Raw genomic sequence first — 72,089 nt, 5'->3', positions numbered from 1 at the left:
CATTATGAAGACCGGCCGCACTGCAGGTAAGGTGTGTGTCTGTCTCTCTCTCTCGCTCACAGCCCCCCCTCGCGACTCCCCCTCGCACCCCCCCCACTGTGTGTGGGTGTGTGTAGCAGAGCTGTGGGTGTGTGTAGCAGAGCTGTGGGTGTGTGTAGCGGAGCTGCGTGTAGCGGAGCTGCGTGTAGCGGAGCTGCGTGTAGCGGAGCTGCGTGTAGCGGAGCGGAGTGTGTGTCGCAGAGCTGCGCGCGTGGCAGGGCTGTGTGTGTGTGTGTGTGTGTGTGTGTGTGTGTGTGTGGCAGAGCTGTGTCTCACTTTTGTGCAGCGGAGTATGCACGAGCGCCGCTGATCCTTCATAGCCGCTCATCAGCTGTTTTGAAGAATCGGCTGCGAGCACCCCCACCACACACACAAATTCCCCCCAAACATGCAACTGCGCCACACACAACCCCCCACTGTTCTTTTTTTTTTATGCAACACGTTTTTTAAAAACGCTTGCGTAAAAACCAATGGCTCGCTTTCCCATTGATGTAAATGGGAAGCTTGATCAAGTGTTTGACGCTTTTTTCACATGTTTTTTTACACATTTTGTGTGCGCTTTTTGGCGCATAATTAGGACTCCCATTGACTATGGGAACATTTGGCACGTTTTACGTGCAAAGGAATTTACTCGACACACCTTTATTTACACAACGCGTTTTTTAAAAACGCTTGTGTAAAAAAGCACGTTGTATGCACTAACAGCGCAGTTTACCAATTATGTAAATGAAAAGCGGAATCAAGCATTTTTTATACTTTTTTTGGCACGTAAAATGCGCCAAAAAACCACGTCAAATACACACCGTGTGAACCTGCCAATTGAAAAGTCATTCACTTCACTTTCATCATCCTTAGCCTTTTGGTGTGTCCTATAGCTTCTACCAGCTGGATTTTAAAAGCTCTCCCAAAATGGCCGCCGGACAATTCTTAGCAATTTGAAGACATCTTTTCCTGGCTTGTAGCCAAAAATAGGGAGAGGGGGTCAGATTCCCTCCCACATTAACAGCAGCTGTGAGTCAGGTTGCTTTACCTTCTTCACCTTGCTGTAATTCTGGGAAGTGCTCTCTCTGGTGGCCAACATAGGAAAACATGTCAAATTATTATTTCATTATTAATACATCCCACCATTTTTTTAAAAATTTGCGACACATTCCCTTTAAGAATATCTCTGTACTTTGCTCCATTCATCTTTCCCTCAACCCTGACCAGTCTCCCTGTCTCAGCTGCTAAAAAAACAACCCCTCAGCATGATGCTGCCACCACCATGCTTCACTGTTTGGTTGGTATTGGGCAGGGCATGAGCAGTGCCTGGTTTCCTCTAAACATGATGCTAAGAATTCAGTCCATAAAGTTCAATCTTGGTTTCATCAGAGCACAGAATCTTGTTTCCCAGTCTGAGAGTCATTTAGGTGCTTTTTTGCAACACCAGACGGCTTTCATGTGTCTTTTACTGAGGAGAGGCTTTTTTCTGGCCACTCTACCATAAAACCTAGATTGGTAGAGTTCTGCAGTGATGGTTGACCTTCTGGAAGTTTCTCCCATCTGCACACAGGATCTTTGGAGCTCAGCCAGAGTGACCATTGGGTTCTTGGTCATCCCTCTTACCAAGGCCCTTCTCCCCCGATTACTTTGTTTGGTGGCGTGGCCAGCTCTTGGAAGAGTCCTGGTTGTTCCAAACTTCTTCCATTTAAGAATTATGGAGGCCACTGTCCTCTTGGGAACTCCCAGTGCAGCAGAAACTTTTTTTGTACCCTTCTCCAGGTCTGAACTTCCACACAATCCTGTCTCTGAGCTCTACAGACAGTTCTTTCCTCCTTATGGCTTGGTTTTTGCTCTGATATGCATTGTCAGCTGTGAGACCTTATATAGACAGGGATGTGTCTTTCCAAATTATGTCCAAGCAATGAAATTACCACAGGTGGACTCCAAACAAGGTGTAGAAACATTTCAGAGATGAACTAGAGAAATTACAGGCCCCCAGAGCTAAGTTTCAAGTGTCATAGCAAAGGGTCTGAAAAATTATGTTCATGTGAAATGTGAGGTTTTTATTTTTAAAACATTTTGCAAAAATTTCTAAAATTCTGTTTTCACTTTGTCACTATGGAATATTGAGTGCAGAATGATGGGGAAAAACTAGATTTTTTTTTTATTATAGCACAAGGTCTCAACATAACAAAAAGTGAAAGGGTCTGAAGACTTTCTGAATGAACTGTATTTGATGCAGAATTTTGGTTGCGGAAAAAATCAACACCAGATTCTATACATGTTGTAAGTTTTAAAAGTGTGGATTTGTAGACCGGTTCACCAGCGTAATATTTACATGATGTGTGAGTCCGGCCTAATGATTTTTAGTAGAAGAGTGTTGCACATACTTAATAAATAAAGCCCATCTCTGCATCTGCAAGCATACAAATATTTCAGGACAGATGCTAAATACTCCATATCTTCTCCAAAAGTACTGGGGCAGTTTTTAAAAGTTGTCCAATTATTTACGTATTTTTTAATCAGTATTATTATTGTTTATATAGGAAGCGGAAGACACAGTTGACTTTGGTGTGGCTGGTGGCCAAAAAAAATCCCTGGAGAAAGGTATTTTATCGTTACGCTTTATGTTATATTATGCATTTGCTGGCATTTTCCTTAAAATTTTCTTGAGACATGAGGAAGATTAGATGAAATCATGAAATATGATAATTAGACCGTAATTGGGATGATCAAGTGGTGAAACTATCTGTGGCACACTGTGTGGACGATTGGGTGCTCTTGGCAGGGTTCCCACCGCGTAAAACATAGAAGAATAGACTAGAGCACTTTGTAGTAGTGAATTGCAATATTCTTTTATTCAGAATTATGCAAACCGCACCATTGGTAACGATACCACTTCCTAGCGCCAAATTTCTCAGCAGTCCTCTACTTACTACGGCAAATGTGTTTGATAAAAGCCAACTAAAGGCCGGAACGTTACACTATTTTTTTTCCCTATTCTGAATAAAAGAATACGCCACTAAGCTCTAGTCTATCCTTCTATATACTATAAATGGCCCAGCTCATTCAACAATAGCTCCTCACCCATGGCCAAATTCTGAGCTCAAAATATTCAACCATATATGGGCCGATTTTAAAACGTTCCTTCATTTATAGTATGGTTAAGGTCAGTTGTACAAAGCTAAATCTCCCAACTAAAGATTTAGCAGGATAGGTGGGCAGTCCTGTATCCAAGGCATCTATGTATGCAGAGAGCCTTTTCTCAGAGTAGTTCCTATTATACCACAGTTATCACAGAGTATGTCCCCTTGTTTAACTGTGCACTTCTCTTCAAACTCGCACTTTGCTGCACACTCGCTTCACCCAGATACTCCTTGCTGGACAATAGGGTGTGATTTAGCGGGAAAGAGGAGTGGTCTTTTGAAAAAGCGCTTAAAATGCAATACCTTGAGACAAAATGTAGGCACAAAAACTGGCATAAATTAAGCTAACCAATAGGTGGTATAAGAAAAAGTATCTAACATGTCTCGCGAGATGCGCCAAATTTATGCCACAGCATGTACCACTTTGGTCTACTGTTCTACTGGTAGATCAGATAGCCAAAAAGGCGTTAATATGCAATCACACAGAAATATCTTATTTACTGGTTTCCTGTAAACTTGTATTTTTTCTTGTAATTTCTAGTGTTCTAGCGTTTTCGTGTAATTTTCATCTAGACTTGTTTGTCATTTCCAGCAAGCTTCATGTTTTTCCATAACTACATACTGTATATATGCTGAAATATTGTTGATGGACCAATAAAAAGAGTTTAGCATGCGGATGTTCTGTTTTGAACTCCTCCCATTTCACTTAGATTTTACTAAAATAACCAGATATTAGCTAGTCATTGTACAATTCAACTTCATCAAAGAGAAAAATACATCTACTGTAAAGTGTCAGCTGACAAAAAGAAGTAGTAAACCAATCTTTGTGAGGCAGAGCAAAGGAGTCTGGTCTACCCAAAACATAGGTATCTGATTGGGAAAAGGTTTTCAATCCACATACATCTTAGATCACATATTGGTTGTCAATGCTATGCCAACAGTCTCGGACCATTGGGCAGGACCAAGATATATATTTGTTTATCCTCCTCCTGGCCGCACAAATCTTATAACTGACTCCTTTTGGGCTAATTTTAATGTTGAGATACATTTTTAATTTTGGTATGGACTTTGACAAATGGTGAGGTCCAGGCATTACCATGTTCTGGTTGGTGAGGCTGCAGTAGAAAAAGGTGGAGAAGTCCTGCCATAATGAAGCAAAAAATATTCTAAACTTATTGTTAAGGATCTGCCAGGCACAGCTTCTGTATCCACGCTCATAGGTAATCAGTCTGCACCTGTTTCTATGTCTGGGAGACTGACTCCATCTTCCACCACTCAGGATGGCAGGCTTAGGAGTGGGAGAGCCCATCATAGCCTGGCCAGACGGAGCTAGCTCCCGCCCTCTGTCTATTTATACCTGCCTTTCCTGTTCCTCCTTGCTTGTGATTCTTCTCATTTGGTTTCCTGGCCCTGCTGCAGCTTCTTGATCTATTTGACCCTGCTTCATATCGACCCTGGCTTACTGACTACTCTCCTGCTCTGCGTTTGGTACCTCGTACACTCCTGGTTTGACTCGGCTTGTTCACTACTCTCCTGCTCTGCGTTTGGTACCTCGTACACTCCTGGTTTGACTCGGCTCGTTCACCACTCTTGTTGCTCTCGGTGTTGCCGTGGGCAACTGCCCCTTTTCCCTTGCTTCTGTGTACCCTTGTCTGTTTGTCTGTCGTGCACATATTGAGCGTAGGGACTGTCGTTCAGTTGTACCCCGTCGACTAGGGCGGGTCGTTGCAAGTAGGCAGGGACTGAGTGGCGGGTAGATTAGGGCTCACTTGTCTGTTTCCTTACCCCCGTCATTACATAGTCACAAGCCCTATACCTAGTCTACCCTGGTCCCTCACACTACTATGGACCCCCTTGAGACCCTGGCTCAGCAAATGCAGGGTCTCTCCTTACAGGTCCAGGCCCTGGCTCAGAGGGTCAACCAGCCTGATGCTACCATGGTAGTGCCCCTCACCTCTTGAACCCCACCTCAAGTTGCCTGACCGGTTCTCAGGGGACCGGAAGACTTTTCTCTCCTTTCAGGAGAGTTGTAAGCTCTATTTTCGCTTAAAGCCCCACTCCTCAGGTTCTGAGAGCCAGCGGGTGGGTATAATTATGTCCCGGCTCCAGGAAGGGCCCCAAGAATGGGCCTTCTCCTTGGCTCCTGACGCCCCTGAACTTTCCTCCGTTGATCTTTTCTTTTCCGCTCTCGGACTCATTTATGACGAGACTGACAGGACTGCCTTTGCCGAGAGTCAGCTGGTGACCTTACGTCAGGGTAAGAGACCTGTTGAGGAGTATTGTTCTGACTTTAGGAAGTGGTGCGTAGCTTCTCGGTGGAATGACCCTGCCTTAAGTTACCAGTTTAGGTTGGGTCTATCGAACGCCCTGAAAGACCTGCTAGTTAGCTATCCCTCTTCTGACTCCCTAGACCAGGTTATGGCTTTAGCGGTACGACTTGACCGACGTCTCAGGGAACGACAACGTGAACGTTTTTGTGTTTTCTCCTCTGACTCCCCCATGATGCCTCCCGAGGTTCCGTTGCTTCGTTCTTCCACAGAAGACTCGGAGGTACCTATGCAACTCGGAGCCTCCGTGTCCCCCCAACAACGTAGAGAGTTCCGCAGGAAGAATGGTCTCTGCTTCTATTGTGGGGATGACAAGCATCAAGTGAACACCTGTCCTAGGCGTAAGAATAAGCTGCCGGAAAACTTCAGCGCCTAAGTGATCATCGGGGAGGTCACTTGGGCGCACAGGTATTTCCCGTAAATATGAAACGTAATAAAATCTTGCTTCCCTTTCAGGTCTCTTTTAGTGGTAGGTCTGCTACCGGCAGTGTCTTCGTGGATTCAGGGTCGTCTGCTAATATCATGTCTGTGGAATTTGCTATGTCTCTAGCTATGCCTTTGATTGATTTGCCTAAACCTGTCCCGGTAGTGGGTATCGACTCCACTCCTCTTACTAATGGTTATTTTACACAGCATACCCCTGTTTTTGAACTCCTTGTTGGCTCCATGCATTTGGAGCAGTGCTCTGTACTGTTGATGCAGGGATTATCGTCCGATTTGGTTTTAGGCCTTCCCTGGTTGCAGTTGCATAACCCCACGTTTGACTGGAATACTGGGGATCTTACCAAATGGGGGAATGAATGCTTGACGTCATGTTTTTCTGTTAATTCTATTTCTCCCCCTGAGGAGGTGAACACGCTACCTGAGTTTGTTCAGGACTTCGCTGATGTTTTCTCTAACGAGGCCTCCGAAGTGTTACCTCCTCATAGAGAATATGATTGCGCTATCGATTTGGTACTAGGAGCTAAGCTCCCTAAGGGTAGGATATTTAATCTCTCTTGTCCCGAACGTGAAGCCATGAGAGAGTATATCCAGGAATGCCTGGCCATGGGTTACATTCGCCCCTGTACTTCTCCGGTAGGTGCTGGATTTTTTTTCGTAGGGAAGAAGGATGGTGGTCTTAGGCCATGCATTGACTACCGTAACTTGAATAAGGTGACTGTAAGGAACCAGTATCCCCTTCCTTTGATTCCTGATCTCTTTAATCAGGTTCAGGGGGCCCAATGGTTCTCTAAGTTTGATCTACGGGGGGCGTATAACCTTATCTGCATCAAAGAGGGGGATGAGTGGAAGACTGCGTTTAACACGCCCGAAGGTCATTTCGAATACCTCGTCATACCCTTTGGGTTATGTAATGCTCCCGCGGTCTTCTAGAATTTCATAAATGAGATTTTAAGAGATTACCTGGGGGTATTTCTTGTAGTGTACCTTGATGACATACTTGTGTTTTCCAAGGACTGGTCCTCCCACATTGAGCATGTCAGGAAGGTGCTCCAGGTCCTTCGGGAAAACAAACTGTTTGCGAAGACCGAAAAATGTGTGTTTGGGGTGCAGGAGATACCATTTTTGGGTCAAATCCTCACTCCTCATGATTTCCGCATGGACCCCGCCAAGGTCCAGGCTGTGGCGGAATGGGTCCAACCTGCCTCCCTGAAGGCGTTACAGTGCTTCTTGGGGTTCGCTAATTTATTACAGGAGATTTATTGCTAACTTCTCGGTCATCGCTAAGCCTCTTACGGATCTCACTCGCAAGGGTGCTGATCTCCTCCGCTGGCCTCCTGAGGCTGTCCAGGCTTTTGAGGTCCTTAAGAAGTGCTTTATCTCGGCCCCGGTGTTGGTTCAGCCCAACCAAATGGAGCCATTTATCGTGGAGGTTGACGCGTCCGAGGTGGGAGTGTGGGCTGTCTTGTCCCAGGGTACCAGGTCCCTCACCCATCTCCGTCCCTGTGCCTACTTCTCCAGGAAGTTTTCGCCCACTGAGAGTAACTATGATATTGGCAACCGCGAACTCTTAGCCATTAAATGGGCATTTGAAGAGTGGCGCCACTTCCTGGAGGGGGCTAGGCACCAGGTAACGGTCCTTACCGACCACAAGAATCTGGTTTTCCTAGAATCTGCCCGGAGGCTAAACCCGAGACAAGCTCGATGGGCGTTATTTTTTACCAGATTCAACTTTTTGGTTACCTATAGGGCTGGGTCTAAAAATATTAAGGCTGATGCACTGTCGCGTAGCTTCATGGCCAGCCCTCCTTTGGAGGAAGATCCTGCTTGTATTTTGCCTCCAGGTATAATCATTTCCTCTATTGATTCTGATTTAGTTTCTGAAATTGCTGCTGATCAAGGTTCAGCTCCCGGGTACCTTCCTGAGAACAAGCTGTTTGTTCCCGTGCAATACCGGCTAAGGGTACTTAGGGAAAATCATGACTCCACTCTATCTGGTCATCCAGGCATCCTGGGTACCAAGCACCTCATTGCCAGAAACTATTGGTGGCCTGGGTTGCCTAAGGACGTTAAGGCCTACGTCGCCGCTTGTGAGGTTTGTGCTAGGTCCAAGACTCCCAGGTCCCGACCAGCGGGCTTACTACGTTCTTTGCCCATTCCCCAGAGACCTTGGACCCATATCTCCATGGATTTTATCACCGATTTGCCTCCATCTCAAGGCAAGTCGGTGGTGTGGGTTCTAGTAGACCGCTTCAGTAAGATGTGCCACTTTGTGCCCCTCAAAAAACTACCTAATGCTAAGACGTTAGCTACCTTGTTTGTCAAACATATCCTGCGTCTCCATGAGGTCCCTGTCAATATTGTTTCTGACAGAGGGGTACAATTTGTTTCCTTGTTTTGGAGAGCCTTCTGTAAAAAGTTGGAGATTGATCTGTCCTTCTCCTCTGCCTTCCATCCTGAAACTAATGGCCAAACTGAGAGGACTAATCAGTCTCTAGAACAATATTTAAGGTGTTTTATCTCTGACTGTCAATATGATTGGGTCTCATTCATCCCCCTCACCGAATTTTCCCTTAATAACCGGGTCAGTTTCACCTGGTAGTTCCAACAATCCCGAGGTAGAGGTCGTTCATCGGGAACTGTGCACAGTCTGGGCCCAGGTTCAGAAGAACCTAGAGGCGTCCCAGAGCATACAAAAATCTCAGGCAGATAGAAGACGTTCTGCTAACCCCTTGTTTATGGTCGGGGATCTGGTGTGGCTATCGTCAAAGAACTTGCGCCTTAAAGTCCCGTCCAAGAAGATTGCTCCCCGGTTTATAGGGCCATACAAGGTCATTGAAGTCCTCAATCCTGTCTCCTTCCGACTGGAGTTGCCCCCATCTTTTCGAGTACACGACGTGTTTCATGCCTCCCTCCTTAAACGCTGCTCTCCGTCCTTGGCTCCCTCGAGGAAAGCTTCTGTCCCCGTTCTTACCCCTGAGGGGGTAGAATTCGAGGTGGCCAAGATTGTGGACAGCAAGATGGTCCAAGGCTCCCTCCAGTACCTGGTCCATTGGAGAGGATACGGGCCTGAGGAGAGGACTTGGGTACCCGCCCGGGATGTTCACGCTGGGGTATTGGTCAGGAGGTTCCACCTTCGTTTCCCCAATAAACCAGGTCCATCTAGAAAGCGTCCGGTGGCCCCTCATAAAAGGGGGGGTACTGTTAAGGATCTGCCAGGCACAGCTTCTGTATCCACGCCCATAGGTAATCAGTCTGCACCTGCTTCTATGTCTGGGAGACTGACTCCATCTTCCACCACTCAGGATGGCAGGCTTAGGAGTGGGAGAGCCTATCATAGCCTGGCCAGACGGAGCTAGCTCCCGCCCTCTGTCTATTTATACCTGCCTTTCCTGTTCCTCCTTGCTTGTGATTCTTCTCATTTGGTTTCCTGGCCCTGCTGCAGCTTCTTGATCTATTTGACCCTGCTTCATATCGACCCTGGCTTACTGACTACTCTCCTGCTCTGCGTTTGGTACCTCGTACACTCCTGGTTTGACTCGGCTTGTTCACTACTCTCCTGCTCTGCGTTTGGTACCTCGTACACTCCTGGTTTGACTCGGCTCGTTCACCACTCTTGTTGCTCTCGGTGTTGCCGTGGGCAACTGCCCCTTTTCCCTTGCTTCTGTGTACCCTTGTCTGTTTGTCTGTCGTGCACATATTGAGCGTAGGGACTGTCGTCCAGTTGTACCCCGTCGCCTAGGGCGGGTCGTTGCAAGTAGGCAGGGACTGAGTGGCGGGTAGATTAGGGCTCACTTGTCTGTTCCCTTACCCACGTCATTACACGTATTTTCTTTGATTGTCGGTGAATTTTAATTGGCCCACATTTGGCACCAGGATATAGATATATTAAAGAACCTGTGTCTAAAGGTAGGGCCTTCAGAATATATATTGAAAATTTTTAGGGTTAGGCTGGGTTCACACGACCATGTTACGTCCGTAATGGACGGAACGTATTTCGGCCGGAAGTCCCGGACCGAACACAGTGCAGGGAGCCGGGCTCCTAGCATCATACTTATGTACGATGCTAGGAGTCCCTGCCTCGCTGCAGGACAACTGTCTCGTACTGTAATCATGTTTTCAGTACGGGACAGTAGTTCCACGGAGAGGCAGGGACTCCTAGCATCGTACATAACTATGATGCTAGGAGCCCGGCTCCCTGCACTGTGTTCGGTCCGGGACTTGCGGCCGAAATACGTTCCGTCCATTACGGACGTAACATGGTCGTGTGAACCCAGCCTTAGTATGACAGCCAAGACACAATTGACAGCAATAAAAAATAAGGGGCAGATCGCCAGCAGAGTAATCCATACCAACCGGTAAAGAAAGAGCAAATGGGCTTGCAAAACATGGCTACCGATAACTTTCATAAATATGCATGTAAATATTTGAAGCGCTCATAAGGAATATATTTGTAAAAGTTGTGGTGATGGTGGAAGGACACTTGTAATAGTCTCTGCCCAGCTTACTACTTTGTTGTGTCTGTTTACAGTATCAGAGGCCATTTACAAGGAATTTGTTTCAAATTGGCATCTTCCGCCTGAGGAATTACAGAATCAGCCTCTGTATAAAGAAATAAACTCTGGGATTCAGACCGTTTTCTCTAATATAAAAAGCAGAGCCCGTCCTTTGGAAGAATATGAAATAATTATATCCGTCGCTACTGGTTTGAGCGCTCATTTTAAAAACACGAGAAAAAACAAGGTGACTTACAGGTAAGAACAAAGATTGGTCACAAATTGTCGTTAATAATCTTCTATTCTTGCTAAAATTGCGCCATGTTTGTTCCTGATACTTCAACCTTAGTAAGTGGAGGATACTGACTTCCACTCCTCCAGTGTTATTCTGCATTACTATGCCTTATATTATCTGAATTCCCCTTTAGTAAGTAATCCATGGGTACTTTTCTATGTAGAATGCTTTCAATTTTATTGTTTGCCCTTATCCAAGAGCTCTTTGCCTTGACTAAAGCTACAAAAACCTTCTAGACGCATTCTATTTAAAAACACAATAGGAGACCTGAACTCCACTTATACAATGTACAACACCTGCAAACTGTAGGAGTAAACCGGACAACAATCCTATTGAAAAATGTGCTTCCCTTTTATTCATCCAATGAAAACTCACAATAAGAACATACACAGGGAGTTGACCACAAGATGAGGGCAGTGCCTGGTCCATATGGTAAAAACAGAGTATGACAATAATAGAGCAAAACATACACTATATGAACGAAAGTACACAAAAGTATTCAGTCCTATTGCCACATGTGCATAAAATCCAGCACCAGCCATGCAGTCGCCTTTACAAACATTTTTTAAAGAATGGGTCATTCTAAAATGCTCACTCAATTCCAGCGTGGTACTGTAATAGGATGCAACCTTTGCAACAGGTCTGTTTGTGAAATTTCTTCCCTCCTAGATTTTCCACGATCAACTGTGAGTGGTATTATTGAAAAGTGGAAGCATTTCGGAAACACCGCAACCCCGCCACGAAGTGGTAGACCATGTAAAGTTACAGAGCGGGGTTGACAAATGCTTAGGCGCATAGTGTATAAAAGAACGCCAATGCTCTCCTGGCTCAATAACTGCAGAGTTCCGAACCTCCTCTGGCATTAGTTTGAGTGCCATCGCTGTCTAAGGGAAACGGAAAGGCAAAACTGCAATGGGAAAAAGAGTGCAAAAATTGAATTACTCAGCATCGGAAAAACATGGTCAAATAAATACAGATCACTGTGGTACCATGCTGATAGGAGGGTCAGAATTTGACACAAGCAGCATGAATAAATGAACCCTACCTGTCAGGTGTCAACTGTTTAGGCTGGTGGAGGTGGAGTAATGGTGTGGAGCATGTTTTCTTGGCACACCCTGGGTCCTCTGATACCCATGAATGGACGTTTGTACAGAAGGGCTTAGTTAAGCATTGTGGGCGACCAAGTTCATCTCTTCATTGTAGCGGTTTACCCTGTGGCATAAAGACACTTTTTCATAAGCAAGATTAGAGAGGCATATTTTGTAAAGGCTAGCACCTCATCTTTTTTAAATCTTTCTCAGACGTTTTTCACAGGTGTGGGCTATATCTACAGGTGTGGGCTATATCTACAGGGGTGGGCTATATCTACAGGGGTGGGCTATATCTACAGGGGTGGGCTATATCTACAGGGGTGGGCTATATCTACAGGGGTGGGCTATATCTACAGGGGTGGGCTATATCTACAGGGGTGGGCTATATCTACAGGGGTGGGCTATATCTACAGCGGGACTAGATCTACAGGGGTGGGCTATATCTTATATCTCCTTATTTATTCCTTCCCCAGGAGTAAGCACACTTTCTCCCTGTGATGGTCACTTTACTAGAGGGGCAGATGGTCATTTTATCGGGGGGAGGGGGCGACTGAGGCTGTTGGTGGCTTTACTGGAGTGGGCTGATGGTCATTTTACTGGGGGGGACGGAGGCTAATGGTCACTTTACTGGAGGGGGCTTATGGTCTCTTTACTGAGCGGTCATTATACTGTGTGGGGGGCTGATGGTCATTACTGTGAGTGGGGGGCTGATGGTCATTACTATGAGTGGGCGGCTGATGGTCATTTTACTGTGAGTGGGGGGCTGATGGTCATTACTGTGAGTGGGGGGCTCTGATGGTCATTACTGTGAGTGGGCGGCTGATGGTCATTTTACTGTGAGTGGGCGGCTGATGGTCATTTTACTGTGAGTGGGCGGCTGATGGTCATTACTGTGAGTGGGGGGCTGATGGTCATTACTGTGAGTGGGGGGCTCTGATGGTCATTACTATGAGTGGGGAGCTGATGGTCATTGCTGTGAGTGGGGGGCTGATGGTCGAGTGGTTTCCGGCCTCTGACCTCCCATTGAAATTAATAGGAGGCAGAAAACACCTGCGGCGCTCGTTTGGTGCTTTTTTGTCTGCGGTTTTTGCATTCCCTTCAATGGCTTAAAAAAAAATGTGGGCAAAAAACACAGCAAAAAAAAAAAGTCAAACAACGCTGTCAATTCAAAATCTGCCTTAAAATTCCTAAATGAATTTGGAGGCAGATTTTTAGCTTCTGCCTTACAAAAAAAACATTGTGTGAACATACCCTAAGAGTGTAATGCTTGTTTTTTGTCGTTTTGTAAACCATTTTTGGTAGGGGTGCCCTGAGAATTTTTTTTTTCCTGGGGTGCCTCGAGCCTGAAAAGGTTGGGAAACTCTGGGCTAGGAGTTGATTAACTTGTTTTTATATGGCAAGTGTGAATACAACCCTTTGGATAGAAAGTTGCGACGGGCGTATAATCCCCTAGGAAAGATATATTAAACAGAAAAATACCAAATCGTTTCTCCACACTGTCCAAACAGATCCCTATATGTGAATAAAGCACAGAAGATCCAGAGACAAGTATACAAAGACATATATACATAGGAAAATATTTTACATGTATAACTGCTTCAATGCTATCCAGAGAATACATAACAGTTTACTGGAAATATAGGCATAAACTCAATACAAAATCGGTATAAAGTTATTTCAAAATATACATGCACACTTATGTAAATATGTAGTAATTAGTACAAAGCCATCTCAAGATATGTATATAAATGCATGAATGCGTTTTAAGGTAAATTACGATATTTTGAAATACAGAATTAATTTCAGAAGGCTCCAAAAAGAGAAGAAACTTATCCCCTATAGCAACTATTAACACAGAAATATTTTGAACGACTTTAAATCGAATTTTATATTAATAAATAAACAAATTTGAATCGAATTAGATGTTAATGAATATATTATGAAAATATTGTAAACAAATTTCAATCAAATTTATACTATTGGATATATATTGGATCAGTTATATCATTTGGACTTTTAGAATATCTTCTGTCCATTTTAAACTGTTACATGTCACCTCACTACTTTGGGGGTATTGCAAAAATATATATTTCATATTTTATGATCTTGTAAAGAAAATTGCACGTGAAGGAAATATAATTCCAATAGAATTATCAATAGATATACATTAAGTCTGTTCTATGATTTAAATTTAAAGGCTGTAATACTGTGAGCCGCCGCTAGAAGTGTGTCGGCCATTCACATTACGAGCAGTGACAGGAATGAAGGGGAAGCAGCACTCGCATGAGCGCCGCTGCCTCTTCTAAACAGCTGATCATCGGGGGAGCCAGAAGTCAGACCCTCACCAATCAGATATTGATGGCCTATCTAGAGGATAAGCCATCAATTTCTTATGACTGGACAACCCCTTTACTCTCCTGGTCTTATGAGTGACGAGTGATATTATTCTTAATGTAAAGACTAAAAGAAAATAAGTTTATCTATTTTAGTTTGTATTTACTTAACAAAAAATTTCTGTTTTCACATTTAGATATAAAACACGTCAAGAAGAAGTTGATTTTATTAGAAAACTCGCCAAATGTCTTCTAGACTATTGGCTACCAGAATCAATGCAAAGATCCCGGCTTACTTATGTGTTCATAACTGAAATTATATCAGTAAATGGTAAGAAATGATTTGTAGGTATGAAGATTGTATTTTCAGGAATCCTAAAGAGAATAACTGATATGAAATTGAATTGTTCCAAAAAATTGCACTTTTTAGTAATAAAAGCAATGACATCATTTTATAATTGAAAATATAAAAACTGTCATATGTCTTGACCTACTAAAAGTAAGTATGCATTTTTTATGTATAAAATTACATACATCTGAAAAAGAATGTGACATTAACCCCTACCCGACATTTGACGTATACATACGCCAAAGTCGGGTAGGGGAAGTATGGAGCGGGCTCACGAAGTGAACTCGCTCCATACGATGCCAGTGTCGGCTGTATGTTACAGCCGACACTTCAGAGTAACGAGCGGCATCGCGCTCGAGCGCGATCCCGCTAGTTTAACTCGTTAAATGCCATGGTCAATATAGACCGCAGCATTTAAATCGTTAGAAAGAGGTGGGCGACCCCATCTAACAGCACATTGCGCCCCCCTGCAACGCAATCGCGGGGGGGCGATGGTTGCTATGGCTGGCTGGGGGATTAATGAAGGCCCCCAGGTCCACCATCTTTGTACACCTATTAAGCCTTGCCTCCGGCAGGGCTTGATAGATGCCTGTCAGAATCACGATATACTGCAATACATTAGTATTGCAGTATATCGTGCAAGCGATCTGAGGATCGCTGGTTGAAGTCCCCTAGGGGGACTAATAAAAAAAGTAAAAATGAGTTAAATAAAGTCTTTTCTTTTGTGTAAAAAAATAAATAAAAATATTAAAAGCTCAAAAAAAAAACCTTTTCCCATTTTCCCCCTAGAGCATAGTAAAAAAAATAATAAATAAACATAATTGGTATCACCGCGTACGTAAAAGTCTGAACTATTACAATATATCATTATTTAACCCGCACGGTGAACGCCGTAAAAAAATACATTTGTACATTTTACAAGCAATATAGTTCTATACACAACACCAGAACCAAGCTCTGTACATATATACAGCCCCAGAACCAAGCTCAGTACATAAATACAGCACCAGCACAAATACAGCTCAATTTAGTGCAACCCCTGTTGTATAGGTTTGTACGGCGCAAAACTACAGCTCCCAGCATGGCCCGAACAATGGTAAGGATATGCTGGGAGATGCTGTTTCACAAAAAATAAATCATATCATAATCATACCACCCATCATCTCGCTGCAGATCATACAGTGACTACATTACTGATTAGAGGCAGAGTAAACATTTACATTAAGTGACTCACCAGTGACGTCTCAGATTCTAGTTCTTTTTCTCCATCCGGTCCAGACCTCTATTATGACTTCTCCCGGTCACAGACCACTTCTGCAGTTTTCCGCTCAGATGTCTTCAGCTTACCCCCCCCCCCCTGTAGATATAGCCCACCCCTGTATATAGTGCTCCATAGATAGCCCACTCCTGTATATAGCCCCCCTGTAGTTATAGCCCACCCCTGTATATAGTGCTCCATAGATAGCCCACCATATAGCCCCCCTGTAGATATAGCCCACCCCTGTATATGGTGCTCCATAGATAGCCCCCCCCCCCTGTAGATAAAGCCACACACTTTTTTATTACAATAAAATAACAAACTATTCAAACTCACCTTAATCCCGCTCCCACGCCGTCCGGCAGCAATGGAGACCTGCTCTCTTCTGCGCAGGTCTCCTGGGGGTTGAACGAAGCGTCTCTGAAAGGCGCTGATTGGCTGGGCAGAATCACTTTCCCTGTCAGTCAGCGACTTTCATCTACGGAAGCGCGATAGCGCTTCTCTCATGGAAAAGAGCTGAATGGCCGGGCACGGAACATACCCGGCCATTCATTGCTTCTAATTGTACCTGTGTCCTATAGACACAGGTATAATTATAGTGCAGGAGGAGGTGGCACTGGCGCCCCCCTCTAAGTTGCGCCCTGGGCACATGCCCCACCTGCCCCCCCCTAGCTACCCCCCTGCCCTCATAGTACTATATAGACGGAAAAATAAAGACGTTATGGCTTTTGGAAGGTGGGGAGGAAAAAACGAAAATTAAAATCTGAAAAAGGACTGCGGCGGGAAGGGGTTAAAGGATTATCCCCATCTCAGACATTTATGGCATATGCCATAAATGTCTGACAACCTTATGGCAGACAATTATGGGAAGCAGCAACCCGCTGCATCCAGGTAGAGATAGCATGGAAATGTGGCGGCTTGCTCGGCCCTTTCTGTAACTCCCATGAATCAGAACAAAGAGAGCCACACACATGTGCGCCCACACATTTCCATTTAATATGCCTGGTTACAGCAGACGGGATGGAGGTCGAGAGATCCCTGTTCTCGACATAAGTGCGTGTCCCACCTCTTGTATACGCCATAAATGTCTGAGATGGGTATAACCCTTTAAGAATCATAAGTACACAAAGAATGATGCGCTTGTAAGTGTAACTATTACTTGGTAAGAAATTATTATCTTGCCTGGATTCAGCTGGTCATACAGTTTACATAAATGACAGCCAAACCAATTTTGTCAGGATTGGCTGACCTTCTCATGAGTATGCGCAGCCCAACAGTCCCTCTATGGCAGATGTTAGGGGAAAGAAGGATCAGGCATTTTGGAATTTAACATGCCCAATACTTTATTCCCATGGTAGATAGGCCAATGCCAATTATCTATCATATGGTAGCTATAATAACTACATATAAATTGTCATAATGATATGTAGGTAAACCCCATTATGGTGAATATCCATTACTTATTTTGCTAGGATTTGATAAGTTTCCTTGCTATCTTTGAAAAACTTCTTTGAGAAAATTAGGCTGTGTCAGCCAGCCCACCAGGCATGTGGGTAAATTTAATGGGGTTGTATGACATTACACCACCCTTGTCCATAGGTTGTGTCTGGTATTGAAGCTCAGTCCTATTCGAATACTAGACGTCAAATTTCACAGTTGCCTGTCATCAACGTTACTCTCTGCTTAAACATGCATAGCTAGAACATTTAGGTCTCTTGCACACGACCGTTGTGCCATTTGGGCTGTTTTTGACGGCATCCGAGTGGCACCCGATACTCTTCCCTCGGATCTTTCCTCGGATCACGGACAGGACTCGGACGGCACACTCGGTCATGTGCATGAATTGTTAGATATGGTCAACACAAGAGCTTAAAGAGGCTCTGTCACCAGATTTTGCAACCCCTATCTGCTATTGCAGCAGATAGGCGCTGCAATGTAGATTACAGTAACGTTTTTATTTTTAAAAAACGAGCATTTTTGGCCAAGTTATGACCATTTTCGTATTTATGCAAATGAGGCTTGCAAAAGTACAACTGGGCGTGTTGAAAAGTAAAAGTACAACTGGGCGTGTATTATGTGCGTACATCGGGGCGTGTTTACTACTTTTACTAGCTGGGCGTTGTGTATAGAAGTGTCATCCACTTCTCTTCACAACGCCCAGCTTCTGGCAGTGCAGCACTGTGACGTCACTCACAGGTCCTGCATCGTGTCGGCACCAGAGGCTACAGATGATTCTGCAGCAGCATCGGCGTTTGCAGGTAAGTCGATGTAGCTACTTACCTGCAAATGCTGATGCTGCTGCAGAATCAAGTGTAGCCTCTGGTGCCGACACGATGCAGGACCTGTGAGTGACGTCACAGATCTGCACTGCCAGAAGCTGGGCGTTCTGAAGAGAAGAGGATGTTACTTCTCTTCAGAAAGCCCAGCTAGTAAAAGTAGTAAACACGCCCCGATGTACACACATAATACACGCCCAGTTGTACTTTTACTTTTCAACACGCCCAGTTGTACTTTTGCAAGCCTCATTTGCATAAATACGAAAATGGTCATAACTTGGCCAAAAATGCTCGTTTTTTAAAAATAAAAACGTTACTCTTATCTACATTGCAGCGCCTATCTGCTGCAATAGCAGATAGGGGCTGCAAAATCTGGTGACAGAGCCTCTTTTAAAGTAGCACTAAAACAAGTCAGAACTGGAGATAAAGTAGTGATCATGGGGGAATACATTACTTTATTCAGTATTACACATAAGTCATCCATTCACTAGTCTAAAATAACTGCTTGTATGCAAAAATAAATTGCATTCAAGTGCTTAGCGACTGTAGGTAAGATATCATTTATGTTTAGCTTCCTATTAAGGGAGATCTGGTGACGTATAAGGTTGCGATTATTTCAGTTATCAATCCTTTTTACTAGTATACTTCCGCAATCAAGCCATAAAATTTAATGTTATTTTTTTCGAGATATGAAATCAACTGATTTTTTAACTGCAATTTCTTTACAGTCTTGGAACCAATTATCAACAATTTTTCCAATTTTACACATATAAATGAAGCAATAGTGGAGGCCTTGGATAATAAACCAGCCATTCAGCAGGACGAAAATGTCATCAGATGTGATGAGAAGAATCCAAATACTATCTGCAGTATACTAGAGGAATCTAACACAACAATGGAAAGTGATGACAATAGTATATCAAGGTAATAAATATAACAACCAGTTCATGGCCTCTCCAATATCCAAGATACAAGGCAAATTGTGGGTATACCATGTGTACTATGACAGTTGTTAAAAGGGGTTGTCTCACGATTAAATATTATAGTACTCTGTTATATCTTGCAAAACATAAGAATTTTTAAATTAGAAGAATTTTAAAAGAAATGTTCCTGTGTGTGTAGATACTACTGTTACATATTTGGCGCCCCCTGCTCTTCTTTTGATTTCTATTCAGAACTGCCACTAAATGTGACCAGTGCCAGTGGTCACAGATGTTCAGTAGCTCAGACTCCCCATCCGGATATTTTTGTACACGATGGTGTAGTTATTCCGGCTATTGTGCACGTCAGCCAATAAGTATCAGTGCACTAGACGTGGCTTCTTCCCGCCATTACTGGACGGATTAGAGGAGCACTAAACATAGAATCCAATCAAAGAAAATAGAAATGCAGCATCACATAAAATCCTTATGTTTTTTGTTCCTGTTCTGGCCTGTTATCCCCAGCTGTCAGCTGTATGTTACAACTGACACCCTGCTGTAAGGGCGGGGAGCAAATTTAGCTCCGATCCCTGCCATTAACCCCTTAAATGCAGCAGTCAAAAGTGATCGCTGCATTGAAGGTTTTTGCAGCTCATCGCCCCCCGGCAATAAAATTATCAGGGGCCAGTGGCTGCAATAGCAACCGGAGGCCTAACATTGGTCTCCCGTTCTGCCTAGTACGGAAGCCTTCCAGGCCCCACCTCCCAAAAGTCATCCGTAGCCAATGGCAAAATGGCGCCGGCATCATCAGCGGTGGATGCCAGCTGTATGTTACAGCTGGCACCCACCTGTAATGGCAGGAACCGGAGCTAGATTCGATCCCTGCCATTAACCCCTTAAATTCAGCGATTGCTGCATCTTAGTGGCTGGCAGCAAATCGGCAGCCCTGCCATGCAATCGCAGGGCTGCTGACGCTGCTATGGGAACAGGAGGCCTAATAATGGCATACTGCTCTGCCATTACGGAAGCCGATTAGGCCCCGCCCAGAGGTGAAGTCTAATCGGCTTGCTGTCATTGAACGACTGACAGATCTAATACATTGCACTACATAGGTAGTGCAATGTATTAGAAAATAAATCAGACAGTTGGACCTTCAAGTCCCCTAGTGGGACTAAAACAAAGTGTAAAATAAAAAAAAAGTTGTAAAAAATATAATAAAAGTTTCAAGTAATAATATAAAGCACAATCGCCCTTTTTCCGTTATCAAGTCCTTTATTATTGAAAAAAATAAACCATACATATTTGGCATCGCCGCGACTGTAACGGCCTGAACGCAGTATAAAAAAACCTAAAAGAGAATGCCAGAATTTCTGTTCTGGTCACTTTGCCCTACAAAAATTGGAATAAAAAGTGATCAAAAAGTCGCATGTATCCAAACATGGTACCTATAACTATAGCTCGTCTCACAAAAAACAAGGCCTCCTACAGGTCCATCAACGAAAAAATTAAAAAGTTATGGCGACAGAAAAAATACATTCTTTTTACAAGAGTAATTTTATTGTGCAAAAAGTTGTAAAACATAAAGTGCTATAAATTTGATATCGCCGGAATTGTACTGACCCGCAGAGTAAGGTTAACATGAACGCGGTATAAAAAAAACTAAAAAGCAATGCCAGATTTGCTGTTTTTTTGTCACCTGACCTCCCAAAAATAGGATAAAAAGTGATCAAAAAGTCGCATGTACCCCAAAATGGTATTAATAATAACTACAGCTCGTCCCGCAAAAAAACAGTCCTCATACCACTACGTCTATGAAAAAATAGAATTAGTTAAGGCTCCAATAAGTCAGGAAATAAAAATATGCAGATGTGCAGGCCCGAGGGGAACATTTCTTCTGTTTCAAAAGGCGATTTATCAAGGCCCTAAAATGAGGGAACCAGGAAGGGGAGGACCCAAACATATCTGCTGGAAGCTAGGGTGCCCGTATTATACCAGGACAACACTTTCCCAGCAAAATTCCCCAAACTGCAAAGGTGCAGAGTGTGGACCAAAAGGGGGATAAGAAACTACATAGTTTATCAGTGCGGCACTGGCCTGTGCAGAAAGGATTCTTCACAGCGTAACACACATCTATGGATCATTTTATTGTTTTTTTTTTACCCTTATTATACCACCTGACTATGCCCCTGATGTACTGTGCCCAGCTTACATATACCTCCACATTATAATTGAAAACACCAGCAATACTCAAACAAACTACTACCAAGCAAAATCCACGCTCCAAAAGCCAAATGGCGCTCCCTCCCTTCTGAGCCCTACACTGTTCCCAAACAGCTATTTACTTCCACATATATGGCATCGCCATACCCGGGAGAACCCTTTTAACAATTTTTGGGGTGTGTGTCTCCAGTGGCACAAGCTGGGCATGACATATTTGCCACTGAAATGGCATATCTAGGGAAAAATAAAAAATTTTACTTTTCACCACCCGAAGCACATTCTTTTATGGGGAAGACCTATTGGCTGAAAATGCTCACTACGCTGCTTAATAAATGCCTTGAGGGGTGTAGTTTCCAAAATGGGTTCACTTCTCAGGGGTTTCTTTTATTATTTCACATTAGAGCCTCTGCAATTTTGAACCAATAATTTGTAAATCGCCAAATTAGGCCTCAATTTTGCATCGTACTCTTTCACTACTGAGCCTGGTCGAATGTCCTGGCAAAAGATTAGGGCCACATATAGGGTGTTTCTAAAACCAGGAAACACGGCATAATAATTGGAGAGCTGTCTTGTTATGATGGCACAAGCTGGGCACCACATATTGACATATCTATGGAAAAATCCCCATTTTCACTCTGCAACATCGAGTGCACACTAATTTCTGGGAAACACCTGCGGGGTTAACATGCTCATTACACCCCTAGGTGAATATCTTGAGGGGTATAGTTTCCAAAATGGAGTTACTTCTGAGGAGTTTCCACTGTTTTGGTCCCACAGGGGCTTTGCAAATGCGACATAGTTCCCAGAAACCAATCCAGCAAAATCTGCACTCCAAAAGCCAAATGACGCTCCTCCTCTACTGAGCCCTGCTGTGTGCCCGACCAACAGTTTATGACCACATATGCGCTATTGCCATACTCGGGAGAAATTGCTTTACAAGTGTTGGGGTGCTTTTTCTCCTTTTATTTGATGAGAAAATTAAAAATTTTGAGCTAAAGCTACGTCTTATTGCAGAAAAATGTTTTTTGTTTTTTTTTCACTGCCCAATTCTAATAAAATCTATGAAACACCTGTGGGGTCAAAATGTTCACTACACCCCTAAATGAATTTCTCAAGGGGTGTAGTATCCCAAATGGTGTCACTTTTGGGTAGTTTCCAATGTACTGGTACCTTAGGGGCTTTGCAAAAGCAACGTGGTGCCAAGAAACCAATCCAGCAATATCTGTGCTCCAAAAGCCAAATGGCACTCTGTCCCTTTGAGCACTGCTGTGTGCCCAAACAGCAGTTTATGACCACATATTGGGTGTTTCCGTATTCTAGAGAAGTTGCTTTACAAATGTTCGAGGGCTCTTTCTTCTTGTGGACATTGTTTTTTGTTTTTTTTAGCTAAAATTACATCTTATTGGAAAAAAAATTAAATTTTTCATTTTCACGTCCAAATTATAAAAAAAAATCTATGAAACAGCTGTGGGATCAAGATGCTGACTACACCCCTAGATTAATTCCTTGTGGGGTGTAGTTTCCAAAATGGGGTATTTTTTGGGATGTTTTCTTTGTTTTGGCACCACAGGACCTCTTCAAACCTGACTTGGTGCCTAAAATATATTCTTCTAAAAAAAAAAGGCCCCAAAATCCTCTAGGTACTACTTTGCTTCAGAGGCCTGTGCTTCAGTACATCACCACACTAGGGCTACATGTGAGATATTTCTAAAAACTGCAGAAAGTGGGCAATAAATATTGAGTTGCGTTTCTCTGGTAAAACCTTCTGTGTTACAGAAAAAAATAGATTAAATATGAATTTCTGCAAAAAAATAATAATTTGTAAATTTCACCTCTACTTTGCTATAATTCTTGTTAAACGCCTAAAGGGTTAAGAAACTTTCTATATGCTGTTTTGAATACTTTGAGGGGTGAAGTTTTTTAAATGGGGTGACTTATGGGGGTTTGTATTGTATAGGCCCCTCAAAGCCACTTCACAACGGAACTGGTCCCTGTAAAAATAGCCTTTTGAAATTTTCTGGAAAATTTGAGAAATTTCTGCTGAAGTTCTAAGCCTTGTAATGTCCCAGAAAAATAAAAGGATGTTCAAAAAAATTATGCAAACCTAAAGTAGACATGGAAATGTTAATTAGCAACTATTTTGAATGGTATTACTATCTGTCTTGCAAGATAGACTCAAATCGCTAAAATTGCTATTTTTTGCTAAAGTTTGGTGTTTTTCACAAATACTGATTCTATCAACCAAATTTTACCACTAACTTAAAGTACAATGTATCACAAGAAACCTATTTCAGAATCGCTTGGATAGGTAAAAGCATTCAAAAGTTATTACCACATAAATTGACACGTCAGATTTGAAAAATAAGGCTCTGTTAGGAAGGTCAAAAGTGGCTGCAGCGGGAAGGGGATGGTTGTGTAGTGTGATGTGCAGGTGTTGTGATGGTCAGGTGTACACATACTTTTGCCTATATAATGTATATTGTATCTGCTAAATATCTTCTGAGATACAGCAGCAGAAATCTGACTATTTTTGTTGTTATGTTTGCATTTATTCTAGAAAGAAAAAGAAAAAAGAGAAGGGGCTTACAAAGAAGTGGGGAGGTAAAGGATTTCTTAATTTTATATATGGCATGACATCGTGTAACGTATGTACCCCTACAGAATGGTCTCCTGTGATTCTTGCCAAAGTACAAATATGGATAACCGTTTTCACTGGTTACAGGAATCTAAAAGTAGATCTTCAGTGTTGATTACAGTTTATCAAAGGATTTAATAATTGAGAAGACAATTGAGAACACAAAATTTTATTAGTACTGGCGGATCAGTTTCCAGTGACCTAAATCATGTATGTTTAGAAAATTAGACAGACCTAAAATAAAACAATTTGAAAGCTTTCAAAACTACTTAGAAGAGTAACATGAAGCTGCGTGGCCCCAGTTCAAAATCTGTAACAGGGCCCCCAACTGTTGAGTCATTTATAGTACTGGTCTCCTCATATAGAGCGGAGTGAGCTTTTAGGCCCCAGGCAGTGGCGGGTTAAGTAGACCATAGGCCCTGGGCTGTTACCCAAACTTGGGCCGCCCTTCTCCACGGCCGCTCTGCCGCGCCGTAACTATTGTTAACACTACCTTTTTGGGCAAGCATTAACAAATGGGTGTTACGATTCTCCTTGTCACAGGGCTGTGTCCCTACATACTGACAGTATCACACTATGCAGGGACACATCCTCCTGACAAGAGGAATTGTCTATCAGTCCTGGACTGCAGAGAGACTTTTTGTGAAATGCAAATATTTCCTATAATAAACATGTCAGGAGAGGTGACAGATTCTCTATACATCTAGTGACTCACAGGTGATAACGTCTCGGATTCTAGTAGTTTTTTTCCTCTTTTCTTCTCCATCCAGAGCTCATGATGACTTCTCCCGGCCATGACCCATTTCTGTAGAATTTTCCACTCAGATGTCTTCGGCTCCTCACTTTTCCAACATTTCCACACCTATAAACGAAAATAAAATTATCATGGTGCCACATACTGTTCCCCTAAATATAGCAGCACCAAACACTGCGCGCCTGAATATAATAATACCATACACTGTAAAACACCACATACACACAGCCCCCTGTACATAGTGCCACACACAGCCCCCTGTATATATCACACATCCCCCTATAGCTAGCACCAAACACATCCCCCCATAGAGAGCATTACACGCAGCCCCCTATACATAGTGCCATACAGCCCCCTGTAGAGAGCGCCACACAGCCCTCCCCCTCTTGTAAATAGCGCCACAGAGCCCCCCTGTAAAGAGCGCCACACACATACCGCTGTGGATAGCACCACACAGCCCCCCTTGTATATAGTGCTACACAGCCCTCCCCCCTTGTATATAGTGTCACACGGTGCTCCCCCCCTTGTATATAGTGTCACACAGTGCTCCCCCTTTGTATATAGAGCCACACAGCGATCCCCCTTGCATATAGGGCTACTTAGCGCTCCCCCTTGTATATAGGGCCACATAGCGCTCCTCCCTTGTATATAGTGCACACAGCGCTCTCCCCTTGTATATAGGGCCACTTAACCCTCCCCCCTTGCATATAGGGCCACTTAGCGCTTCCCCTTGTATATAGGGCCACTTAGCGCTCCCCCCTTTGTATATAGCACCACACAGCGCTCCCCCCTTTGTATATAGTGCCACACAGTGCTCCCTTCCCCCCTTGTATATAGGGCTACACAGCGCTTCCCCCTTGTATATAGGGCACACAGTGCTCCCACTTTGTATATAGTGCACACAGCGCTCCCACTTTGTATATAGTGCACACAGCGCTCCCCTTTGTATATAAGGCCACACAGCACTCCCCCCGTTGTATATAGTGTCACAGAGCACTCCCCCTTTGTATATAGTGTCACACAGCGCTCTCCTCCCACTTGTATATAGTGCCACACAGCGCTCCCTTCCCCCCTTGTATATAGAGTCAGACAGCACTTCCCCCCTTGTATATAGGGCTACACAGCGCTTCCCCCTTGTACATAGGGCACATAGTGCTCCCACTTTGTATATAGTGCACACAGCGCTCCCCCTTTGTATATAGTGCACACAGTGCTCCCCTTTGTATATAGGGCCACACAGCACTCCCCCCGTTGTATATAGTGTCACAGAGCACTCCCCCTTTGTATATAGGGCCACACAGCACTCCCCCCGTTGTATATAGTGTGACAGAGCACTCCCCCCTTTGTATATAGTGTCACACAGCGCTCCCCTCCCACTTGTATATAGGGCCACCCAGCACTCCCCCTTGTATATAATGTATCGGAGCACTCCCCCCCCCCCTCCTTGAATATATACACAGCGCTACCCCCACCTAAAAAAATAAATATATATATATTTTACTTACCTTGCCCCGTGGCGGCCGCTCCAGCTGGACACATGTGAATCCTCCGGACTAGACGCATGCGCAGACCGGCGTGATGCAGTACCTCATCACGCCGGACTGCGCAGGGAATCTTCTTAGCACCATATAGGCTGTAGGCCTAACGTGGCCTGCAGCCTATAATATTTATTTGTATCTGAGTCCTGAGGACTCAGATACAAATTAATGTGGCTGCCGCTAGCACCGGGGCCCCCTCTGGTGCTAGCGACGCCACCGGGAATGAGGGGGCCCATGCGGTCATGTGCGGTTCGGGTGGCCATGGGCCCCCCGGAGCCTTGGGCCCCGGGCAGCTGTCCGAACCACCCTAATGATGATCCGCCACTGGCCCCAGGGCCAAGGGGCAACTGCAACCTCTACACCCCAATATCTACGCCCCTAATATGTTTAATCATTGACCCATTACTAGTTCCCCTTGAGAATAAGATAGTCTTTCTTAAAAATGTTATACTTTTTTTAAGGATTTATCAGGCATATGAGACCAAGAAGAACACAATATGGTGATGCTTGTGAGTTCCGGTCAAGTCCTTGTGACTACATGGTCGGAAATACATCAAATGATTCTGATGATGTTGCAGACCAGGTGAGTAAGCAAAGCAGAAATGTTGTTATTCCGTGAGTATGTCCTACCTTTTCAGGTCCTTCCTATTGAAAATAAATTTTATATAATCATTCCTAATGGGGTAATAGAAAGCAGCTTTTCTGCTAGAAATCAGGGTATTTCAAAACCTGAATAATAATCCAATATAAATGTACAAAAGGGGTAGATTTCAATAGCACATTCTAGTGGCACAATATTGTTTTTAGCCCTGTTGGAATTTCCTTCCTTATTCCTGAAGTATAAGTACTGTGTCAAGAACTTCCTGGACTTTAACTTTGGACTCTGCAGTCTTGCTTGGCAGCCTTGACCGCTATACTGCAAAAAAAAAACAACAACAACTTGCTTGTTTTAGCTTTCTCCCAGCCATATGTATGCTGTTCTTTGTGAGTAGTTATGGATTGCATTGCATCTGCTATATAGCCAACTACAGTATTTGCTCAACTATATTTACCCACAGGTTTGTTCTTCCTGTGCCTGATTATTCTTGCTTGCCAGTAATCCAGCTCCCCTGTGTACCATACTCTGCATACGTCTGATCATGGCTGATCTCTTTCTCCTGTGCACTGAACTATGCTTATGGCTGACCACGGCTGATCTCTCTCTCTCTCTCTCTCTCTCTCTCGCGCTCTCTCGCTCTCTCTCTCTCTCTCTGTTGCATTCCTTCATCTGCAGCCTTAGAATCTGCAGCCCAGGTTAGCGTGCCAACCCAATTACAGCTGATCCTTATTCAAGCCTGCTGCACTACAACTCCTAAAGTGCTACGAACTCTGCACTACTACTGACCATTATTGTGAACAGTGTCGTTGCCTCGCCGATCAAATTCAATTCCCATAAATGCCTTTTAGATCAATACATTTTTATTTAACTTTTATGAAATTTTTGGATACATAACAAAACACAAAGAATCCCATACCTTAAGTACATGGATACATTGTAATAAGGGTAGACATCAGAAAACAGTAAGTATCAGCAATAAAAAAAAAAATACCCTGTCACGAGACATAACCTCTGTATAGTTACATAGTTACATCGTTTGTACGGTTGAAAAAAGACACATGTCCATCAAGTTCAACCAAGGGATGGGAAAGGGGAAGTAAAAAAATGTCTACACATAGGAGCTAATATTTTTTTGTTCTAGGAAATGATCTAAGCCTTTTTTAAAGCCATCTACTGTCCCTGCTGTGACCATGTCCTCCCTTAGTCATCTTTTTTCAAGGTTTAGTTCTTTTAATCTTTCCTTATAACTTAGATTCTTAGATGCCCCTTATTAGGTTCGTTGCTCTTCTTTGTATTTTTTTCAACTCCAGGGCATCCTTTCTATGAACTGGAGCCCAGAACTGAACTGTATATTCTAGATGAGGCCTCACTAATGCTTTGTAAAATGGTAATATTACATCCCTGTCCCGTGAGTCCATGCCTCTTTTAATACACGACAATATCTTGCTGGCCTTTGAATCAGCTAATTGACATTGCATGCTGTTATTTAGTTTATGATTTACAAGTACACGCAGATCCTTCTCAACAAGTGAATCCGCCTAATACAAAATGATGAGACCTATACAATCACAATCCAATCTTCTTGGATGACTCATGTACTCATCAAAGAAAAGAAAATTAAATAGAATAGGGAAGGTAATATGAGTACCAGATATCCAAGATTCATAACATAAAACATAACATATAAAATACAAAACACATCTCGGGTGAGTAGTCAACTACAAATTGAGGATAATACATCGGCAATATATTGACAGTCTAACACTAGGGGACACAATTATGAGCACTGCGAAGCCAAGGACCCCATGACTTCTCATACTTCGGAAAAGAGTTTGGAACTCTGAACCACATAACTTTATTTTCATCCTCCGTGGACAATTAGCTGAAATAAAGAGCCAAGTCACAGAATTTGAAGTACAAGTACAGGAGTTGCATGCAAAATTCTTCCATTCTTGGTGCTACATCTAAGATATATCTGAACCCTCTACCCAAAAAGTTTTGGGAAAGAAGACGCTTATACTGTGGGTTTCTAAACAACTGCTGGATGGGATTTTTTTTCCTACTAATGCCTATGGTGTTCATCATTGTCCTACTAGCTGCTGCACAAGATCATGCCGTTCTGGTTAGCTTGGAGGACTTCCTTGCAGTGATGAATCTAGTGTTTGATGACCCCAGTTTCTGTGGTACTGCTGATGGGGTTTTGCGCAATCTTCCCCAGGGAAGGCGTTCAGTTGTTTAATAAACTGCAGAACTTTGGCGCTGGGCTTTTGATATTTCATGGAATTCTTTTGCACTAAAATGGTATTTCAATGAAGGCCTTTCTGAACAGGTTAAAGATGAACATGCTAAAGTAGATCTTCCAGCAGATCTTGAGGACAATATTCGGTTGTGCATTCGTATTGACCAAAGACAGGCAGAGAAAGCCGGTTACTATGATTATGATACCCTCTCTTAATCAACAGACTATCGATCACGTCATAGAAGTCTCATATCCTCTCAAACAGCTTCTGTTTAGGAACCAATGCAGGTATCCAGGGACCACTTTGTGTTGCAGACAAGCGTCAATGTATTGCAGAATATGTCTTTATTGTGGTAATCCTGGACATTATGTTCTTGACTGTCCTAGTAAACCTCAAAGGTCAATCGCATTGACTGTATTCTGATTCACAGCCACTACCATTTAGAACACCATATACTGAGATTATGTTTACCAACCATCCCCATTACATTTTTACCCACTTAGCTCTATTATGGATGTTGAAAATTTTTATTACTTCAGCAATGTTGAATTTAAGGGCAGCTGGAAATTTTATGAACATTGTCTGCCTTTGATAATCATATTGACAACAGTCCAAGATCTTCTCTGGTGAAAATGGTGACTCCTGAAGGGTGTTACCAAATATGATCCAGTTGCCAATGAGATTATTGAGATGGAGTTAATAATAGATCCTGACAACAGTGTAAAGATATGTTTTTACTTAATCTCCTCCCCAAAACTTTAGGTAATTTTGGGCATTCTTTGGCTTAGTAATCAGAAGTAAAAGCTAGTTGACTTGACTTCAAGCCAATTGAGGGATAATGTATACCATCAACTAAATTGTCAGATAACGGATCCTATCCTATCTCAAGTAAAGATTTCTGGAGACAAAATTACCAACACAGTAGAACTGCCTGTCATGATTCTGGTGTATGTGGACCGACTAAGCCGCTCCACCGTAGCGGAGTGGCAGCTGGCCAAACAGTCAATAGAAAAGTCTTAGCACAAGAGTACCTGTATGAGAGTCCATACAGACACGAAATGTAGCAGACGCTTTGGCACAGATGATTCGCGGCACAGATAACGCTTTGTGTGGCAGGTGACGCTTGGCGTGGAAGGGGTCACGGAACATGGCAGATGACACTGAAGGTGGCAGATGACACTTAGCGTGGCAGATGACACTGAATGTGACAGAGATAACACGACTCCAACACTAGACTTCAGCTCAGGAACAAACACATATACGGGTAGCAGGATACGGGAACACTGAGAACAGGATACAACTAAGGGACCATTTGCTTAAACTGTCATGGGAACAACACTGCATGAACCCTATAAAGAATTCAAAGATGTTTAAAGACGAGATACCTCCTCATCGTCATTATGACTGTCCTATTAAACTTTTACCTGGTGCTGCCATACATTTTTTAATGCATATGCTCTTTCTAAGTTGTAATCAAAGACAATGAATATATAAGGTAGAATTTAAACAAGGGATTCATACACCATTCCTGCAGGAGCCCCAATATTCTTTGTATATTGTGTACATTATGTCCTTGCATAGACTATAGAGAACTTATTCAAATAACCGTCAAGAATCGTCATTGTCTTCCACTTGAGAGAGTACAGTCAGCTAAGATCTGTTAGAAAATGCTTGTTCCCTTAAGATCACCATGACTACTGTTCTAGCTTCTGGGCGGTACTGGTTTCACTTTGAGCCTATCTCTTTTCCCTGTCCTTCTGCCTATCAGGTGTAGGCTTAGTATTTACACCTGGCTTCCTCCACCTGTTCTTTACTTGTGATTTTCCTGTCTACATGTGTTTTGATCAAGCTACTTACCTACACCCTTTACCTCTGATTTCTTGGAAACTGACCTCGGCGTGTATTTGGATAACCCTTTGTTTACCGATTTTGATGATCTGCTCCATCTGGTTCTATCCTCTGCTTTACCTGATATCACTTGTTTACTGTTTTTGGACATTCTGTTTACCCTCTGGCTATCTGGTTCCTGTTCAGGTCGGCTTTGGCGAAAAACTTAGAGTAGCCTTAGATACTGTCGATCAGAGTTCTGACGGATTTGAGGTTGCGGGTTTATTTGCACGCTTTCTCCCGGCAGTCCCCAGCAGCCTTTGGGGAATTGCTCAACTTGCAATTCCACAACAAGATCTTTACTAAACCTGATCTATGAAGGACCTACAATCTTGTTTCGCATATGACCTGGGGATAAGTGGAAGACAGCTTTTCTAACACAGTATGAGCATTTTGAATCTCTTGCCATTTGGAATTTGCAATGCACCAGCTACATTTCAGCGCTTTATTAATGATTTCTTTCGGGATGTTCTGAAATGATTTGTGGTGGCCTATTTGAACTACATAATATTTTTTTCTAAGAACCTTGAAGAACATCATAAGCAAGTTAGCATGGTTTTCATCTGTTTGAGAGAAAATCAATTGTATATAAAAAAAATACAGGAATTCAGTTTCTGGGGTACATAATTTCACTATGTTTCATAGTTCAGTCTATGAAAGATAATAATAAATTACAATCCGATTTAGACACACCGAGTGTTTGGGCATCCACTTGGCAAATGAGGTTCAATGTGGATAAATGTAAAGTTAAAGGGTAACTAAACTTTTCAAAAAACTTCTGACGTGTCATAGTGACATGTCAGAAGTTTTTATCGGTGTGGGTCTGAGAACTGAGACCCCCACTGATCGCTAAGGTGAGCGCTGAGCCGCTTAGTTTCTGATTGGTTCTCAATAGCCCGTACACCAATTGCTCTGCTTTCTGAGAAAAGACGATCAGAAACAAAGTGACACAGCGCTCATCCGAGCCCTTCTGCTGCTTTGTTTTAGCGATCGGTGGGGGTCTCAGAGCTCGGACCCTCACCGATCAAAACTTCTGACATATCCCTATGACATGTCAGAATTTTTTTAACCGTTTAGTTACCCTTTAAGCATCTGGGTACTAATAATCTGCATGCATCATATGTCCTAGGAAAAGTTAAAAGCTCGATACATCTTTTGAAATCGTGCAACTTTCTATATACTTTTTATTAAAAATAATATTTTAACTTTTTGAGATACAGCTGCTTTGTATCCTGTATACAGAGCAGCTGTATCTTGTGCTGAGAACTGAATCCGTCAGGTCAGCGACACTGACGGGTTCAGTGACAGCAGCTCCTGCGTGTCTCTGAAAGGCAGGATCCACCTGTTATCGATTATATCTAAGTTAGAAACTTTAATGTGATCGGTAACAGCTCGATCCTGACTATTTCAAGGGTGTACATACGTAACTGCGAGAGTCACTTGTTGAGAAAGATCTGGGTGTATTTGTAGATCAGGGGTGGGGAACCTTTTTTCTGCCAAGGGCCATTTGGTTATTTATAACATAATTCGCGGGCCATACAAAATGATCAACTTAAAAATGAGCGTGCTATATTTGGTCAAACATTTAATTAGCTCACCCCTAATGTGATGGCTGGAACTGCTTCTCTTTGGTGAGGTGTGTGATGTTAGCCGGTATTGATGATTTTGCGTCGATCAGTCCGGAGCGCAGTCGACTGTTAACAATGGTAAATTTTAAAAAGAACTCGCAGCAGTAAGTTGTTCCAACTTACTTACTTAAAAGGGTTTTCCCATCAGGGATATTTATGACCTATCCACAGGATAGGTCATAAATGTCAAATAGATGCAGGTCCCACCTCTGGGACCCGCACCAATCTCCTGAGGACGCAGATACAGTTGAAACAGGGACATGCTACCGCGGGGCTAACGGCCATGGGCCCCACCATCTCAGTGGGCCCGGGGCCATCCCCCCCTGTCCCCCCACTAGTTACCCCTCTGATAAATATATAACTATTCATCGGACCACAAGTGATCCCTCTGCCCGTTGTACTCCATCTGCAGCCATGATTTGGGGACTATATTGGGAACTGCAGCCTTGGAATCCTCTTGCAGCAAAGTCCATACCACCTTCCAGGGGTTCAGAGTGAAGACCATGGGATTCCTTAGACTCCGCATCCCAGGTTAGGCTGTGCCAACCCAATCATTGCTATTCCTAATTCCAGTTTATGCTGCACTACAACTCCTTGAAGTACAACTCCTTGAAGTACAACTCCTTGAAGTACAACTCCTTGAAGTACAACTCCTTGAAGTACAACTCCTTGAAGTACAACTCCTTGAAGTACAACTCCTTGAAGTACAACTCCTTGAAGTACAACTCCTATAGTGCTACATTCTCTACACTACTACTTATTGTGAGTTGTGTCGTCGCCTCGCCTATTGGATTTCAGCCACGAGGACCAGCATTGTTTCAGCCGCGAGAAGCAGCATCATTTCACTCTGAGGGCTTATTCAGACGAACTTGATATACGTTCGTTGCAACGCGCGTGATTTTCACGCGCCTCGCACGGACCTATATTAGTCTATGGGGCCGTGCAGACAGCCGTGATTTTTACGCAGCGGGTGTCCGCTGCGTAAAACACACGACATGTCCTATATTTCTGCGTTTCTTGCGCATCACGCACCCATTGAAGTCAATGGGTGCGTGAAAATCACGTGGGACGCGCGTGATTCGCGCAACATCAGTCAAAAGTATGATTGAAAACAGAAAAGCAACACGTGCTTTTCTGTTTACAAACATATAAACAGAGTGTCATAATGATGGCGACTGCGCGAAAATCACGCAGCCGCGCATCATATGGTGATGACACACGGAGCTGTTAAGTGCCTTTTGTGCACGCAAAACACCGCGTTTTTTGCGTGCACAAAGCGCACACGCTCGTGTGAATCCGGCCTGAGAGTATTAGGGTATGTTCACACGCACTAATTACGGACGTAATTCGGGCGTTTTTGCCCCGAATTACGTCCGAAAATAGCGCCTCAATAGCGTTGACAAACATCTGCCCATTGAAAGCAATGGGCAGACGTTTGTCTGTTCACACGAGGCGTATATTTACGCGCCGCTGTCAAATGACGGCGCGTAAATAGACGCCCGCGTCAAAGAAGTGACCTGTCACTTCTTTGGCCGTAATTGGAGCCGTTATTCATTGACTTCAATGAATAGCAGCGCCAATTACGTCCGTAATGGACGCGGCGTTCAAGCGCCTGCACATGCCGTTACGGCTGAAATTACGGGGATGTTTTCAGGCGGAAACATCCCCGTAATTTCAGCCGTTACGGACGCTGTCGTGTGAACATACCCTTATAAATGTCTCTAATTTTGTACTGAGATTCTCAGTAATTTGTTTAAAGAGGTTTTCGACAATTATAAAAGCCCTTTAAGCGCCCCCAATAGAAAAATAAACAAAAATTGTAATATGGTTACCTCGATTCCACCACTGCTGGCCTACTTAGATCCCTGTAATTGATTGGAAACCTTTTTAAAATATCTTGGTGTTTTGTTGTGCACGTAAAGTGTACCTAACTTTTCAGATGACTTTTCAGAATGAGATGTCATGTGTGTACATGAATAATAACACTATTTCTGGCCATTATAGGACTCGTATTCTGGATTTTTTTTAGTCTTCCCCTCTGCAGTCTATATCTCTAATTCTCAGTTTTCCTTGAGCTAGTGGGCGGAGCCTAACTGTGATCATGTCTTCTATTCAAAACAGACTGGAGAGCAGAATTCTCCTCTTCTATATCTCTATCTATCACACATATATATATATATATATATACATATATATATAAAAAAGATGCAACATGGAGGACATCATACAGCAGTAGTGTACCTGAGAATCCAGCACTGGAGTGACATATAAATCTTACCCGCAGCTGCTGCATGTATGTGTGTGTCTCTCTGCTCCTGCTTCTCCTCCCCTTTTCATAATCTTTCATGTGCAGCGTGTCTTTGTCTTTCTCTCCCTGCTCCCCATAGACTTCCATGGAGCAGCGTGTCTGTGTCTCTCCCAATTTGCTCCCTCTTCCTGCTCCCACCTCCCTTTTTCATGGACTTTTGGGGCAACGTGTCTCGCTCTTTCTCTCCCTGCCCCCTTCTCCTGCCCCGCCATTCCCCTCTCTTCTCATCATAGAGTTCTATAGGCAGGCTGTGAAGAAACACCCCCACACACACCCTTTCTGCAGTCCGTATGCTATGTAACTAGGGACGGTTTTTGCTTGACAACAGGGCCCCCCTGTCCACCACAGCAGATTACAGGAAGGGAGACACCTAGCGACGGTAGCTTCACACACAATTTGATTGGATAAAACTACATTTTTAAAAGTAATTCAATTACAACATTGATCTATATCAGTTATTTAAAAAGTTAGTGTCCATTTAACATCTTGGCAGCTAAGGTTGACAGGAGGTCTTTGGTATTGTTGGTTTTTGTTCTCCACAGGGCAGAATCCCCTTGAGTCAATATTTTGGAAATCTAGTTGCCATTTGCAGGTAGGTCTGGTGCTGCTCATTTAGGCCCCATGCACACGACCGTAGAATTCATCTGTAATTAAACACCGTAATTACGGACCCATTCATTTCTATTGACCACGGACACCTTCCTTTATATTTATGGGCCGTGCAGTAGAAAGCCTCCGCAAAAGATAGGACATGTCCTATTTTTTGCTTTTTACGGTCTGTGCTCCCATACTTTATATGGCAGCGCGGACCGTGATTACATGCATGGGGCCTTACCAGTAACTGTTGACAGGATTTTGTAGCCCCACTTTATTGTATGTTTGTAGTATGAATGTTTTTGTGTTCGTATTCATTATGGTTGCTGTTAATAAGATGATTGTTTTGTTATCCTTTTATCTTCTGAATACAATATTTGCTGAGGCTAATGTGACCCTTTGACTCTGTACCTTTTATGTGATCGTGTGAATGTAGTGGTAGTTTGGTGGTTTGGATTTTATGACTAAGGAATATGCTCTTTTCAATAAACCTGCAAAGTACGGTACTGGTGATCCCTTTAATTTCTCCAAACTATAGCGTTTCAGCATTGCAATCTCTCTATTGTTGAAGTGTCTTTTCATTTATAACTAGGTTCCCCATGATAGTGAAGATAATGAGATTTTGAATACATCAATTATTGACACTTCACTTCAGATGTGGCTACAGAATAACTGGACTGCCAAAGTCTCTGAGGTATTTAAAAAGTTAAGAAAATGTTTGCTTGATTGTTACATGGGATGTTTCAACGATTGTTAGTTGTGCGTCTATCAGCTTCAATCATAAGGGAGTTCTGTACCTAGAAGCTGGGCATTAACCCTTTTCTGCAGAATCCCATACATGCATGTTTTGTAGCTTTGGAATAAACTCTGATCCAACTATCAATGCTGACCGCGGTGCTGACAAAGGGTCCGTTTGTCATTTTCCTATCAGCCCCGGCATTGCGATTGTCTGGGCTGATGTTTTGTACTGGAAGTCCGGGGCCTAACCCTCTGTAATGGCGTACCTAAGATGCCAGATGCCTGTGCATTTTATATGCACAATGTCATATATCTATAGGACATCACAATTGAGTTTTTAAAAAAATGTTTAAAAGTAAAAGTTCCCTAACTGGACTAAAAAATTTTTTTTAAATAAAATAAGATGGCCTCTTTCACATATCAGTATTCTGGTAAGTATTTTGCATCAGTATTTGTAAGCAGAAACTAGGAGTGGATCCAAAACACCGAAGAGGTACAAATCTTTCCATTACACTTCTTCAGTTTATTTTCCATTCCTGGTTTTGGCTTTCAAATACTGATGCAAAATACTGACAAAAAACTGCTGTGTAAAAGAGGCCTAAATTAAATGTTAAGGCCCCATGTACACAAACAAATTTTTGCGGCCGCAATTCAACCGCAAATGGTTTCCACGGTCCGTGCATTGCCCAGGAGCCTCAGATTAATGTCTAAAAAATCGGCAACTCGTCCCCCTGAAAACAAAGACTTAACAGCTACGAAGTCAACATGGCTGACGGTTATTTATTAAGCCATCTCTCTACATTATTATGATGTTTTCTGTGTTAGTGACTTGCAGGCTTCGGTTTTAGACTGTTTGCACTTACTTGTATTCAGACTATTTTCTTATGTTTCCTTTCATTTCTTTGTAAAATGTTAATAAACAAAAAACTTTAAAAAACTAAAAATACCTGTGGTCCGTAAGGCCAAAATTGTCTCATTCCTTCTAGGGTTAAAGGAGTTGTCCAATATTTAATGGGGCAATGGGCTCCAAATAACTTAAAATAACAAAAGCTACTATCCTCACCTATTAAAATCCCCGCACCACATGTTTTTAGTCCCCCACTACTAGCATTTGTTTACATCTATACGATCTTTCTTTGTATTATTTTGCCCACAATACTTTTTGCCCTTGTTCTCTAGCAGCTCAATGTATTCACATGAACCAAGCCTCGTTAAAAACAATAGTATCCATCATTTTTCGAACACAAGTAAATGAAAGAACATACTTGATTATCCACTACAAGGCAAAGTTTTTTTTTACACATGACGATAAATTGGTAAACACGAGAGCTAATCGTCAATTTTACAAGTCTTTATTATTCGAAAGACAGGCATTTTTCTGCAATAATAATAATGTTTTTTCGTAACTTCGACAGCTTTTGAGTTCTCTTGTTTTGTCTTTCCTTCTGTCTGATCTGCTAATGACTAGCAGATGCCTGTTTACTTGAAGAGAGAACACCGACAAGTAATTTTTAGGCCACCATAAAAGATTTGATCAACAAATCAGCTGATCCTGCAATCACTAAACCTGTTAGGCTTCGTTCACATCTGCGTCAGGGCTCCGTTCCAAGGTTACCTCGCAACGGAGCCCTGACTGACACAAACAGAAACTGTAGGTTTCCGTTTCCATCACTATTGATTTCAATGGTGACGGATCCGGTGCCAATGGTTTGTTTGTCTCCGTTGTGCAAGGGTTCCCTCGTTTTGACGGGATGAATTCAGTAGTCTACTAATAATCACCCTTTAGTTTCTCTATCATAACACTGGGCTGCCAGAGCACAAGAGCAGGAAGTGTTATGGTAACACTAGCAGAGAAGCTTCTGTTATTTAATGACTTTGTTTACAGGACATGAATAAGATATTTAAGGCCCCATGCACATGAACGTTCTTTTGCGGCCGCAATTCCCCCGAAAATCCAGGGGAGAATTTGCGGCCCTATTGATTCCTATGGGACCATGCACACGACCGTGGTTTTCACGGGCTCATTGAAAATAATGGCTGCAGCCATGTGCACAGCCCGCGATTTTCGGGCGGCTCGCGGCTGTCACTGCGTGGCCGGCCGACCCGGAAATCACGGCCGTGCACATGGCTACGGTCGTGTGCATGAGGCCTAAGACTTCCGCTACAAGGTTTTGTTGGGATTTCCGTGAAGCTTTCCAGTATTTTTGACATCAAGAATAGCAGTCTGCAGCAGTATTCTTTCCATCAAAAATACTAGAACCACAAAAGGCCCCATTAAAGTCAATCTCGTCTGACTGGATCTGTTTGGATTAGTTGGAAAATGGATCCATCATAGTTGTCATGGCTCCATTATAAATGAAATCCATAACACTATTGTGAACAGAGGCTAAACTATTTTTTTCACATTTATGAATACAAATAATATTCCCAAGCAATCAAATAGTGTAAAATATTTTTTTTTAATCCTGAGTAATTAAACATATATTGTTTATTAATATGTAATATTAGCATGTAAAACATACTAAATGAATTTTTCCATTTCAGAGACTTGAAGAAGAAGAATATGAGATCTCTGTGTATGATGAACCAGGTACTATACTCTGGAATACTAAAAGATGTCTTAAAGACTTTAAACTGATATATGAGAGAATATGCCAGGTAACAAAATGTAGTTAATTTCTTCTAGCAAACACATGATTTTTATGTTGTTATTCTATTTATGTAGATTTGAATTAAAGTGTACCTAACCTTTCAGGTGACTTTTCAGAATAAGCTGTCATATGTGTGTACATAAGGAATAACACTATTTGTCATATATTCTGCATTATTTTGCCGTTTTGCGCTGTGCAGGCTCGATCTCTAATTCTCAGTTGTCTGAGCTAGTGGGGAAAGCTTTCATGTCTTCTACACAGTGCACACATAGAAGAGGAGAATCCTGCTCTCCTATCTTTATCTATCACATATATATATATATATATATATATATATATATATATATATATATATATATATATATATATAGAAGCCTCAGCAGCATGGAGGAGATTATACAGCAGTAATAAGCAGTGTAGCTGAGAATCCAGCACTGGGGGGACATAAAACTCTTATCAGTAAGCTGCAGCATATCTGTGTGTTTCTTGCTCACTCTGATCCTGCTCCCCCTTTCCTCTCCATTGACTTGTATGGGCAGCGTGTCTGGGTCTGACTCACTCTGCTCCAGCTCCCCCGCCCCTCTTTCTAGACTTCTATGGGCAGGCAGTGAAGAGACACACCCTCACTTCCTGCAGTCCGTTTCCTCTGCTCTGTAAATAGGGATGGATTTTGCTTGACAACAGGAGGTGGACAGCAGATTACAGGAAGTGAGACATACAGGCAGTAACTCCACGCTTAATTTTTATTGATGAAACAACTTAATTTTAACAGTAAGTAAATTACAAAGTTGTTCTATATCAGGTATACTATTAGATTAGCATAAGTTGTTTGAAAATGTAGTGTCCATTTAAAGGGGTTTTCCCATGTAATAAAGTGATGGTATCACATCCTAGAGTTTTTCTTTTTGAAAAGTCAATATAAATTAGATTTATTTTTTTCTTATCTTTTTCTGCAAATCTGAGTGACAAAAAAAAGTTGTCACTTGTCACAATGTCATAGTTGTCACAGATTTCTCACACTCCTGGGCTGGTTTCCCATGTCATAATTTTAGAGTCTGTATTATGGCCACTACATCTGGACCCCCGTAGCTCTATAATTCTACAGATACAAACTTAAATCACCATAAAACCCTATAGTGATATGAGTTTGGTTCAGCAAAACTGTGGATATATTTGAGCACCATGCACATGACCGTAGATTTCATCCGTAATTACAGACCCATTAATTTCTATGGCCGACGTACACTCTCCCGTATATTTATGGGAAGGTGTCCGTGCCGTAGAAATATACAAAGACAAAATTACCCAGGTCATTCCCCAGATACCTTAGACTAATATGTATAGTAGGTACAAGTTAACTTTTATTGATAACCAGTAAGGACATAACAGAACAAACTAACAGTCTACGTATGAAATGTATACTGCAGTCTAATATGAAAAATATGAAAAATGCGTGTTATAACATTGTTGCAAATTGATATACAACGGAGCAACCTGCCTCCTATTGGTATAATATCAATTAGCTCTGTATATGTGTTATCCTAGAGAAGCGGCTGCAATCCGCATTCAGATGCCGCTATTAGAAAACAGCGAAACATTAAAAACTATACAGCCCCCCCCCCCCCCCCGACATTTTTCACCACTAGACGTGGCATCTTCAGGGGCATAGGGTCTAATTAATCAATATACATATTGATATATGTGCCATAAATGTCTTATCCATGGGGGATTCAAGCACTGGAAATAATTAAAAATACAGGGGCTGTGGTGCTCTTCCAGGTGCCATGACCATTCAGCTCCTGTTGGCTGTACTCACCTTCACTTTGGGGACACCTGGTCGATCCATTAGTCATTTAACTAACCTGTATGCTATTTTACATACTGGTGTCTATAGAAACATTTATTGGTGACAGAACAGAAAGAAGGGTATTATTTGTCTTAAAAATATTTCTTTTCCAGAATTGGCCCGATTTCATAATGTTTACAAAGCCAAACACAAGAGGACCCATGAGTGATGATGACAGCCAATTTTTCTTCACAATTGACACAACTCCAGATGAGTTTATTCATGTGAGTCAGTGACACATAATAACAAAGAATATTATCATGGTTATTATAGATGTGCTTATAGGTTAACGCGGCCTATTTTGGATCAAAGGGTGCAGCATTTTTTGTTTTGTTTTGGTTTTTTTTCATCTCCGCGTTTTGAAAGCCATAACTTATTTTTTTTTGTCAAAGTAGCCATAAAATGGCTTTTTTTTTGCCGGGCCAAGATTTAAAATTTAATGGTAACATTTTTGTGTACATATAATATATTGTATAACTTCTATAACTTTTTTTGGGGGGTAGAAAAAAACCGCAATTCTGACATTGTTTTTTGGGTTTTGTCTTTGACGAGGTTCACCATGCGGTAAAAAAGACAACTTTATTTTGTGTGTCACTACAATTACCGCGATACCAAATGTATAAAGTTTTTTTTTGTTTTACTTTTGCCCAATAAGATCATTTAACCTGTTAGTGACCGCCCCATAGTGTTTTTACGGCGGCACTAACGGGCTTTATTTTGATGCAGTAGCCTTTTTATGGCGCTGCATAGGAATAAATAAACAAAGCAGGGAGAGGTTAAATCTACTGAGGGCTGGTGGCATCCCTGCTCTAACGGGTGAGATTGATATCAGTATCGATCTCACCCGTTTAACCCCTCAGATGCGGCGCTCAATGGCGATCGCCGCATCTGAGTGGTTTTGGAGAGAGGGAGGGAGCTCCCGCTCTCTCCCACCGACACCCGGCGACAAGATCGCCGAGTGTCTGTGTCTCTGATGGCAGCGGGGGGCCTAATAAAGGCCCCCAGGTCTGCCTGTAGTGTATGCCTGCTAGGTCATGCCAGGGGCATGACCTAACAGATGCCAGTCCGTTTTGCACGGACAGGCATAATACACTGCAATACAGAAGTATTGCAGTGTATTATAAATGTGATCGGGCGATCGCATAGTGAAGTCCCCTAGTCGGACTAGTAAAACAGTGCAAAAAAAAAAGTGGAAAAAAAATAAAATTAAAAACCCACTTTTTTCCCTTACAAACGGCTTTATTATTAAAAAACGAAATAAAGTAAAAAAGTTACACATATTTTGTATCGCCGCAATCGCAACAACCCGCTGAATAAAGTTATTGTGTTATGCAAAAAAGTGTGGCGAAATTGCAGTTTTTTTCCTATGCCCCCCCAAAAAAAGTTAATAAAAGTCAATCAATAAATTCTATGTACCCCAAAATGGTGTTATTAAAAATTACAAATTGTCCCGCAAAAAACAAGACCTTATCCAGCTATGTAGACGCAAAAATAAAAAAGTTATAGCTCTTTGAATGAGACGATGGAAAAACGTACAAAATAGCTTGGTGATTAAGGTCTAAAATAGGCTGGTCATTAAGGGGTTAAAGGGAATCTGTCACCAGATTGTCCATATTAAACTAGTACCAGGGTATTGTAGAGGAGACTAACCTGTTCCTAACGTTTATTTTCAAATTCTGCTTACTGCCTCCTATGTAGAGAAATCCGTTTTATTAACTTTATGCTAATGAACATTTAGGTACAATGAGGGCGTCACCGTTGCTCCAAAATGCTCTTACATCGCTCCCCAGTTCAATCCCCCTCCTTCCTTTCTTACATTGATTGACAGGGGCCAGGCATCGTAATCAGCGCATTCATGCCTGGCGCCGTACTGTCTGTAACGTGCGCGCGTCCCTGCTCTTTACTCGGCGCATGCCCAGTAGTGCTGATTAGAATGGAGAGCAGAAAGATCGTGCTGTGCCCAGGGCTGTGTGCTTTTACGCAGCGTATCCGCCCTGTGTGAACATGTCTGATTGGTATTATGTATTATATGTGTCAGTATAAAACTGACAGGCAGACTATTAGGCTTCCATGTCTGGCAGACTTGGGGGCCTTTTATTAGGCCCCCAGCTGCCATAGCGATACCCATCGGCACCCTGCAATTGTGTTCGCGAGGTTGGGTGAGCCCCCTCTTTCTGTGTAACCAATTTGTATCTAAGGGGTTAAACAAGCGGGATCAAAGTCATCTCCCATCCTGGCGTTAGAGCAGAGTGACGGCTGTATATTACAGCCGACACCTGCAAGTGATGGTGTTGGCTCAGCTCCTGAGCCAGCACCATCAAAGTGTTGTAATAGTCACGTTAACTTACTGCAAGCCGGAATGTACTATTATGTCGCAGGGCCAGAAAGGGTTAAACGATTATTCCCATCTCAGACATTTATGTCCACTGGGTATGCCATTAATGTCTGAAAAGGTCGGTTCCAGCTCTCAGACCCGCACCTATATTAAAAATGGGCGTCCCCTGACCCCTGTCTTGTCTGGTATGGCAGTTTCCGTAAGTTCCATAGAATAGAATTGAGAGAGCTTTATTCACCCTTCATTCTCCAATTGGATCACCTGTCTATCCCGGGGTTAGCACATTTAGACCAGTAAAAATATATCTGTATATAAATATATATCAGTTTAAACAGCACTGGGTATATGTGCATTGTAACTTACAGGAGAGGACAACCAGTTGAGCTTTCAATCAGTCTTCGCCATACTTAGCGATATGCCATTACATCATGATATAAGAATAACCCTTTAATACACCGATCCAGAGAATGAAGGTGGTTCAACGCTGCAGCCCCTTCACTGTTTTTCCCTGCATGGCCGCCATCAGGGCAGTACAGCTGGTACTGCAGTCAGGGGCCCGGCCACAATGCTGGGAAAAAGGGGCCCGCCCACTTCCTAGTAACTGTAAACGTTTCTATGAGGGCCCCAGTGTTAGTTACTTGGAAAAAGAAGCGGATCCTTCCGTTCCTTCCTCCGAAGTAACTTTAACGCTGGGACCCTGAGAGGACAGCAAGGAAGCTGCTGCATGAGAAGCATGAAAGCAGCTCGGTGTGGAGAGAACCGCCCACCAGACAGGTCCTTCTCTACACAGCCGGCAGGACCCTGCAAGACTGGTGAGTGCCCCTTCCTCCTTCACATCCCCCCTGACCCCACTTGTTTACCTTGCGTTTGTTTGCCGCGATTTTCATAATCGCTGCTAAAATGTTGCAGTTTTGCTGTGATTTTAAAAAAACGCCTTAATTTGTTACAAAAATTACATTAAAAAAAATAATGGCACAAAACATTAAAAAAACGGTGCTTTTAGACTATATTCTTACAGTGCAGTCAAATCAAGTTTTTGCTGCGATTTTGCAAAAAAATCGACCGATAATATTTAACTTTTTTTAGAACGATACAACCAGCTGATGATCAAGCGTTTGCGTGTTCATCTGCTGATCGCAGGGCAATTATCGGCAACGAGTGTTATATGAACGCTTGTCTGCCCGATAATCGCCGAGTGTAAAAATCCACTACAAATTACAATACAATTTATGTGAATGGGGTTTTCAAAACTCCATTCACATGCAGCAGAAAAAAATCTGCATGGGCTTTAGAGCATTCTGCTGATTGTTAAATCAGCAGCATGCCGATTATGTTGCAAAATTGCCACGTATTTCACCCTTTACCATGCAAAGGATTAATTTGCTGCAAATCTTTAGCAAAATCTGTAAGGCTGCATGCACACTTCAGTCGGCCGTTGTACGGCCGCTAATGACGTTCCATGAAACACGGATGGCTTCTGTGTGCAGTCCGTTGTTTCACGGACCAAATCAATGAAAAGGCTAGAGTAGGACCTGTCCTATTTTTTACAGAACGACCGCACAGTTCCGTTAAAACAACGGAAGTGTGCATGGTCCCATTGAAATGAATGTGTCAGGGTGCTACCAGTTAAAAGAACGGATATCAACCTGATGAAAAAAAAGTGGGCATGAGGCCTAAAGGTAAATTCACACTAGCATAAACACTACGGATTTTCTACAATGAATTTCAAATCTCATCCACACGCATAAAAAATACACTAGAAAACTGTTGATAAATTGACCTGCGGTGTGGTTTTTTTAACCCATTCCCGACATCCGCTGTATATATACGGCGCACGCCGGGTGGGGGAATGTGGAGCAGGCTCACGGGCTGAGCGCGCTCCATAGAGCGAGTGTGTCGGCTGTGTGTTACAGCCGACCCTTCTGGGTAACGAGCGGGATCCCGTTCGAGCGCGATCCCACTTGTTTAACCCGTTAAATGCCGCTTTCAATAGTGATCGCGCCATTTAAATTACTAAAAACAGGGGGAGGCTCCCTGTAACGTCCCAACGGCCCTCCCGCGGCGAGATCGGGGGGAGCCGTTGGTTGGCACGGCTGCCTGGGGGCCTGACTAAGTCCCCCAGGTCCACCGTCTTTGTACTCCGGCAGGGCTTCATAGGAGACTGTCAGGAACGTGATATACTGCAATACATTAGTATTGCAGTATTTTGTGCAAGCGATCCAAAGACCGCTGGTTAAAGTCCCCTAGGGGGACAAGTAAAAAAAGTAAAAAACAGTAAAATAAAGTTTTTTTTAACAAATAAAAAAAAAATTTGAAAATTAAAAGCTCAAAAAACTCCCCTTTTCCCATTTTCCCTCAAGCACAATGTAAAAAAATTAAAAAGCTAACATACCTGGTATCGACTCGTCCGTAAAAATCTGAACTATTACAATATATCATTATTTAGTCCGCACGGTGAACGCCGTAAAAAAAAAAAAATTTAAAACATCAGAATTGCTGTTTTTTGGTCCCTTCTTCTCCCACAAAAAATGAAATAAAAAGTGATCAAAAAGTCTCACGTACCCCAAAATGGTACCAATATAAACTGCAGCTCGCCCCGCAAAACATAAGCCCTCACACGGCTAAATCGACAGAAAAATAAAAACGTTATGGCTCTCAGAATGTGGTGACAAAACTCAAATTTTATTTTTAACAATCAGTTTTTTCCTTGTAAAAGTAGTAAAACATGAAGAAAACGATATAAATTTAGTATCCTTGTAATCGTATTGACCCGCAGAATAATGTTAACATGTCGTTTTTACCGTGCGGTGAACGCCGTAAAAACAAAACCACCCAAAAGGTTGAGGAATCGCTGTTTTTTTTCCTATTCCACCCCACATATAATTTTTTTCTCGTTTCCCACTACATTAACGGTGCTGTGAAAATCTACAACTCGTCCCGCAAAAAACAAGCCCTCATACGGCAATATTGCTGCGGCGGGAAGCGGTTAGTCTGCAGCATGTCCATTTATGTTGCAGAATTGCTGCTTCCTGTTGTGGGTATTCCCCGTTGAATTCAATGGGGAGGTAAAACCCGCAACAAATAGCAGGTGTTGCGGCGGAAAAGCTGCGATTCTGCCACAAAAAAATTGCAACTCAGAAAAAAAACAGCTTATACTTACCCAGATCTCTGTGCTTCTGCGTCCAGCCCGGCCTCCGGGGATGACGTTTTATCCCATGTGACTGCTGCAGGACGTCAGAGAGATGCGTGGCATGTAAAGTATATGCCTTTTTTTTTTACCTTTCTTAGTGCTCCTTACATCCTCACAAGTTCTTCACCTTCTCTTAATGCGCCATCCACATCATGTTACCGCCCTACATTTATCTTGTACGTCGGAAAAGCTCCTGACGTACACGATAAATGTGTTCATAGGGCTCCATAATGTCCTTTGTGTCTCCGTCGGGTTGGTATGCTTCAGTATACATATATATTATTTTTTTTTTTGAAGGATGGAATAGTGTAGTAGACTCTGCTATTCCATCCTGAGAGATCCCGCAAAAAAAACCTATACCGCTCCTGACAACACTATATGGACAGTTTTGTCAAGAGCTTCCCAATGCCGGAGTCCCCAGGCAGAGCATAACAAGCACTCTGCACGTGGACTTTGGCCCAGGGAAAGCTCCTGACGTCTCTGCTCATTTATGGGTAGTGACTTCAGGAGTTTCCCCAGGGCCATTCCCCAGGCGACGTATCCCATTGTATGCCGTATGTTTCTGCTGAATTCAATAAAATCCAGGGTATCATCTGGTCACTGACTGCTTCATGGTTTCGTTCACTGTAACTTGACGTCAGTAACAAAATCCGTTACTGCGTATAGCGTACAAACGTGAGCGCCACACTTTACGTTGCCCACCCCCGGTAATGTAGGGGGGGGGCTTAATCTCTTCGGCTGTTTGGGGCCCAGAAATTCCTGATTACGGCCCTGTTTCTCTGCACAGTGATGCTTCCGGCCACCATCTGTGCAGAGAACTGCAGCAGTGCCTCATTATTAGTTCTAGAACGGCGACATGAAAAATTAAAATATTTTGTGTAATTGTAAATGCCAAAAAAATTGCATTGTACTATCTGTATTTTTCCTTAGTCCATAGCAGTAGGATTTTTTTCTTAGACACATCTTGATGCTAAACACTGTACTTTTTTTTTTCCTTGTAAGTGTAAATCTTTTAAAAGTTGTCCTTTTTTCCAGAAACTGTTGAACCTAATCGAAGTAAAGCACGAAAAAGAAGTTGTGTTTTTCTTCTCACCCTTTGAGTATGAAGATGATGATGTTCGAGAACTTGTAAATTGTCTTCCAGACAGTGATATAGCGGACAGTGATGTAAGAAAAGTCAGCAGATTGATATTATGTTTTTGTGAAGATACCCTATAAACAGAGTGCAGTCAGAGAGCTTCAAACAGGAGCCACAGATATGTTGGATTGATTTCCCTTTGAATTACTTTAAATATGTAAAACTCTTGAAAAGTAATTTAAAAAAAAATGTGCATTAGCTGTAGCTCGTATTGCAGCTCATCTAAATTCAAGTGAATAAGACTGAACTGCCATACCAGATACAGCCCATGGATAAGAGTGGCACCGTTTCTAATCCTGGATAACACCTTTAGGCTGAGTACCCACGGGTCGGATACGCTGCGTAAACACTAGGCAGCGTATCCGACCTGGAACCCGCAGTACATTCCATCCGAAACACTGCACCACATTGTGGTGCAGTTTTTCGGCCGGAATTTCCGCTGCGGAAAGCAGCTCTGGGGGGAAATAAAAAGATGCTCATGCTTACCCCCTCCCTCTTTTCTGCGAGCAGTCCGCCCTCCTTGCAGGCCATGTGAAGCTGTAGCCTGTGATTAGCTTCAGCGGTCACATGGGATGCAACGTCATCCCAGGAGGCCGGACTGGAGGAAGAAGGAGAGAGTTCTGGGTAAGTATGATTTTTTTTTTTTTTCCTGAGTTGCGATTTTTGTGGCGGAATCGCTGTGATTCCACCGCAAAGGACGCTCCACTTGGCTTTCTCTTGTGGGTTTTGCATCCCCATTGAATTCAATGGGGGGAAACCCATTACAGAAAAGCAAAGAAAACGCAGCATAAATTGACATGCTCCGGATTTAAATTCGGTCAATTTATTAACGTTTATGCTGTCTTTTTTTCCGCAGCGTGGACATGAGATTTTCTAAATCTCATCCACTTTTCCGTTACTGTAAATGCTACTGAATTTCCGCCAAGAATTCCATTGGAGAAATTCTGCAGCGTTTACACCTGCCGAAATACGTCCGTCGTTTACGGACCTAATTAGTGTGTGTGCACATACCCTTAGGCCTCTTTCACACGACAGTGAAAAACGGCCATGTGATGGCCGTCCTTTTAACGGCTTTCACATGGCCGTTTTCAGAACAATGATGTTCTATGGGTGCATTCACACGGCCGTTTTTTTAACGGCCCGTGAATAATGGCCGTCAAAAAATAGGACATGTCCTATTTTTGGCCGTTTTAACGGCCTGACGGCCCCCATAGAAGTCAATGGATCCGTTTTTAACGGCTGTCTATACATGTAACAACCGTTAAAAACGGATCTGTTACATGGGGACTGGCAAGGGAACTACTAGTTCCCTTGCTGGCTATCGTTGGCATACTCACGTTTGCGGCGCTTCTTCAGGTGTGGTCACTCGTCTGTGGTCACTCGGGTTTGAAGGCGCCTCGATGACGTCACCGCCCCGTCGCACTGCCTTGCCAGATCCCGTGCAGACGAGTGACCACAAGTGAAGAAGAGGAGAGACGGCGCTGCTCTCGTGAGTATGTGGCACGATCTATAGGCAGGCTGGTGTGGCATCTACAGGGAGGCTGGTGTGGCATCTACAGGCAGGCTGGTGTGGCATCTACAAGGAGGCTGGTGTGGCATCTACAAGGAGGCTGGTGTGGCATCTACAGGGAGGCTGGTGTGGCATCTACAAGGAGGCTGGTGTGGCATCTACAAGGAGGCTGGTGTGGCATCTACAGGCAGGCTGGTGTGGCATCTACAGGGAGGCTGGTGTGGCATCTACAGGGAGGCTGGTGTGGCATCTACAGGGAGGCTGGTGTGGCATCTACAAGGAGGCTGGTGTGGCATCTACAAGGAGGCTGGTGTGGCATCTACAGGGAGGCTGGTGTGGCATCTACAAGGAGGCTGGTGTAGCATCTACAGGGAGGCTGGTGTGGCACGATCTACAGGGAGGCTGGTGTGGCACGATCTACAGGGAGGCTGGTGGCATCATCTACAGGGAGGCGTGTGGCATCATCTACAGGGAGGCGTGTGGCATCATCTACAGGGAGGCGTGTGGCATCATCTACAGGGAGGCGTGTGGCATCTACAGGGAGGCGTGTGGCATCTACAGGGAGGCTGGTGTGGCATCTACAGGGAGGCTGGTGTGGCATCTACAGGGAAGCTGGTGTGGCATCTACAGGGAGGCTGGTGTGGCATCTACAAGGAGGCTGGTGTGGCATCTACAAGGAGGCTGGTGTGGCATCTACAAGGAGGCTGGTGTGGCATCTACAGGGAGGCTGGTGTGGCACGATCTACAGGGAGGCTGGTGTGGCACGATCTACAGGGAGGCTGGTGTGGCACGATCTACAGGGAGGCTGATGTGGCATCATCTACAGGGAGGCTGGTGTGGCATCATCTACAGGGAGGCGTGTGGCATCATCTACAGGGAGGCGTGTGGCATCATCTACAGGGAGGCGTGTGGCATCATCTACAGGGAGGCGTGTGGCATCTACAGGGAGGCGTGTGGCATCTACAGGGAGGCGTGTGGCATCTACAGGGAGGCATGTGGCATCTACAGGGAGGCGTGTGGCATCTACAGGGAGGCGTGTGGCATCATCTACAGGGAGGCGTGTGGCATCTACAGGGAGGCGTGTGGCATCATCTACAGGGAGGCGTGTGGCATCATCTACAGGGAGGCGTGTGGCATCTACAGGGAGGCGTGTGGCATCATCTACAGGGGGCGTGTGGCATCTACAGGGAGGCGTCTGGCATCATATACAGGGAGGCTGGTGTGGCATCATCTACAGGGGGCGTGTGGCATCTACAGGGAGGCGTCTGGCATCATATACAGGGAGGCTGGTGTGGCATCATATAGAGGGAGGCGTGTGGCATCATATACAGGGAGGTGTGTGGCATCATATACAGGGAGGTGTGTGGCATCATATACAGGGAGGTGTGTGGCATCATATACAGGGAGGTGTGTGGCATCATATACAGGGAGGCTGGTGTGGCATCATATAGAGGGAGGCTGTAAATAGTGTCTAGGTGAACATGTGACCTTCCTTTGGTTGTTTTCAGGGGGCTGGGACAAAAAAAGCCTGACCAATGAAATTCATCAGTTTTTTTAACGGCCATGAAAAACTGATGCAAAATGGATGTCAAACGGCCATTAAAAACGGACAGATGGACTGGAAATGGATGAAAATTTAGAGACACACTGATGCAAAATGGCCATGAAAAACTGACAGTTGATCAGTTTTAAATGGACATTTTTTTTCACTGTCGTGTGAATAAGGCCTTAGGGTATGTCCACACACAGTTTAAACACTGTGGAAATGCCGTCTGGATTTTACGCGTGGAAAGTTTTCCGGGTTACGCAAGAGAAACTGACATATTGCAGATTCGGAAACCGAACAGCAGGTCAACTTCTGCACGTTTTTTTTATGTGTTTTTTTTTCGCAGCGTGTGGATGAGATTTGTTAAAATGTTGCTGCTACTGCAATATGATGAGAAATGTCCGCACAGTGTTTACGCTGTATGTGGACGTTCCCTTAAAGGGTTGGCCGCTTTAGAAAATCTTCAGTAAATATTCATTAATACATTGTAAATATTATTTGAATACATTTATTAATACATGAAGTGCTATGCCAGTTTCCAGTGTTCGTAAGACACGCCTCTTGTTATGACCGCTGTATTTTGCCGCTGTCGCTGCTCCCATTCTTAATAAATCCACAGATGGTGGAGCACGTGACCAGACACGTTACTCTGCATCCTTCATTGTAACACACTGCGTCCAGGATACTAGAGGAGGTTACAATGGTGGATGCCGAGTGACGTGTCTGGTCATATGCTCCTTCATCTGAAGACATATTATGGACGGGAGCGGCTGGGGATCAGAAGATACAGCTGTCATAACATATTATATATTAGGAATTTTATTAAGATAATGATACAATGCATTACTAAAGATTTTCCTAAAACGGCCAACACCTTGATATGATATGAGTAGAAAAGAAGATCATTGAGAATTATCATTATGTATAATGTACTAAAAGAATAAGTTCCATCCTATAGAATTTTTTTAAACGATCATAACAGATTGAGAGAATTCTTTACATTTTTCTCAGTTGTTACTGATTAAATGTAACAATAGTGTAACATTGCACATGAAAAGCCGGAACAATTATGCTTATTAATACATATATCCTGCAAAACGTGCCACTTTGCCAACCAGGCCAGCTTCATAAAGAAGATGGCAATAATGTAAACCATTTTTTCATTTAATAAATTCATAGATTGAACCTTTCAGTGAGCAGTACAACACAGATGATGAATTCAATGGAGACTCTAGTAATAGTGAAATCGATCCTGTTGAAATTGGGTTCAAAACTTACACCAAACAAGATGAAAAGAAAGAAGGTTTGTATTTAATAGCTAGGCTCATAACTACCATATTTTATTGCTAGTAACAAATTGAACCCCCCTTCACCCTTATCCTTTGCTATACATTAGCCCTATTCTTTCTATAAACCTCCCTTTTTTTTTTGGGACAAATCGATGTACTCCCTGTTTTCAGGGTAAGGGTATGTTCACACAGCCTATTTTAGGCCATTTTTCGGGGCGCAAACGGCCGAACAACGGCCGAAAAATCGGAAGCAGAACGCCTCCAAACATCTGCCCATTGTTTTCAATGGGAAAAACGCGCTTCGTTCCAACGGGCCATTTTGAAAAACGGCCGCGTAAAAAACAGCCATGAAAAAGAAGTGCATGTCACTTCTTCAGCCGTTTTTGGAGCCATTTTTCATAGACCCTATAGAAAAACAGCTCCAAAAACGGCCATAAAAAACGCAGTAAAAACGCGAGTGGCTTAAAAAATGTCTGAAAATCAGGAGCTGTTTTCCTTTGAAAACAGCTCCGTATTTTCAGAAGTTTTTGAGTTTGCGTGTGAACATACCCGAAGCATTACCGATGTACACTTTTAGGTCTCCCTGACACCCGTGTGCATGGGGAGAGGGCAATGTCATAAGTCCTCAAGCTTCTTAATAGTAGATACTTTATAGGATTTATATGCTGTGAAGATGTTCTCTCTTATCTCAACCTGTCTGTAGAACATGACTAAAAGAGAAAAATTTTTATACATATTTGTTTAACCATGTCAAATATTGAAACTATAGAGTTTGTTCAGATATTCTGTGTTTTGATTTAGATATGTTGAGCTCATTACCTTATTTAAATCAAATAAAATTTAGAAAACAAAATATAATGGTTAATTTAAAGTGATACTCCAGGCAAAAGTTAATTATTTAGATATTAACCAGAGAGGACGCCCCCACCCGTGCCGATTGAGGCATCCATGAGTGTCTTCTGGCAGGCCACTCCTGCAACCTGCCAGTACTCTGATCCCGGGCAGTGGTTGTCACTCCTTATGCAGGTCCCCAGGCGGGTCATGGTTACCACTTTTCAAGACCTGTACGTACAAGCATTCTGCAAGTGCGGCTTGACAGACAACATCAGTCCAATAGACCGGGAACATGTAAGACTCTTTTGCCCACAGTAGCGACACAACTTAAGAAAACTAGTACATAAATTAAATAATGAATGACCTAACTCATTTCATATCTTTCTACAATCACAGGAAAAAAATCTTCATCCAATGACCTTCAGGACACATCCGGTGCTGCAATAAACAAGGTAATTGAAGTTTTGTCTTTATTACAAACGTTCAAAAATGTTTCGTTTCTTATTCCACCATTCACGTTAAGATAAAACATGTTTTAGTATAACTTAGGCAGGCGGTCATATCTTTACGGTAGTTTGTAGACAATGTTTACATATATGTTTTTTGTCCTATTGACATAGTAATAAGGCACAGCCATTGTAGTTTTGCATTAAAAAGCTAAAGAAAACATGTACTCGCCTCGCCAATCTTTAAAAATGTCACAAAATAAATAAAACTAAACCTATTTAGTATCCCAGCAAACTGTAAATTGTGGAAAAAAAAAAGAAAAAAACGTTGATTTATGAACATGTTCTCCCTGGCTAAAGCAAAGCAGTACAAAACATAATTTAAGACCTAGCAATATAGTTTTACACATTTATAAAGTAATTGATGACATGTAGGCCTTATCCACACAGTGAATAGGGCGGTTTTGGTGCATTTTTTGTACTTTGTTTTTTGTTGCCAAACCATGAGTAGATCCAGAAAAGTAGTTTAAGGGCTCATGCACACAGTCTTATTACAGATCCGTACTGTGCAGATCTATAATACAGCACCCACATAAATCTATCAGCCCATATGTAACGGGGAGGGTGGAGCACTTGTCACAGGTTCTTGGCATGAAGAATATATGGCCTTCTGCACGGATCCCAGGCCACACTCCCTGGTGTGTTAGGTTAAAGGCTATGTAAATGTTTGAAAGTGGTTTGTTTTTTTTTAAATAAAAATGTGTATTAGTGTGTGTGTTAATAAACTTTGTAAATACACTTTATTAAAAATTATTTTTACTTTTTAAGATACATCTGCTCTGTATTCTCTACACAGAGCAGCTGTATCTAGCACTTGACGGGTTCCAGCGACAGCGGGTCCTGTATGTCTCTGACATGCAGGATCCACCTTTAAACTAACTTAAATGTTAGGGTATGTTCACACGGCCTATTTACGGACGTAAATCGTGGCGTTTTTGCCCCGAATTACGCCCGAAAATAGCGCCTCAATAGCGCTGACAAACATCTGCCCATTGAAAGCAATGGGCAGACGTTTGTCTGTTCACAAGAGGCGTTTATTTACGCGCCGCTGTCAAATGACGGCGCGTAAATAGACGCCCGCATAGAAGAAGTGACCTGTCACTTCTTTGGCCGTAATTGGAGCCGCTATTCATTGACTCCAATGAATAGCAGCGCTAATTACGGCCGTAATTGACGCGGCGTTCAAGCGCCTGCACATGCCGGTACGGCTGAAATTACGGGGATGTTTTCAGGCTGAAACATCCCCGTAATTTCAGCCGTTACGAACCCCCGCCGTGTGAACATACCCTCATAGTTTACAGGTGGATCCTGCGTGTCAGAGACACGCAGGACCCGCTGTCACTAAACCAGTCAGGTCCGCGGGACTGTGAATATGGCTAGATACAGCTGCTCTGTATAGAAATACAGAGCAGCTATATCTTAAAAAGGTAAAAATAATTAAGTTTGTAAAAACATTTTATTAAAAATTAACACACACTAATACACATTTTATTAAAAAACAATAAACACTTTCAAACATATACATGGCCTGTAACAGCAGTTATGATAGCCCACCACAGGAGAACCCTTGCGGCCCCCTTTTATATAAGAATGATTACCACCAACACATTTGAGATGGCAAATAGAATATTTACAAAATATATTTATTAAATACAACTTTGTACAATGGTGGCGATGATGATGACTTTCCCCCTATTTAACATTGTCCATCTACACAGCGGCTCCCGCACACCAATCTGACACTAGCAGACGTCGGCTTTCGACCCTTCTGGCAAATTAGTACTGCACACACCATTTAGTCTGTAAATCTTGGGTGGCTGTTTATGTCTGTCACTCCACCCACATCTTTAGGAAAATCAACTTTACTGCTTACCAGTACAAACGCCCAACAACTTGGTTCTAATAAACAGCCCCTTTTAAACCCTTTGGTGAGGCTCCATCCCCGTTGCCCGATATGTGCAACTACGTGATCATGCTTGTGCCTCTCATAGGTTTCAGCACTAGAGGAGTACTTCCCCCAAAATGGCATCTGGGAATATCACTGCCCGGGGCCCAAAATACCTAATGTGCAGCATCCCATAGCAGCATAGAAAGCCCTGGGCCTGGCTGAGTTCCACCTAACGCCGACAGCAGAGCCGTACCCCTTCTCTGTTCACTAGATCACATGCTCCATGGTGTCCCAGGCTGGCTATGTTATCAGGGATTACCTTGCAATAAAACACCCCACCCCTGGGGAACTCATTGCCACCTGTAAATAGAAAATACATATACAATTAAAGGTACAGAATGTAATCCTAGTGGTCACTCCTCTTACACATAATGTACCTCCATGTGCCTCTGATTTCATATGGAAGCACACGGAGGTTTTCTTTTTTTGTCTCAGAGAATCATATGGAATCTGTGTGCTTCTGTACAGGCTCCATGCACACAGCTTTGCTTAGTCTTTCCTTTATATTTTTCCTCCCTTTAGGATCTACTTCTGGTTTTGTCTAAAATACTGCACCAAACTTCCCTGTGTGAACCTAGACTTAAATTGTCTATTAGTATCAAAACTCCGGTATCCGATGTATCAAAATTTTCTAGTTTCAGTTCTGATTTAATTTTCTACACTGCACTTGAAAAAATGATTTCCTGCTACAAGACCACTTTTTGGGATAAATGAGGCTCCATATCTCTTGAATTTCAATTAATTTACGCTGGATATATACCTCTATTGTGCTTGACATGTCATCATATTACATACAAAAGTAATTATTCCAATATAACGATACACCCACATGTTACGCTAATTTATTTTTCATTCACTTTTTCATGATGATTTCTATAGCACCTGCACTATGGTTCTTTTAGTGCGAATATGGCTAAACTTGTATGATTTTATAGGACTTACAAATTGTGTCCACATGCTGTGTTCAGAAATAAAGTAACCTGCTGGACTGAAAATGGAATAACTTTCTGTGCTTCTTTATTGAGCAGTCTAAAAAAGATGATGAATCCAACATATACTCTGGGGACAAAGAAAATGATTCTAAAGACTGTTATCAACATGATGGCTCCAAAATAAAAAATTTGCTAAGATCAAGAAAAAAAAGTAAGTATTTATTACTTTAATTGTTTATTGTGTCTCATAACAAGTAAGAAATCCAAAGAGATTCTCAAGTCAAAAGCAATTGACTAGAGAATAATTTTTTTTCTAAGTAGATAATTGCAGTAATACCTGTGTGCTGACGAATGTTGCAGCCAACTTAGGGCTATTTGGGCCCTCAAAAGCCACAATGCTGAGCACGTGTTCGCCAGAGGTCAGACGGAAGGTACATAGTGCCATTGCCTGGGTCCTGCAGGCAGCTATGTTGCAACAAATTACAGACACTGATGAGGAAGCTAAGAGCTTGAAATAGGCTGAAATGTACAGCAACACAGGTATCCCAGCAATTACACAAAAAAAAAAAAATTGGTCCGCCCACCGTGTTCCAGATGTTCCCAGACACCCCACTTGAAATCCTATCGGTGCTCCGGACAAAGAAACTGCGTTGGTAGCGCGCAGATCAACGAAAAAATAAAAAGGATACTGTCTAGCACTCAATCCAGAGTATAAAGCGTCCCTCCCAGGCAAGTTTTACTTTTTTAACCAGATTAAATAAATGTTTTTGCTTTAATACTCTGCATCGAGTGCTGGACGTTATGCTTTCAATTTTTTTTCTTTGATATCACAGCAAATGCCTATTTTCAAAATTGTTCCCCATTTATGTACTGTTCTCTGGAAACCATTAATAAGATGTATGGAAATTAAACCTGCCTTTTAACAACGCCCTTTTGCTACTAATAAACAGAAATAGAACACAATGATACAATTTACATATTTTTCTACAGATAAAAGTTCTTCTCGCAGTAAGCTACCGGACATGCCCAGCACCAGTATAACAAGAGATAAGGTAGGTTAAGATGCCAGTAATTTTCTTTTTATTCCATTATTAAAGGGGTAGTCGAACAAAGACTTCCTTTTTTTCTAATTGAAGTCATCGCAGCAATCAGCTGTTCACCACTGGCGTCTCAAGCTCCTAGCAAACAGCTGACTTTGCCGGGTAAAGCTGTCGTCGGCAATGCATTTTCCTATGTAATAAATGGACAGTGCCAACCTGCCAGAATGAGATATGCGGTTAGTTTGCAGCTCTCCCTTCTCGTTCATATAGGGGGGCCTGCGCATGACTTCAATTTTGCTCTCTATGAGGTCTAAATGCCTAAATAGAGAGTCTTAAAAGGTTGAGAAAACATTTACCTTTTTTAATGACTCAAACCTTTGCTTGTCGTCCTATACAATGGAAGAATTAGGCCTCATGCACACGACAATTGTGTAGTCATCCGTAAGTCATCCGCATATCTGCCACGCTGTCCGCAAATACGTTCCATAGTGCATCTGTATTTACGGATCTACAAAAAAAAGGGAGGCTACAAGTGATGTCACCAACATAACCCAACCCCTTAAAAAGGTCACATGATCGCTCAGGCGCCAATTTTCTTGGGGAATTCCCTGCCATTGCATAGCAACGCTTCCGCAATTACGGACGGCTACGGATGCACATCCGTAGCCATCTGCAACTTTGCATTTGCCAATAGACTTCTATGGGCGAGTCTTTCTTGATGGACATGTGTCTTTTTTCAACCTTACGAACTATGTAACTATGTAACCATGTACCGCAATAGCGGACAAGTATAGGACATGTTCTATATTTTGCAGATCTTTTCTACGGCACGGACAAACATCCGTAAATATACGGAAAGGTGTCCGTGGCCTATATGGATCTGTAATTATGGATAAAAACTCCGGTTGTGTGCATGGGGTCTAATCCAGAACAACTATTGCACTGGCAAACATCTTGCATAGGCATAGTCGCAAAATGGCTCCATTATAAGCTTACAAATTATTTTTATAGGAATTTTTCAGCATTCATCAACCGCCGCCTCCTATAACTATGGACTCTACCAGCTCGAATTCACAAAAGCTGTCTGAGAAAGGCTTAGATGTGATCGGCCAGAACATTACACAAACACGCGAAGTGAAAAAAGATATGGAACAACAGAAGCAGAAACTACAGGAGACTCTCCTTGATGCTCTGTATCATTTAATTGATGAAGTGATAGCAGGTACATCAGATGTGAATTATCCTTACATATAATACATACATTACTTACAGAGGCAAATTTCTACATGCAAAAGGTTTTCAACATAAAAAGAAATAATATACCGCTGCACTTTTGTTGCAGGTTTTCCCCTATTAAATTCACAACAGATATCAAATGTTCCACCGCGAAAAATCACAAATCTGGAAAAAAAACACACAACCTTTTTTTGTTTAAATTGAATAAAAGTCTATGCTACTCCTATGGTGATGTCATAGTGACAACTCCTCCTTTTCTTCCCAGCTGTTCTCCGTGCAGCCTGGCCTCCTGGGATAACGTTTCATCCTACGTGACTGCTGCAGCCAATCACAGGCTGCAGCGGTCACATGGGCTGCAGCATCATCACAGGAGGCCGGTCTGCACAGTGAACGGAGGGACGTGTCACTATGGCAACGCCAGTGTGGTAAGTATTGTCCCTTTTATTTCACCTCTGTTTTCCGCATCGGTGATTCCGTTCTAAAATCTGCACAACAATTTGATGCAGTTTTTCAACCGGAATTCCCTGCGGGTCCTAGGTTGGATACGGTTCTTATGTTTACGCAGTATATCCGACCTGTGGAAACAAACCCTTAATGTACTAATATGTCTCATTATAGTGCGCTTTACATTATTATTTTATCTAATCTTCCCATGAGAAGCACATACTTATGAGTACTGGCGCTCCCCTGTGCAACGTGCGCAAGTTACATCTCCCTGTTGATAAGGCCTTATTCACACGAACATGTTATACGTCCGTGCAACGCGTGTGATTTTCACGCGCGTCGCATGGACCTATGATAATGAATGGGTCCGTTCAGACTGTCAGTGAATTTCACGCAGCGTATGTGCCCTGCGTGAAACTCATGACATGTCCTATATTTCCAGTGTTTCACGCGACACGCACCCATTGAAGTCAATGGGAGCGTGCAAATCGCGCTCGGCACACGGAAGCACTTCCAGGTGCCGCGCGTGATTCGCGCAACAGTAGTAAAATAAATTAATGAAAACAGAAAAGCACCACGTGCTTTTCTGTTTGTAAACATAAAACCAGAGTGTCATAATGATGCCGGCTGCGCGAAAATCACACAGCCACTCGCCATATGCTGATGACACACGGACCTTTTGCGCGCGTGTGTGAATAAGGCCTAAATCTGATGTAAGCTAAAAACAATGCAAGGTCAAACCAAGTAGAAAAGTAATGGAAAATGGTCAAAAATAACTCTTGATCAGTTCCACCAACTTTTTCCAGGTACATTAATATATGTGAAAGAAGTGCGGCAGGGTGTTTTTTAGGCATTGTGTTCAGCCTGGATGTCATATTTTTCAATGTGTTTACACCAGGAAACATAAATACATTAACAAATCTGCCCCATTATGTCCAAGAATCTAACTGGTTGCTAAGTTAACAGTTATACAATGTATTCGTGTGTTTCCGGCAACTTTATGTGATATTTCACAGATATTATACACAATATAAGAAATAAAACTGACAAATTATTATAACACATTTCAGGTGGTAAATCAAGAACTAGTTTCCTGCACAGACATGGGTAAGCAGATCCTTGATTTTCTATTAAAGCAGCTTTTTACTAAAAGTCTATTAATCGGACCATCAGCGCATCTACAAATATTTCAGGAAAAAAAATAAATGAGAAGAGCCCCCAGCATCTACCTTTCCTAATACATAGTGCTGTCAACCGTGCTATCCCTGAAATGGAGTCCAAGCTATACAGAGATCCTCCCGTATTATATTTATATTATATTTTTTGGATATGCCATTCTCCGGTTCTATAAATCGTATCCATTGCAGCTATCAAAAGATCAGCAGATCAGATTGGACATCTGGATATTCCTGGTGACAGTAATTATATTACATGCTGTCTAATCTAAGCATGAAGATCTTATGAACAGCTATAAGGGACTGAGCAGCAGTAACATTAGTGCCCAGTGCAAAGGTTTCATGAATCGCCCCCCCCCCCGGACATTGTTCATTGTTCTACAATGTCTACACATTCAATAAAAATATCATTAGACTCAGTTTGCATGTTACATTTAAAATGTGATTTGTTTTTTTGCTGCGACTTTGAACATGTTTAGGCCAGGTCTACATCTAGACTTTTCGTAGTGCTACTGATTAATTTGGACTATTGAGCTACAGCTGAAGTCCAATTGAGTACATTTGGTTGCATGCAATCTTGGACTGCAGCTGTCACTCAATAGTTAAAATCAATCAGTGGTACTACAAAAAGTCTTGGTGTAGCCCTGGCCTAATGGGAAAGGTTTGGACTCACTTGTGAATTCTTCTCCGATTGGAGTCGTTCGTTCTCCCTTGTTTGATTTGAGTCGTTTGCGCTCCCTTTCCTTGTCTGATTGGAGTCGTTAGTTCTTCCTTTCCTTCTCTGATGGGAGTCGTTAGTTCTCCCTTTCCTTCTCTGATGGGAGTCGTTAGCTCTCCCTTTCCTTCTCTGTTTGGAGTCGTTAGCTCTCCCTTTCCTTCTCTGTTTGGAGTCGTTAGCTCTCCCTTTCCTTCTCTGTTTGGAGTCGTTACCACTCCCTTTCCTTGTCTGATTGGAGTCGTTAGCTCTCCCTTTGCTCGTCTGATTGGAGTCGTTAGCTCTCCCTTTGCTCGTCTGATTGGAGTTGTTAGCTCTCCCTTTGCTCGTCTCATTGGAGTCGTTAGCTCTCACTTTCCTTCTCTGATTGGAGTCATTAGCTCTCCCTTTCCTTGTCTGATTGGAGTCGTTAGCTCTCCCTTTCCTTCTCTGTTTGGAGTCGTTAGCTCTCCCTTTCCTTCTCTGTTTGGAGTCGTTAGCTGTCCCTTTCCTTGTCTGATTGGAGTCGTTAGCTGTCCCTTTCCTTGTCTGATTGGAGTCGTTAGCTGTCCCTTTCCTTGTCTGATTGGAGTCGTTAGCTCTCCCTTTCCTTGTCTGATTGGAGTCGTTAGCTCTCCCTTTCCTTCTCTGATTGGAGTCATTAGCTCTCCCTTTTCTTCTCTATCTGGCTTAGAAAACCATGATGACTTCTTCCAGCCACAACTCTATAGTGCTCCTGAAAACAACAGTGCCAGATAAATAGTAGCCCAGATGATAGTAGTGCACCACACAGTAAAAGTAACCTTGCTTGTGCTCCACACAGTATTAGTTCCCCCTTTTAGGTCCCACACAGTAATTTTGCCCCGTTTTAGGCCCCACACAGCAATAATGCTGCCTTTTGTGCCCCTTATATATAGAACGAATGCCCCCTGTTGTGCTCCCCCACAGTAATTTAAATGTAATTGAAAATTACTCTTTCAACCTGTACTGTTAGCCTCCCAGCATAGGTGCCACGGTACAGTGGCGACATCGCACAGCCTGCGTTGAGCGTCTTGTTTCCCTCAGTGGCCCGGCGCAGGCTGTTCAATTCCGTCATTGCTTCACACTGCCTGTTTCAGGCCCAAATGCCTGTAGCCTACTACAAGGAATGGTAGGGCAGGGAGTCAATGGCTCCCTGCTCTGCCATTGTTCTCAACTGTATCACTTACAAATTATGCCACTGCCAGGGTGGGCCGATGCTGGTGCACCATTTGCACCATGGTTAAAGCAGCCCTCAGGAGCATCCATCGTTAAAGCAAGACATATATGCCTATTTGCTAAATATGTAAAGTTTTGGCTCTTTTAAAATATTAAATTAAAAAGAAATAGTACAAGCAAGAAAACTTGCCATTAATTCGTCCTTTTCCTTGAGTGTTTTCTGTTACAAATTGCAGTCCAATCCATTCTTATTTTATCTTATTTCTCCCCTTTCCTGTGTTTATATAAACATGGCTTGATAGATTTAAACCTTTAAAACAGATAGTCTAGAAGTCACCATGGAGTTCTGTGATCTGACTAAAAGTGACCTGTATATATGGTCGATGAACTTGACTTCGTGACTAATATTCTCATCATTTACGGATCACATGCAGGGATAGGAAGCTTGAGTTATTTACAGTTTTCAACAGCAATTCCTGTCCAGTATTTTGCATATATCCATACCTAACTCTGTAAAATTGTCACTTTTATGACAATCCAGATGTCACACTTCTTATATTTTTCTTTTAAGTTTTCTTAAGATGATCAGTAAATATATACTGGACAGTATACCAAACATATATGCAGAAGAACAGATTATATGCTACTTGAATCTAGTTGCTGAACTGCTTACGTCTCCAGTACGTCCGCAACCACTGACACCAGATGTTCTACAGTCCAAGGCACTAAATCTCTTAAAACAAAAGGTCCAAGGTACGTTGCACCAGGAATATAGGTTAAAGAATATTACGATCTGAACCAAATATATATATATATATATATATATATATATATATATACAGTACATATCACCATAAAAGTTTTTGTGCGATCAACCTCTGTCAAGACATTCTTAGTTATATCAATTTATGGGAAAATAAACCATTTTGCCTTTGTCAGATTGCAGTGTTTTATGTAGAAAGAACTTTAAAGAGGCTCTGTCACCAGATTATAAGTGCCCTATCTCCTACATAATCTGATCGGCGATGTAATGTAGATTACAGCAGTGGTTTTTATTTTCAAAAACAATAATTTTTGAGCAAGTTATGAACAATTTTAGATTTATGATAATTGGTTTCTTAATGGACAACTGGGCGTGTTTTTACTTTTTACCAACTGGGCGTTGTACAGAGGAGTGTATGACGCTGACCAATCGGTGACCAATCCGCATCATACACTTCTCATTGTTCCAGCCCATTGTTACAGCGTGATTGTGCAATGAAAGAAGCTGGGCTGGAGCAATGAGAAGTGTATGACGCTGATTGGTCACTGATTGGTCAGCGTCATACACTTCTCTGTACAACGCCCAGTTGGTAAAAAGTAAAACCCGCCCAGTTGTCCATTAAGAAACAAATTAGCATAAATCTAAAATTGCCCTTAACTTGCTCAAAAATGATAATTTTTCAAAATAAAAACCACTGCTGTTATCTACATTACAGCGCCGATCACATTATGTAGAAGATAGGGCACTTCTAATCTGGTGGCAGAGCCTCTTTAACTATGAAATATTAACTTTATTATTATTATTTTTTTTGAGGCGGGGCCTGGAGTTTGGAAAGAAGCTGAAAATAATGAGCTGATTATAAAAACCTAAAGGGAATGTATCCCCTATTTTCTTTTACTAATTAAAACCAGATACTGAGACATATTCATTGTTTAGTCTATTTTTATTTTTCCAGTTGTAGATTTTGTTACTTTTTTTAAAATTCTATTTTCTGTACATGATTATGGGGCAGCCATTTTTCTTGAGCTGCTGTTAACAGCATTTAGAGATATGCTTTACAGCAGCTACATGGACCATAGGAACCTGTGAAAGGGGGGACCCTTTGACTTCTATGGGAGAGTGTTCTAGGCATGCTCTATGACCTGTGCAGAAGTCATTGTGCAGGAAGGGATAGGAGTGGAGCTGTGTCAGTCACCTATTGTGAATGGTAGATATTGTTGATCCTGTGTTATCTACTGTATATAAAGGTGTTATCTGTCATTGTAATCCTGCCTGTGATGATAGGGAGATGACTGCTGAGAAGTGATCTCTACAGAACGGGAAGTGTCTCTCCATTATCAGTGGCCAGAGTGAAAATTGCAACATTTCAGGATTATTTTGCAATATAAATAATGACATGGAAAATGTAAAAATATGTTTACCATAAAAACTTGATTTAAACAACAGATCATTTTCTGATGACACATTCCCTTTAACTCGGTCAGATTTACTGTCCAGTAGTGTTCTTAAAGTCCTTCTTGGGAACTGGATTATGAAGAATTTGAAGTCATCCCATCAGGCTTTAGAAGAACCATTGGCAAACAAAGAGACAATATATGTGAGTAATTGTACATACAGTATTTGAAGGAGACGCAATATACATCTTGTATATAATCCCAACATTCATTCTAGCGATCATTTACAGCACTGATACAGAACTTTTTATAAACTTTACTCTTAAATTATCTACATCTGAGCCTTTTTATAGGGGCTTATTTGAAATTCTACAATGGACCATGTAAATATGTGTTCATATACTTAGTAGCTAACTTTACTACATAGAACCAATTTAGTTTAGTAACACTTAATACTGTTCTTTCATTATAAACGTTATGATGTCACCAAAGTTGCAGCAGGCAGATGGACGCATCTTGTTCCCTGCACACCTTTCTTCATACAGAAGTCAGTAATTGCAAGACATGATGGGACGATAAGGATTTTTAGGCCTTGTTTCCACGGGTCGGATACGCTGCATAAAAACCATGCAGCGTATCCGACCTGGAACCCACAGCACATTCCGTCCAAAAAACACCACCACATTGGAATTTCCACTGCGGTAAGCAGCGTACAATTAAAAAAAACAAACCTGTTCATATTTACCTAGGCCATTGTCAGGGTGACGCGTCCCACCTTTGCAGTCCGGTCTGGCCTCCCTGGATAATGCTGCAGCCCATGTGACCGCTGCAGCCTGTGATTGGCTGCAGCGGTCACATGGGATGAAACGTCATCCGGGCAAGCCGGACTGGAGGAAGAAGCAGGGAGTTCTGGGTAAGTATGATTTAAAAAAATAAATCTCAGTTGCGATTTGAATTCCGCACCGCAGGTCAATTAACGTTTTCACTGCATTTTTTTCCCACAGCATGGGCATGAGATTTTCAAAATCTCATCCACTTTGCTGCTTTTGTAAATTCTGCTGAATTTTCGCACAGAATTCCCTTGCAGAAATTCCGCAACATTTACGTTACGTGGCAACCCGGCCTTATAGTTCGTAACTGGCACACAGTACCTCTTGCTTAATGGTCCTGTTCCTATTTAGGCACTATTTGTAGGAGCGTGAATGCTATGGTACACGAAGACACAGGACATACTTCTATGCTCTGCTGTGCTAAGAGTTTCATATCTGCATGTTGAGCTTACAATGTGTCTTCTCTCCATTTTCAGGGGCTGCTGGAGGATCTTACAAGGATCATCACTAATGAAGTCTCCCGGACAATACATAGAGCAGAGGCATTCTAAGGCCCTATTCACACGACATGGATTCCCGGCCTTGTGACGGACGTTTTTTGAATGGCCGTCATACGGCCGCAATTGTTACAATAGATCCCGAATGGGGCTATTCACACTGCCGCTAAACCGGGCCGTCACAAAATGGAGCATGCCCTATTTTCGTCCTTTCTCCCGGCCGCATGGCTCCCATAGAAGTCTATGGGGCCGTGTAAAGCTACATACACACGAGCATGACAGATTTACGTGCGTAAAAAACGCACGTAAATCTTTCCGTGTGCATTGCGTTTTGCAGTGTGCTTTGTGTGTGGCATGTGTTTTTTCACGCACTTGCAAGCACTTTTTTTTTCTCAATGTAATTGATGCGTGAAACACCGACCACACATGGATGTGTATCCGCAGGCTGTCTGTGGTTTTCACGCACCCTTTGACTTCAATTGGCGGCTAAGTACGGGAAAACGCACCAATATAGGACATGCAGTGAGTTACATGCAACAGACACTCGCTGCGTGAACACTCACGCATGTGTGAATAGCCCCATTGAAATTAATAGGGCTGTGTGCTGTGCGTTGTTTGAACGCACAGCACATGGATGAGAATTACACTCCTCTGAATGAGCCCTAATACATAGTATTCCTGAGATTATAAACACACACTGTTATATAGGGGATTACCTTGAACCTCTCAGCTCACACTAAACGGTTTACATCTAATGTTTACATGTATTAATATGGTAAAGCCAATGTTGACCATTGGGATTAATGCAATTTGCCAGCAGTGCACAACTGGAAAAAAGTCTGGTAAAAAGTCTGTTCTAGAGACAGCTTAACATTTTTTCTAATGTATAGTTGTAAAGAAAGCGTGGCTAAGCATACAAAAGAAAAGACGGCCAAACCTGCCGATATCGATTCGCATCTACTGAAATAACATTGCATTACAGAGCTTAATACAGACATGGATTACAGTATGTTTTGTCCATTATTGTGCCTATTGGTTTTTTAATGTTGTGTTAGTTTTCTCTACAGTCATATTTTCTCCTATTGTACGGCCACTCATATAGGTCAAATATGGGCAAAAACAAACGGCTGCATATTTGTTCAAGTTTAATTGATTTCTATAGGGAAAAGATGGGAAAAGATGGTACCAATATAAAAGTCCAAAGAGCTTACTGTATGTATTAAATCCAGACATTAAAAATACGGCCATGTGAATAGCTGAATTGACTAATGTTGACTTGGTATTCAGGACCTTTCTAATAGAGAGCTAATAAGAATACAAAATATTACTTTTATATAGATATAAAAATGACTCCATCTAAATTAAGAGTGAGGGTATGTCCACACGGCTTATTTTCAGCCGTTTTTTGGGCCGTCAATGTGAAAACCGGCGTTCTATTCCTGACAGGGCATTTTTTTACAAGGCCGTTTTGAAAAATGGCCGCGAAAAAGAAGTGCATGTCACTTTTTGAGCCGTTTTTCGAGCCGTTTTTCATTGACTCTATTGAACAAAAGCTCCCAGCGAAAAATGCGAGTTTGCTTAAAAAAAACTTCTGAAAATCAGGAGATGTTTGCCCTTGAAAACAGCTCTGTATTTTCGGACGTTTTTTGTTAAGCGTGTGAACATACCCAAATACACAGCCAAATCTATGCTAAGGTCTATTTTCCAAGAAACCTTTCACCACTTTTTCCCCTACAGATAAATGTTCACTTTATAAATTGCTATATAGAAGAAACGGGAGCCCCGAAAACCATGTGTAGCTACTTAGCCAATCACATAATAAGTATGGTTGCCTATTTCATATGTGATTGGCTGAAAATGTTTACATGACAAGTGGGACTCTCTCTACCTGGGGCACAATTTGCATTAGAAGCAGAAAAGATTTCAGGCTTCGAGTTTCCTCTAAATAGTCAATTCTAAAGTAAAAAGTCTAGAAAACTTGTAATTTCATGTTTATCTCATATGGGAAAAGTAGTGAGTGGTCCTGTCTTGACTTATGAACAGTGACTTCCACCTTTAAAAGCATCTTATAACACAGTGACATGTCAGAAAATGCCATTCATAGAGGTTCATGGGTTTAGACCATTGCAGTCCCCAAACTGAAGAAACTGTCAAAACCAAAAAAGAAGATGAAATGCCCTCAAGAAAACTTGGAGATTGTGCCCTTCGTTCTGGCAGTGACAGTCAGTTGAGGTCCCAGTTCATGCTCTAGGGAACTTGTTAGGCTGGGTTCACACGAGCATTTTACGTCCGTAATGGACGGAACGTATTTTGGCCGGAAGTCCCGGACCGAACACCCTGCAGGGAGCCGGGCTCCTAGCATCATAGTTATGTACGATCCTAGGAGTCCCTACCTCTCCGTGGAACTACTGTCCCGTACTGAAAACATGATTACAGTATGGGACAGTTGTGAGGCAGGGACTCCTAGGATCGTACATAACTATGATGCTAGGAGCCCGGCTCCCTGCACTGTGTTCGGTCCGGGACTTCCGGCCGAAATACGTTCTGTCCATTACAGACGTAACATGGTAGTGTGAACCCAGACTTAGGGTGCAGTAACACACGGTAGATTTTGTTTCAGAAATTTCTGCGACTGAAAATAATTTCTATTCATCTGAACGGGTTTGTTTCCGTAGCAGATGCATGGATTTCTGCAAGTTCTATTCAGATGAAAGAAACTAATCTTCAGTCGCAAAAATTTCTACAACAAAATCTGCCGGGAGTGAATTTACCCTTATATGTCTCAAATACACGTCAGAAAAACGATGAAAGTAGAAGTCACACAATATGGAATTTGATTAATTTGCCATTTCAATAAATTATGATTCTGATTTTTGTCAGAAACAAAAAATCGATTCCATCCTCGACCCACTGCGGTAGCTTATAATCATACTGCAGGATTAAGCCGTTGGAGCAAAATGCCGTCTCAAGGAGTGTGAGTGGAGCATTGAAGCGAGCAGCTGCAGAACTCGTCTTGGCAAAGCAGCAAGTTCAGCAGGCTCTCCACACTCATCGAACCCTTGGACTGCCTAACATCAGCTCCTCCCCCAAGGTCTTTACCCTCCTCCGCACACCGGGCCACCTCACCGCACAGTACACCCATCACCCGCCAATATATTTTCTGTAGCTGTGCATGAAATTCTTTTATGTAAAAAAATTGGGTCTAAGAAGTATTGCAGTGTATTATAATAGCGATCGCAGAATCGCATATTAAAATCCCCTAGTGGGACTAGTAAAAAAGTTAAAAAAAAAAGTTTAATAAAGTTAATAAAAAAAAAATTTGAAAAAAAAAGAAAAACACACTTTTCCCCTTACAAACTGCTTTAGTATTAAAAAACCAAAATAAAGTAAAAAAGTTACACATATTTGGTATCGCCACGTCCGTAACAACCCCGACTATAAAGCTATTACATTACTTAACCCGCACGGTGAACGCCGTAAAAAATTAAATAAAAAAAGATGGAAAAATTGCTGTTTTCTGTGAATCCTGACTTTAAAAAAATTTGATTAAAAAGTGATCAAAAAGTCACATCTACTCCAAAATGGTACCAATAAAAACGACAAGTCGTCCCGCAAAAAAAAGCCCTCATACAACTGCATCGGCGAAAAAATAAAACCGTTACGGCTCTTCAAATATGGAGACACAAAAACAAATAATTTTGAAAAAAAAGCGTTTTTACTGTGTAAAAGTAGTAAAACATACAAAAACTATACAAATTTGGTATCGTTGCAATCGTAACAACCCGCTGAATAAAGTTATTGTGTTATTTATAGCACACGGTAAACGGCGTAGATTTAGGACGCAAAAAAGCGTGGCAAAATTTCAGATGTTTTTCTATTCCACCCCCCAAAAAAAGTTAATAAAAGTAAATCAATAAATAATATGTACCTCAAAATGGCGCTATTAAAAAATACAACGTTTCCCGCAAAAAACAAGACCTTATACAGCTATGTCGACGCAAAAATAAAAAAGTTATAGCTCTTGGAATGCGACGATGGAAAAACTTAAAAAATTGCTTGGTCATTAACGTCTAAAATAGGCTGGTCATTAAGGGGTTAAAGGAACTATCTTATTGGGAACTACGTACGCATTATACCTTCACCCTAGTATGAAAGCACTGGATTGCTAAGAAACCCCTCATTTACAGCTCTCTTAGTAACTGACACATGGCGGATCTAGTCCCTTGGTGTCGCCCCCCCCCCCCCTCTCCTTTTAGGACAGGTCTCAATGGATCTTATTTGATTTCTGGGCATTACTTGAATTATTACGTCGCTCAGATAGCCTCTAGCTTGTGAAGTTTAGAATGTTTTGCAGTCAGTTGTTTTTTTTTTTTTGCCTTATTTCTGCATATCTGCTCTTTATACGCACAAGTGGCTTTGATCCTTATTGTACCTGCCCCCCCATTCTTTCACCTTCCCCCCTTCCTCCCTATTCTCCTGGTTTGTTTACTGCCTTTATATACTATAAGCTATGTCTTCCAAATGCTTTGTTGATACAAGATATTTCATGTAATTGCTACATCGTACTGAATGTATTATTACGTTCCTGGATTATGTCTCTTAGGCTGGATTCACACGAGGTCATTACGTCCGTAATTGTCGGACGTATTTGGGCCGCAAGTCCCGGAACGAACACAGTGCAGGGAGCCGGGCTCCTAGCATCATACTTATGTACGATGCTAGGAGTCCCTGCCTCGCTGCCGGACAACTGTCCCGTACTGAAAACATGATTACAGTACGGGACAGTTGTCCGGCAGCGAGGCAGGGACTCCTAGCATCGTACATAAGTATGATGCTAGGAGCCCGGCTCCCTGCACTGTGTTCGGTCCAGGACTTGCGGCCAAAATACGTCCGTCAATTACGGACGTAATGACCTCGTGTGAATCCAGCCTTACTTTGCCCAATGCATTGTACGTATACAGAAACAAAAAAACCAAGGAACTATCCAGGACATATCCAGCACTCACAAGGGTATAGAAAATATGTATGTAGCAAAGTTATTTATATAAAAAAAGAAATGACAAACCATTTCCCATAGGATAATATGTAGAACAATAAATAGACAATAAAGACACTACCTGGCCAGGTAAATAGATTACTTCAACATAGTATATTACGTGCAATTATATATCAAGAAAAGTAACATGAATGTATATATATCTAATCCCAATGGATATATATAGGGACTGTTATTATACAATAAAGACTAATCTCAGGATGTGATAAAGGAATACACCTACAAGAAGGATCTCCTACAAGGAAATTATATATACATATGCATAAATGAATCCGACATGCAAATTGGTCAGTCCGTATGATCTATCTATCCAACAAAAAAAAATGACAGCATATTTGACCCTTCTGGGATACGTGGAGACTGAACAGTTTACATAAACCAAGAATATTCTGCAAAATTTTATTATCGGTGAGCATATACAGTGAAGGAAATAAGTATTTGATCCCTTGCTGATTTTGTAAGTTTGCCCAATGTCAAAGACATGAACAGTCTAGAATTTTTAGGCTAGGTTAATTTTACCAGTGAGAGATAGATTATATTTGAAAAAAAAACAGAAAATCACATAGTCAAAATTATATATATTTATTTGCATTGTGGACAGAGAAATAAGTATTTGATCCCTTTGGCAAACAAGACTTAATACTTGGTGGCAAAACCCTTGTTGGCAAGCACAGCAGTCAGACGTTTTTTGTAGTTGATGATGAGGTTTGTACACATGTTAGATGGAATTTTGACCCACTCCTCTTTGCAGATTATCTGTAAATCATTAAGATTTCGAGGCTGTCGCTTGGCAACTCGGATCTTCAGCTCCTTCCATAAGTTTTCGATGGGATTAAGGTCTGGAGACTGGCTAGGCCACTCCATGACCTTAATGTGCTTCTTTTTGAGCCACTCCTTTGTTGCCTTGGCTGTATGTTTCAGGTCATTGTCGTACTGGAAGACCCAGCCACGAGCCATTTTTAATGTCCTGGTGGAGGGAAGGAGGTTGTCACTCAGGATTTGACGGTACATGGCTCCATCCATTCTCCCATTTATGCGGTTAAGTAGTCCTGTGCCCTTAGCAGAGAAACACCCCCAAAACATAATGTTTCCACCGCCATGCTTGACAGTGGGGACGGTGTTCTTTGGGTCATAGGCAGCATTTCTCTTCCTCCAAACACGACTTGAGATAATGCCAAAGAGCTAAATTTTAGTCTCATCTGACCACAGCACCTTCTCCCAATCACTCTCAGAATCATCCAGATGTTCATTTGCAAACTTCAGACGGGCCTGTACATGTGCCTTTTTGAGCAGGGGGACCTTGCGGGCACTGCAGGATTTTAATCCATTACGGCGTAATGTGTTACCAATGGTTTTCTTGGTGACTGTGGTCCCAGCTATCTTGAGATCATTAACAAGTTCCCCCCGTGTAGTTTTCGGCTGAGCTCTCACCTTCCTCAGGATCAAGGATACCCCACGAGGTGAGATTTTGCATGGAGCCCCAGATCGATGTCGATTGACAGTCATTTTGTATGTCTTCCATTTTCTTACTATTGCACCAACAGTTGTCTCCTTCTCACCCAGCATCTTACTTATGGTTTTGTAGCCCATTCCAGCCTTGTGCAGGTCTATGATCTTGTCCCTGACATCCTTAGAAAGCTCTTTGGTCTTGCCCATGTTGTAGAGGTTAGAGTCAGACTGATTAATTGAGTCTGTGGACAGGAGTCTTTTATAAAGGTGACCATTTAAGACAGCTGTTTTTAATGCAGGCACCAAGTTGATTTGGAGCGTGTAACTGGTCTGGAGGAGGCTGAACTCTTAATGGTTGGTAGGGGATCAAATACTTATTTCCCTGTGCACAATGCAAATAAATATATATGATTTTGACTATGTGATTTTCAGGTTTTTTTTTTATATAATCTATCTCTCACTGGTAAAATTAACCTAGCCTAAAAATTCTAGACTG

General features: G+C 42.4%; 1 protein-coding gene across 1 annotated transcript; it reads left to right on the top strand.

Annotated features, from left to right (window-relative positions):
• Positions 1–23,835: 23,835 nt before the first annotated feature.
• On the top strand, positions 23,836–59,649 carry LOC142659991 (uncharacterized). Its single transcript, XM_075836640.1, has 17 exons — positions 23,836–23,905; positions 26,562–26,683; positions 26,739–26,817; positions 28,795–28,881; positions 29,014–29,124; positions 30,520–30,578; positions 33,027–33,215; positions 35,948–36,049; positions 38,638–38,751; positions 40,704–40,814; positions 47,151–47,282; positions 51,489–51,612; positions 52,829–52,884; positions 55,915–56,029; positions 56,809–56,870; positions 57,870–58,080; positions 59,609–59,649. Exons 1-17 carry the CDS (start codon positions 23,836–23,838, stop codon positions 59,647–59,649), a joined length of 1,785 nt encoding a protein of 594 aa, XP_075692755.1.
• Positions 59,650–72,089: the final 12,440 nt, after the last annotated feature.

This window comes from Rhinoderma darwinii, chromosome 8, assembly GCF_050947455.1.
Source record: "Rhinoderma darwinii isolate aRhiDar2 chromosome 8, aRhiDar2.hap1, whole genome shotgun sequence".
Lineage (NCBI taxonomy): Eukaryota > Metazoa > Chordata > Amphibia > Anura > Rhinodermatidae > Rhinoderma > Rhinoderma darwinii.
Note: the sequence above shows the minus strand (reverse complement) of the source record. Positions and strands in the feature narration are given on the sequence as shown.

What these genes read in the sequence shown, in the direction of transcription:
- LOC142659991 (XM_075836640.1), top strand. Translation starts at nt 23,836, where the DNA reads ATGGTCTCCTGTGATTCTTGCCAAAGTACAAATATGGATAACCGTTTT. An exon ending in CTGGTTACAGGAATCTAAAA is followed by an intron (nt 23,906 to 26,561) that starts GTAGATCTTCAG and finishes ACTTTTTTTAAG; the next exon opens with GATTTATCAGGCATATGAGA. An exon ending in GCTAAGATCAAGAAAAAAAA is followed by an intron (nt 56,030 to 56,808) that starts GTAAGTATTTAT and finishes ATTTTTCTACAG; the next exon opens with ATAAAAGTTCTTCTCGCAGT.